The sequence below is a fragment of the Dufourea novaeangliae genome, unplaced genomic scaffold (genome assembly GCF_001272555.1).
Source record: "Dufourea novaeangliae isolate 0120121106 unplaced genomic scaffold, ASM127255v1 scaffold228, whole genome shotgun sequence".
Taxonomy (NCBI): domain Eukaryota; kingdom Metazoa; phylum Arthropoda; class Insecta; order Hymenoptera; family Halictidae; genus Dufourea; species Dufourea novaeangliae.
The window spans coordinates 4,173,883-4,230,322 of record NW_015374150.1 but is presented as its reverse complement, the minus strand read 5'-3'; the positions used below and the strand labels follow the sequence as shown (position 1 = coordinate 4,230,322).

The 56,440-nt window shown below is 41.9% G+C and overlaps 1 protein-coding gene across 1 annotated transcript; it reads left to right on the top strand.

Annotated features, from left to right (window-relative positions):
* The first annotated feature begins 6,488 nt into the window (after positions 1-6,488).
* On the top strand, positions 6,489-27,152 carry LOC107191636. The gene is made up of 4 exons (XM_015580723.1): positions 6,489-6,691; positions 16,357-17,442; positions 24,950-25,624; positions 26,341-27,152. Exons 1-4 carry the CDS (start codon positions 6,524-6,526, stop codon positions 27,133-27,135), a joined length of 2,724 nt encoding a protein of 907 aa, XP_015436209.1. The 5' UTR covers positions 6,489-6,523; the 3' UTR covers positions 27,136-27,152.
* The last annotated feature ends 29,288 nt before the right edge of the window (positions 27,153-56,440 follow it).

Below are 56,440 nucleotides of genomic sequence, written 5' to 3'. Positions count from 1 at the left end.
TTCATATTAAATTTATGGTACTGAAAAGTGTGATAAGAAAGTCTTATAACTTATCAAGGAGTCATTTAACAAGCATTACGGTAAATGTTCTTATTCAGTAATCGCGTTCTCCAACAGAATCCAAGATGGCGTCCTGATGTCCAAGGGACATTCCGTGGAACGTCCTCTCTCCATTTATTTAAACACGATTCATTTGCGGGATCGCAGATGGTTGCAAAGATCGTTTTATAGAACTCGTTGGATTTTTTACTATATCAACAAAAACGTGAAACTTTTGTTAAATAATGTTTTAATTTATAGAATAGATGCCTCGATAAGTGTATACGCACACATAGTTGAAAAATCAGGTTTTAAATAACCTAAAACAATTTCTTCCCTTGCGATTTCCTGTTCCGTAATGCTCAAGGATTATATTGAGATAGTTAAAAAAGTCAAGATCCGAAATTGAAATTTCGTCACACACACGGTTCGTCCCGCTGTGCAGCGGCGATTGTGGCGGTGAATCGTGTGGCCACGATGGGAAACGTTCAACTACCGAGGAGGGAGTAGAGCACCGATATGGGAGGAGTTCCTTCGAGTTCTCTCTCCGTTGAGAGACTGCAAGGAGCAGAGGTGGTCTCTGCTCACCTGAGGATTTCAGGTGGCAGTCGCCCTGCCGAGTTGCTCAGCGACGGGTTAGCCTCGTAAAGCGCACCACGTCTGCCATTCCAGAGGAATCCCGCGAGAATTCTCAGATCGAGTTCCGTCTCTCATATTCATCGAGAGCGCGTCTACACACACAAACACACACACACACACATATACATACGTAGAGAGATCGATTACGATGCCGATTACGGATTTTTACGGTCGCCTCGACACGGAGAATACTCGCGATCGTTCGGCCGAGGTGCACGCGTTTTTCACGGTTAGTTCACCTGTCGACGATGATTTTCTTTCTCTTTGTATATTTCTCTCCCGATCGACATAGTTTTCTATTCAGGATCTATGTATCGATGACATTTAATTTCAAGAAGATCAATTTGTATTTGAGTTTGAAACAGATCCCTTTGCCTAGCAGCGAGATCGTCAATGAATAAATAATTTACCAAGTCGTGTAACGTTACGGAGTATTTTTTATTGTTTGTAACTAGCGCAGGAGAAGTTGGAGGACCGTTTGTAGGGACGATCGGCGAGGTTAACTAGACTGATTCTCTGTTATTAACGCTTTATAAGCCGACATTTCATTCTTGTTTTGTAACGTATATCGAAGCTGTGTGCTTGTTTATATTAACGTATTTGTCACTGTCAAAATCACCGTCAGTGAATCGACGGAAATTATTGTCAACAAAGACAGAATAGTATTCTATGTCCAGACGGACCAAGCGTCAAAGAGTGATAAGTAACGATCGAGAAGTGATCGCGATCTATCGGTCAGGATTTACCAAAAACAGCATTCCCAAAGGGAAGATAGGTGGGGCCGTAGCGTATATACGATGGCTCGCTTCGTTCGGGGACGAAAGAAAGTGAACGTTACAAGGCAGAGTAATGCATCGCCTGATCAAGAATCCCGATAAATATTCGATGATCGTGAGCCGGTCGACCCGTAAAGTGATTCGCTCCGTGGTTAAAATTCTTAAGATGGTGTCCGACGGAATAGTGACTTATTAAAACGAACTGCAAAACGACTATTTGAGTGGCCGTTTATTAACAAAAAAAAAAACTCTAAAGTGCGTTACGCGATAAATCGACGTGTGTATAACTGAATGTTATGTAATTTTAACAATTGTCATGGAAATCCAAGAGATTTTGTAAACGTTGTATAAGAAAGATCAAGGTGAACGATGAAGATTCTTGTAAAATCGAAGCGTTAAAGAAAATATTTCTTCGGAATAAATACACCTATCGTTGGACGTCGAAGGACGTCCAGGTATCAACTGATAATCCGGTAATTTTTTCGTTTGTTATTGGTAACGGTCGACGCGACGGTTTCAACACGGCCGGCAATAAATCATACCGAGTGTGTGTGTCGAGATAATAGGGATGGTTAATAATGGCAACGAGACCACGTGCGTTCGGGCCTGGCGATCAGTTAATGGGTGACCGCGAACGAACACGGAGGTCGTGGAAATCGCGGCGGAGAACGATCTAGATTTTGGATTTTCTATCGACGATTTCGGTAAGCCATGTCGCCAGTGTGTCTGTGTACGTGTGTGTTCGGTGAAGAAAAGTGTTCCGTGTTCGTTTCACCTGTGCACCTGTTTTAACGGGGACAGATTTTTCGATTTGTTAGTTGATCGTGAAATTCGTTGGAAAAACAAACCTAGGTTAGAAACTTTGTAACTTACTAAAGTTTCGTATCTCTAGGTTGATTGTACTGTTAACCGTGAGTGTGCTTAACATTTTTGTTGACCGGCAAATATATGTATTATCATTAGTCGTCAACTGATTTACTTCTTGATAGAAGAAATCCAGCGTTTCATTTGTTTCGATTAATATAGTACTTAATAATTTTGCTCATCCACCGTTTTTATCAGATCACGTTACGTTCCAGTACGATAATGATCGTTTTTGTAGAATCATCGACAACCGTATAGCTTGTAAACAGATTTTTTTCTTATTTTATTACAAGTAGTGTATTCAATCACAGACTCATCTGCGATTCGCGTAAAAGTAGTTGCCCCGTGTAACTATCGATAGAATCGAGAACGAATCGTGTTCTTTTTGCTGCGCGGCGATATGAAAGATGGCGGTCGTAAAATCGAACGAAAGCCAATCAAGCACAGATCTCATTGCAATCCAAAGAACGATGATCTAAACTGCCCCACCTTCGTGTCCAAACGAACTTTAATTCGATTCGGAATACTTCTCGTGTATCGAATGGGTACCTAACCCTGACCCAATCTACCATAACCCAGACCTAACCCAGATGTAATCCAACACTGGCGCGCTGTTCAAGTAACTGTTACACACTCCTTTCTCTGCGATAAAGCGCCGAGAAGTGATTATTCCGGAAATGCATATATCCACGAACAATGGGCACAGACACGAGCGTAGGGGGATCGAAATTCCAGCCACGAGAACAGAATCTATTTATCCATGACCTACCGTAAAATCTCCATCGTCTTCGAAACGTGTAACCAAAATTAATTCGACCTGATCAGACCAAATCCCATCTTTCGTGTCGCTACAGGCGGTACCAGGTGTGCTGGTACTGTAAACGTGACACGGTAATAATTAAGGTCGCGTCGTGAGAATCGAGAAGAATGGGCGATCGATCGCGGAACAGCTAGATAACCGTGTATACGCCATGGATAATCCCAAACGAAAAATCCACTGTGTTTTCTCTTGAACGTGTTTCATTCTCGCGAATCGTACATCGGGATACACTGCCGACGAAAAGCCTAACGAACATGTGAATTGATCCAAATGAGGGGCTGAATGGCAACGGATTTTACAGTGACTCACGCATTCGTTCACAGACTTCCGAAAGAACACTTAGGTGACAAAACTTTTATGCAATTTCTATTCACATATTCTCCGTATCAGTACTATTTATGGTCCTTTCGTGATAAATTTTTTTCCAATTTGTGGCATTTTGGTAAATAATAGAAGTAACAGCCTTTTGTGAACAAATTGGTGAGTCACTGTATACTTCTAGTGGAATACCAATACATTCTACATTAAGAAAAGAACTCTAAATTTTACTGTGCACGGTTATTATACGTAATGACGTGAATTGTCGTTCGAGAGTTTATACTACATTTTCAAACGATACATGCCATGCACGGAGAAGATTGTTATTATAACAAGTACCTACCTGGCGTCAAAAATTTTAAACTTACCTCCGATAAAGCTTATTATCGTATCTATTCCGAAATGGAACGCAATATTCATCTTCATAGAATTATTCCAATTGAGATTTTTAGGTTGTTCACAGTACCATGAAGAGGTTATAAAACCTGGAGAACCATAAACGTAAGAGACCATAATAACGAGACCAATAAATCAAATTGATTTTATAGCGACTGTTTTAGGTCATTCCCATGTATTATCTCATTTAGACCACAAATTAATTTACTCACCGGACATATTAGTACCGAATATGGGTCTAAATGGATCGAGGAGCATATTTGAAAAAGCAGATGGTGGTCGAAAACTTTTCGCCTATATTGAAAATCGGTTACACATAAGCTGTCCGTGCGTTCTCTATAGGAGAGAACAATAAATTCTGAATGATTATCCGTGGCGGGGGTGTGGGGTGGTCACTGCAAAAATCGTGACTCGGAAATGCAACCTCGCGTGTCTAACGGGTGAACTGCGGCGGGGCCGTTATTTCGCCTGGAGAGAGGTTTCTATATGTATGTACTAATAAACATTTTTTCGCATTGTTAAACGTTACCACCGGAGGTAATTAACATCATTATGGCTCATTGGTCATCGGAGCTTAAAACCGTAGTTACCCTTCGTGTTTAAAACGATCGGTTTCCACCGACGACCGACCTGGACGCGAACGACAGCAATAAAATCGGAATAACAGTTAGACGCTGTTGACTTAGTTAGAACTTCTCTCTCTCACACTAGTGTTCGATTGATTTTATAACGTTTATCGCGTGTACGTAATATGAACCCCCGTGAAGTCAATGTCAATGCTACTATGGAAATACGGAATCGGACGGTTAGGAGAGGAATTCATGGTGTTTTCCAGATATAGGTGGGAACGATAGACATTGTGGCGATCCCCAAGATCATGCAAACATAACTTCATTAGTTCCGCTTTCGAATGGTGCCACTGGAAATAATTAGACATAGCATTAAGGCCACTGGAGCATATTCGTCTATGTCCGAACCCACCACTTTGAATATTTTGAACGTCTAAATAGATTATTGAGGAAACGTTGGCGAGAACGAGAGAAAGAGAGACGGATGGTCATCATAAATGGCACAAACGGTATTTTTTGTTCTTGTTAGTCTATACTTCGGTTCGTTTCGAACATTCCGAAGTATGTACCATCCAGAGTAGTGGATCGCGAATCCAGAGAAACAGGGACATTTTCATTCATGTTACCATTCTTCAAGTAACTCTTTTACCATTGAAAACGAAGGATCTAATTCGTAAGAAATGATCGTTCTTACGTTAATATAGCCTCGGTTAAATAGTTAATAACAGGGCCTCAAGGATTCTTCTATCTGGCTGAAGGTTAAACACTATTATAATTCTGTTACCATTTTGGAAATAACCTTCTTGCCATTAAAAATGAAGAGATACAACGAAGAAAAACAACTCTCCACGCACGTGTCTCGCGTTGCGTTTCAATGTTACATTCCGGTCGACCAAAGTGTGGCCATTTGTAATTGAAAAAGCAGAGCACTGGGGCCGGTTCCAGGGCTATTAGCGATCTGCAACTGAATAACTTTGCTCAACCACGCGTATGACAGGACTACGTGGCTACGTGCCAGTCGTTTCGGTCCGGGTGTTATCTTATAAGGTATCAATTACCTGGCCACAAAGCAATTTCACAGTACAATGGCACCGGCCGCGATTCGAGTTAACCGCCCGTCCAAGTAAAACCTTACAATAAAACCGCTCGCAGGTTTCTCCCGTGCATCGATAGAGATCGTAGCCTCGGTGAATCTGAAAGCAATGATTATCGTATTTAAGAATCATTGCGAGGAAAATAACGTTCTTCGAATCCACCAGGGACATTCAGGTGTTCTGTTCCTCTTGAGGCACCCGGTAGATTCTCTGTCACTTCAAAAATCAAACATTAATACTTTAACGCCCAGACCCATAAATCGTGATTTCAAAATTATGAGACTGATACGTATACCTACATTAGTTGTAGGTCTCTTGTTATTTTGAATCCAAAAATAGCGATATTAAACCGACCTATTTTCAAACTTTCTAAATTTATCTTTAAGCCTTCAAAACCTAAACACTTTTTTCGGGAAAGAAATTAGTTTTTGTGATTGGTTAACTCAAAAATCGTCCCAAGAATTTTTGTTAAGGAGTCAACATTTTACTGACTTGCTAATAGATTTGTTGCTACTTTCCATGAATGTCATTTGCTACTGTGATCGAACTGCTCAATATAATATTCAATATATTATAAAAAAAAAGGGAAACTGGAAGGATCAAAATTTTTGTGATGCCGCTGGGCAACGGGATCTCGTCTCTGTGTCGAACATACAATGTACTATTTCGTCGGTCGCCATTTTGAATTCTTATCTGTGTCTTTCTCTTGTAGCACTGGTTCGAGCTACGGTGTCGGAGTGATTGTCGCTCGGCTAATTAGCTTCTGTTTCTGACAACCCGTCCATGGGGGACACGGATGGACACACTGTTGTCGTTTCGATCGTTTCGACGCGTAATGGTTCAGCGAGAATGAGAGGGAATAGGCTCACCATGGTGTCTCTGTTTCCGATTCAATCGAACCGGTGTGTCATGGATAAAAGAAGTTTAAACTCTTGGTGACCGTGTTCGGAGCATTATTCGCGAGAACTGATCGGTTGTGAACAGTGAATTTTGAGTCGAGTCAAGAGCATGATGGGAGAAGTGATTCGGGTATCTGGGAGGGCACCGGATGTCGGGGAGTTTCTGAAGGAGGCGATGGTGTCCCAGAGGTTCGCAGACGTCGCCCTTTGCTGCCCTGGTGGGCAACGATTCCTCGCCCATCGACTGGTCCTTTCTGCTGCCAGCCCTTACTTACAGGTTGGTCATTTTCTAATCTAACCGATATCACACTTCTCCGTTACTCTGTTCGAACGAGTACATATTCGGTACCATTTCTTGCTGGAGATAATTTGCTCGTCGAACCTGAAGTTCTCGCAACAGTTTTATTTCGAACGAAACGAGCCATGGTATCTCCATGGTTCGCAAATAATAGGGTATACATTTTGCGCTTTAATACAAAGAAATCATCCATTTCCGGTTACGGTCTAAAGCAACTATCGGAGCGCGCAAATATCGCGTAGGTCGCTGGAAATCTCGGCGAGCCGCTGGAGCCTATCGTTGAGAAGCCATTTATTAGGAACGGTGAATTAGCCGTTTCTTATCGAACCCAAGCGATCGTCGGCTCATTTTAAGGAACGTATTAACCGATCGAGGGGGGTAATACCGTGAGCAGAAAATCAGGCTGAAACCGATGAACATCGGGGCCATATAATCGTTCGAGGATAATATCGTATCTACGGTTCTAGTTGGTTTTTCATCACCGTTGGATTTCAGTACGGGTTGCTCGTAAACGATTTCAATTAAGTCCCTCGATGCGTGCGAGCCGCGGTGCGAGATGCAAAAACGTGATTGTTTAGCGACTGCTTTTTAAATAATGTCCCGGTACTAACGAGCCGCAGCGGCATACGTACGTACATTGCCGCACGTCGGTCACGTGCGCCAGAAAGCCAGGAAACAGAATGCTCTCTCGTAACCAAGGATCATTAACCATATTCCCGCGCATGAGTTCATCTCATCGGTGGACTCGGGGGGAAAAAGGGTCGTCAGCTTGCTTGTACAGGGTGTCCCGTCGTTACCGGTTGCACAATCACGGTTTCCACGTACTAAGCGAGAAAGTGGAATAAAATAGTTCGAGTCAATCATGCCAGATCTCTTGATAGGTCAATCGTTGCAATCGAAAGTAATAAAATATAAATATGATTTTTCTGGTATGATAGTACCGGGTTACATATCTATTTTTGCATCGGTCATGAATTTAACGAAATCTTTAAATTGTGGGAAATTTTTGAATTTGACAGTCTGGAGAACGAAATTTCGCCCGAGGAAAAGAAATATTCTGTCTTCTCGATTAGGTTCTGTAACTAATTGCGGGTCACCTTGTATAACATCGGCGTTAACACGGGGGAGAGTATCGCTTCCGGTTGTTCGATCGTCAAACAAGCCCAAAGTTGCGCTCGTTGATCAGCTTATACGAGTCGCGCACAATGCAACTAATGGAGCGACTCGATTCGAACGCGAGCCAACTTCTGTTCAAACATGGACAACCAGTCGTCGTCGGCTCGCGGCCATTAATCAGCTGTAGAACTTGGGCGACCGAATCGCGACCAGAGCAGGGATTGACGTTCTTAACTGGATAGAAACAGTGAAAGTGAAGCCGATGGATCAATCTTGGAAAGCTTCCTCTTACGAAAGGGTCCTGTTTGTTAAAGGATCGTCTGGCGGTTACCGTTTTCGCGGGCAGTTCGACCTATGGATGTCGGGGTAAAAAGTAATATATGTAGTGTCGACAAGATCCATTCGTTCATATACAATATACATATACACCTGTTGGTCTCTATCGGTCGAGGGTTAATTCTTGCTTTATTTTCTGTAGAGAACCAACAAGTTTCGCGTCTGAACACACGAGTCATCCCTGTCGTTTCGATTACACGTTGTGGAAACTGTATCAGACAAGGTCTAATTGAAATAAAAGATCGCAGTTTAGCCGCGAAACAGGAAATCACGCCTGGAAGCGTCTTATAATCTGCTATGAGCAGTGCTCGGAAAATAATTAATAAACCGGCGCGCTTTTAATATCAATTACGAATACTGGCGGGAACAACCGCTTATTAATTGAACATTAAGCGTGCACTAACGAGAGTCGCGAACTCGGAATAAGAGCAGTTGGAACAATTGATGGAGGGTACACTGCCGCTCATAAGTAGGTACATTAGAACACTTGGTCTGTATAGAGGGTAATTAATATCCTCTGAACAATATTCATTTCCGACAAGAGAAAAAATAATATATACATGTTTATATTAATCGGACGAATAATAAAATTAATGAAACACATGACTGGAAGATACAAGAGAGAAAAACAGAGTGGTAATTACAAGGTTGGCTATAATTACAAATTTGGTTTCCAAAAGATTGGATAGTGCCAATAAAAAAATTAAGATCTTTGCAGAAAGAATTTGCTGTTTAACAAATGCGATAGAAAATCTTGACTTGTATCTTCGTAATATAGATAGAAATGCACACTTACGAGCGGTACTTATACATATTACATACATGAGGTATCAGAGATTCGCTTAATGCCCGAGGAAATTACCACTGACATTAATGATTAATCTCTGCATTCGACGAGAAATACACTAATTGCCGCATATCGTGTATAGCGTCACGAGTCACTGCATCTTTATCACCAACAAAAGATCGTATATCGTTGATCTGTCTCCGTTTTTTACGGAATGCATGGGCATAGATAGGGCAATAATGGTGGACTAAGCTTCTGTAAATCGGTTTACGATAACAACAATCAACTTTTTATTTATATGGAACAAACGTAAATACAATATAATGCAGATATTACGGAAAACAATTCTGTCGCGGAAGCATTTATTGTCGATTCACCGTCCAGGGATACCGATCTCCCAACACGATAGGGATCGTACCTCCGGCTATGCGAAAACTACTAAATTACCCGTTAATAGTTTGTAAACCAGCAAATTGCTACATATATTCGCGAGTCGCTTCTGGCCGTCTGGATCGTTGCACTCTTTTTTTCCTCGATCGAATTCCGTTTCGAACGGTTGCATAAATCTTTCTTTCTCTTTCTCTCTCATTCTCTCTCTTGTCTGATGGGGGATCGCAATTTTCCGTCGATCGTTGCCTCCGTTCGCCGGTGAACGTTCCTTTTTAACAATTACACCCCGCAAATCTCTCTCTCTCTCTCTCCGTGTTCACTGATTATTCGTTTTTTTTCTCCCTGTATCGAAACGAATGTCTCTGCCGGGATATCCTGAATTCGGAATTCACGTTTAACCAGTCGATAATGAGTACTATTTACGGTCCCGTTTCTCCTCCCCCTCCCCTCCCTACGTTACCATCTTTGTCGCGTTGTTGCCCTGTTACGATCCCTGTGTGTTACGTTCGCGACGTGTCTTAGGTAATTGAACGATCCTTGTCGCTCTAATGCTTGTTTTGAGTGTCTTTTTGTATGCACACGGTTATACTCAATGTCATGCTTCCTGGTCTGGACCCTCTTCGAGCTCGACGGTGTCCATCGGGGGGAATCGCTGTGGAACCTGTTTCGCCTCGATTCGTAATCTGAAATTGTAATTAGCAGCGGCGTCGATTAATCGACTTGCCACCCCCTCCCCCCTCCCGCACGATTTGTTCTATCTTTATTACTGTTAATTTAGTTATCCAGCAAGGCTACTTTACGCGATTAGCGTTCTTCAGGGTTGGGAGCCCGGTTTCTAATCGGAATGGAATAGTCGCGCTAATGAAATGATCACTACCGAACTGCGTATCTCGGGCGTTTATAGGAGCAGTCGATGTGAGAATACCACGGTAAATTAGATATCTCGAATACGGCTACAGACACAGTGTCTAATACATTATTTTTTTAATCGGTCAGCTTTAAGACAACCGTCGACATCGGTATACGTATATGTGTCCCGTATACTTTTATGTACAACGAGGTACGTCAACGAGCATGGAGAATAACCGTGATAATTCGGTATTTACATTCAATATGTAGCCATTTTAGCGGGCTCGTTTAAGAACGATAGAAATTTAGGTTCATCATCGCGATGGTATTCCAAGTTTCCCGCGGATTTCAGAATTCTCTCGAAAGGCGTGTTTCTTGAGGAACTTACATATTATGTATATTTTATTTCTCTGTTTATGCAACATAGTTTTTGAATATAACAATTGTTTCTTTATTGGACAACTTAAACCTGACCACTAACTCAAGATATAACAGACTTTCTTTATCTCTCTCGTTAACTATATTTTTTGTAACAGAAAAATTCCATCCGGCTCTGGCGCGCGAGTGTGAACCAATCGTGGCCCAGGAAGATTGAATTATCACGTCTGTCATTCTGTCCTATACGAGTATAATACGTCGAGGATCTGCGGGGACGTGTGTACACGCATCGTCAAGATAATGAGCTTCGATAGAGGCGGGTCAGTGCACCCTAATGATTTCATTTACCGTTTCGGCGTTCTGTAAAAGAAAAAAAGAGAAAGAAACGTAAGAGGTTCTAGCACGTAGGACGTGGCGGCGCGGTGTGTTGTACTCGTTACGCGAGTTGATGCATGCTAAACGCCGCGTTTGATCTCGGGAGATAGTAGAAGGTCCGCGGCCCCATTAAAATACTTGCACGCAGCTATTTTATGGCGGTTGATTCACTATATTCTACGAGAGATAGCGCGTATATGTTACGTCGCGTCTCCTTGTCGCGAACTCCTCTTGTCCATCGCGCATTGTCATAAACGTGAGCGTGCGTTTTCCCCTTGGGAAATGATCGCGAGCCTCGTCCACACGGTGATCTTCCCCCTTTTTTTTTCTCTCAGGTACGGTGTACGTGGGGACGAGATCGTTATACGTATGAGTAACATTAGTCTGCTGCTGCGCGAAACTGCGCGCCGGCTATTCGACACGCGTGCGTAATCGCTTCTTGCGCGCGCGTTGAAGTCTCCGACTTCGCGATTGACGACCGTTTCCTGTTTGTTTGTGTATTTATTTCGGTATATTCAATTCCATTTGTAGGTATTTGTTTGAATGGTTCAATGAATGTGGTTCTTACAGAATTTAGTTTTTGCACAGGTATGGTTCTTGTGCGCGCATTGAAGTCTCCAAATATAACAACTTCTTAATAGATGGCCATTTCCTCTTCTTAATTGGTGGTATTACTTGCTCATTAATTTTCATGTATATTTTTTTTAATTACACTCGTGACTCTTATATGTATGTTCTCTTTACTAATTTCAGTTTCATTGTTATGTTTCTAAGTCATAGCTAGCTTCTAGTCACTGCTCCTGCTTTTTTCCACTCGTGTACTTTTGTATCTGTTCATTTTCTTCATATTCTTTTTTATATTGCAATCCAGATTCGATGCATACGAAGTGTCGTGTCACCGTTCGTTTTTCAGCATTTCGTTCCGTTCATTAGGCATCTATTTACCATTCAAATCCTCTCTAATTATCAATAGAACTACATCGTTGGCTATAAATCCGTAGATTATCTCCCATAAAACATTCGTTAAAAACCCATGCATCTTAGCCCCTTCGAGTAAACACGAAACCGACGCCCCGATATTAATTACCATCGCTTTGTCACCTGGTAGCGTCGTCTCTTTTTCCATCGAAGCTTCCGGTACCACCTGAGAATTCCGCCATCTCTCCACGGTTAATCATCGCCATTGAGCAGCACGTGCTCAAACCGACCAAGAATGTAAACCACACGAATAGTCCGCGCGTCACAAGGTTATAAATATGTTTCGATTAAAGTCACCAACGATCGATAGGGTGGCAAAGTTATGGACGCAACCTTATCTTATCCGACTTTAACCGCGTTATTATGAATGTTCGCACGTGTACCAATGATTACAGAGGGTGTCGTAAAAGTTAGCATTACCGAATTGAAACAATTTTTTAAAATTTTCCTTTTGACCGAAAATATCCCCTAATTTTCTCTGTGTTTAGACGACAGGCGATTTATGTCAACGACAAGTTTTTATCAGAATAACGTGTCGGCGAAATGAAACTGTTACGTTTCGTCTAGGAACACCCTGTGTATTTGCACCGGGCGGAGCAAGTTATCGCGATCATGATCCTTTTTCCCCTACTGGTTTTCTTACGCGTGGAGCGCGTGTTCCATGCCGATTTACACGGTGCCGTGTCAGATCGCCAAGCCATGGCCCTCTCCTCCGCCTGTGTCTGATATCGCGATTAATCAGAAAAGTCAATTGATATGGCGGAGATTGTAGATTTTACGTGCGTGACACTGCTCCACTTACAATTAGATTACCGTTCCTCGTCTGTTTCTATGTCGGTTTCGCCACCCAGGGACGGGACTTCCTCGCGTACCCGTTACTGCTTCTCAGTACATACACCATTCTATTACCCTCTTTGCGCGCGACGACACGGGACCACGGCTGTGTGGTTTAATTAGATACGGAATCCCCGATGGTAAACTTTATCGCTGATATTATCTTTGAACAGCGGCAATGTTTCGGTTTTAATATACGGAGTTATTCAATCGAGGCGACTGGGCTAATTAATTTCTGTGGCTTGGAACTGGCCGTGAGAGAAATATTCGGTCCGGGATGAAACGTCCTCGTATTAGAAATTATTCTTTAGATGGAAAAAGTAGAAAGAAATTAGGCTTGTTTGTTAGTTTCTTTTTTTTTTTTAGAGAGATTTATTCAGCCTTTTGGATTTAATTATAAAAACTGAGGAAATTGGCTGGAGCAGTAAGTAGGGTAAACACACTATTGAATGAACACTTAAGAGATTTTGTGACTATTAAAGACGAATTTTAAATGATGATAATACATATTAATAAATATTTGGCACTTGGAGATTCTCAACGAGCAAACAACGATAAAGAACTATAAAACTGATAATTCGAGAATCTTTGTCCTCGGATGATTTTAGGAATGAATTTAGGATCGACGCATCCATGGTTTATTTTAATCTTACACGATAATGACGATGACAATTTAGATATTCACGTGGTCCCAGGCCATGAATGGGGGCCGAGTTGTGTGTAACATCGATCCACGGTATATACAACTTTATGGTCGTTTCTTGATTCTGTGGCGCGATAACAACAGTGCTTAACATAAAATCGGGCTGTACATGTGATATTTTTCTAATGAAACATTTGTAAATGAATTCCGACCCGCCTGTTTTTTCTTTTTTTACAATTTATACCGTTAACTGCGAAACTATAAGAAAGCGCTTAAACGGTTATCGGTAATTGTCGAAAATCTGACGGGACTGCTTGATTTTAATTTCAAATTTTGGGACAAGCGAAGTGTTGGAGAATTTGTGTGTGTGTGTGCCCTTTTGGTACGGTCATCAAACAAAATATTTCACGACCAAATTCCCTTCCTTTGGTTGAGTCACTCGAATATTTATGCTACTCTTAACACGATTTACGTTCCGTGTTTACCTAATTGTTATTTTCATCGGGGCGATACCTGTTGAGTACTGTTACCGTAATCGCCCACTTCGAACTGTCCCGAATACGGGGAGTCATCGTGATTGTTGCCTTCGTAAATTGTTTTAACGGTATTAGCCCGTCATCGTTCTGACGTTTGAAGCACCCTTCAGTTCTCGAAGAAACTTTTTTTCTCGAACAAAATAACGCGTGAAAGAACAACAGTTTTTTTAGCTTGAAAAAAATTACCGAAGCATATGTAGGTCGACTGCTATTTACAATACTGCGTACAATATTGGGATGTTCGAAAAGTTCGTGGTGTTTTTAAGGGTAGAGTTACAATCTGCATTTTTCAATTTATAAGGGTATTCTTATTTACTACTGTTTCTTTAGAATTTCTTTTCCATTATTGCGAGTAATTTTATTGTGAAACGTCGATTGTATTGGTGAAGGAACTCTTCGATCTACTTCTAGACGGATATTGTTTCTATCTGATCTAAAAGAATAATCTGATAGTGTATTTTTTTACCATTTTGATAGAAGCTCCGTCGGCATTTCTTGCAGAAAACAAAAAAAGAGAACGACGGTTGACTTATGCATTCGATCTATACTTGGATCAAACGACTTTTCCTTCATCCAGTAAAAAAGTAACGAGGACACTATCCTCGAAACACTACAAACTTTCCGAACGACCCAATATAATCCTGGATCCTATGATATTATTTTAAAGAGTCTATTAAATACAGAAGAAATTAGTAGTGTTGTCTATGGACATTAATAACTGTACTTGTTTTTCGTTTCTCTTTTTGTTATAGATATAATAAAGTAACAGTTGGATTAATTATCCGATGACCCGGTATATCGCCTGCCTCTTCATCACGACGTCTGTGTGGTGATGGTGAATAATATGTAGTAGAAAAAGATCAACGGGGATCGGTAATGAGCGTCATTACTTATCCGTTGCACCCGTTTGCGGTTCTATGCCAACGGAAAATTAGTATAATAATCGCGCGTTTCCTGCCGGTGTACGTGTAAATGGAATCGTTGATACAGCGGTAATTTGTTCCTCCGTATAAAAACACAGAAGCGGCGCGAGTAACCGCAAAACGTTGGACAAGAAAAAATAACAAAGAAATTCAAATTTTTTTTCGCCTGTGCAGCCGTTAAGTGTTTTACAATGTTAATAATCGGATCTCGAGTCGAAATCTCGATGTCTATGTGACGAACTTTCTCCAATATACATAGAACACCGGAAGAATTAAAAGAAAATAAGGCCTAGGAAATATTAAGTGTTTCTAACCGCAAGGAGAATACCTACATATTAATTTATTTATTCCGGATGGAATAGATCGATCTGTCCGTTGCCGTGCATGCAACAACAATAACGAATTGCGTTAGATTTTCACGATGAAAATGTATCACGAATTGTTGATTGTTACACAAGGTGAACCGTTAGTTCTTGACTGCCTTGAACGGTTTTCTCGATCGTTTCGCGGTTTCTCGTTACCTGGATCGTTCGTCGACGGATTTTTAATATTCACAGGTTATATACATTACTTCTAATTTAAGGATTAAAGTAGACCAGAGTTCACAGGTTATCTACTTTAATGTCTAAATTAATTAATCTCACGTAAGCTTCTTCCATTCGTTTGTGCTTCTGTATCGTCGCAGACGGTAGCGTGTATCCTATAGCTATTCGAAATGCACGAATTGCTTCGTGTATGTATACACAACCTCTATCCGTAAGATTTATGGTCGTAGATAATGTCCATGTCGTTCGAATGTCTCGCCGTTGCATGCAGATGCCAGCAGGGGTCGGCAATCCTGGTGAGCCATTCCTGAACTCGTACTAATTCCAGTCCTCCCATTTGGACGTATCATTAGCGTTGAACGCTTCGAGGGTAATTTCGATATATGTACGCGGGTAACAGACTCTAGGCCGGTGATTTCAACGCATGGCAGAGAGATTGCCGGTGATTTCAATGAGCGGTAAAGAGATCGCTGGTAATTTCAATGCGTGGAAGCCACGGTGGCTTTAACGATCGGTAAGGCTGTATCGTAGGTGACTTTGATGCGTGGTACATATACAATGTACGTATAGGGATCACTGGTGATTTCAGTGTGTACTGTGTTTAGTCAAGAGAGCTCTGACAATCATAATGTGTATTGTAAAGGTTGCTGGTAATTTCCACATATGGTTAAAAAATTTCTCGCAACACTAACGAATAACAAGGATGGTACGGTGATGATTTTCCACCAGTCTCGGTATATTTTAACGTTAAAGGAAAAAGATCTTAGTTCCAATCGGAATTCGAATCGGGGCCAGAAAGAATGCTACAAGAATTTCTTGGTCTTGGCCGACCTTAAAGTATTCGTCCACGATACAGTATTCATTTATTACGTATTCACCGACTCGCGTCCCCATAAATATCGGCTCGAGAGCATCGTTGAATTAATCCCGCGGCCCACCGTTTTCTGCTTTCAGGAGGTCCTGTTGGCGCACAGCAAAACATCCGTGCATTGCGAGCCGATCACAGTGATCCTCGCGGAGGTCGAGGCGCCGGAACTCGCGGCGATCCTCGGTTTTGTCTACACCGGAACCGCGACGGTTCCACGTCCCCGTTTGAACGCGTTTCTGCACGCCGCCGAAGCGCTTCACATCCGTCTGCCACCGGTCCCGTTGATGATGACCTGTCCCCGAGCCGATTGCAAACAGGAGGACGTCAAAGACGTGAAGATCAGCCCGCAGTACTTTGGTTGTGATCAGTACCCATGTCGCGATCACTGGTACCAGACCACGAAGGATCCTGATGTAGATCCTGCTGGTAAAGTGGAGGAATCCTATTCGGGGATCGAGTCCTTGGAAACACGGCGAGAAATCGGACCGACGTTTCCTGAATCGATGAACTTTCCCGCGTCGAGATACGGGGCGGGCAGATATTGCTCTGGAACCTGGCCTGTTCCCGTCGCTTTCGTAAATGTCAGCCCAGAGAAGAGTGTTCGCTGTGTAGTGGATCAGCCTTTGGATAAGGATCATCTCCATCAGACGGACGTCAGACGGTATCATTCTGTCCCAGCGGTCCCGAGGATCGGCAGGGTCGGCGATGTTATTGGGACCAGAACGGAGAACCTACATTCGAGCTGCGATTCATCCGCGAAGCAACAAGAATGTTGCTTCGCTAGGAGTGTCTACGAGGTTCATAGACAGCTGGATCCTCTGGAATCGCGAATGCAAACGGATCAGAATCGTAATACCGAGAACGAGAGTATTACTGGGGGAGAACTGACGCGTGGCGGTCGACTCGAGGATCGTATCAGTGTGATCCATTCACGGACTGGTCCATGTCAGACAGTACCATCGTCTCTGGAACTAACTGATAGGATGGGTTCGTACGAGAAATCGGATCACGGGGAGGATCTGACGTGCGGGGATAGCTGTCTCAGGTGGAGAACCCCGCCGAAAAGGCACGTGGCCAATCGCGTAATTGCTTCTCCGTGGAGACAGACCGCCAGGCCTTATCACCTGCCCAAGCCGCAGCCTATCGTGCTGCAACCGCACGCGGACGATGTCGTAAGTCAAAATTCACACGTCCGGATACAATGACTCACAAGTTTGTTCACGAAAACCTCTATTTAACCAAATTACAGTAAATCCTCGATGAATGTTCGAAGGTTTCTCGACACTGAACATTAAATATCCCATAAATTAATGGCCATATGCGGCTGAAACAAATATCATTGACATTAGATTACTAAGTTCTATCACTGTACGAAACCTCATTAAAAAGTCAGCGTTACACCTGGGGACCTCTTCTTGTTAGCATCGAGGAGCCTTCGAATACTCATTGAGGATTGACTGTATATACCGAAATGCCAATTTTACTTCAAAATTGAACAAAATTGATCACGAATGTATGATAAAAAGTAATAATACAGAGAATATACGAATAGAAATTGCATAAAAGTTTTGACACCTAATTGTTATTTCAGAAGTCTGTGAACGAATGCCCGAGTCACTGTACCTTTCTCTATTTGCATGCCGTTTACGTATTCGCCGTACCGTTTGCGCATCGTTACGCGCGCGCTAGCCAATTCACCGGGGTTGGGGAACGTCGGTTAAATGCGCTTCGACCGAGAAAATTTAATTGCCAGATTCTTATCCCGTCCCGTAAGTGATTCTTGTTAACTTTGAAATCTTTCGCGTCGGTTTCATTCTTCTTTTTCACTGCACGGAGAAGTGCTTCTTGTTGTGGTTATCGCGGATTTATCGTTTAATAATCGAACTCGAAGATACGTAAGGTATGGTATTCGTGAAATTGTTCATGGGAATTCAATTAAAAATTAAAACAACGAAGCGAAGCTGTCGAGATATGGAGATTTGTACTCGGCTAATTATAAAGTAATTACGTTCGATTTTTGGTATTACTAAATTTGTTTTTTTTTTTAGGTGTTTCTTTTTTTTTGTGAAGTTTAGTGTTGATAGATTCTTAACTGTAAAAGTTAAGACAAAATGTAAATATTGAGAATAGCTATAACCGAAATATCGCGTGTCGCTCGAAGCCAAGGAAGGATTTCTATTTCAAGCCTGTCGATAGCGTCATAGTGTCTGCATTCGGAATACTATTTGTCCGGTAAACATATCGGTCTTCGCGATATCCGATCGTTGGGACACATCCGGAAAAATAACGCTGAACTCATAGCACGCACCACGCACGCAACGGGTCCACGCACATTAGCATATCCGTGGAATGGTGAATCTGGGTCACGCGGGTGGCTATCCTTCAGACTCGCGTTCAACTTTGATGAGGTAAATAAAGAAGTGCCCTCGACACTCCATTATTCAGTTTCATTCTAGCTTCTGCAAACTCGTAAGAAACTTATAGTTCATGAATAGTTTCGAGGATCAAGATGAAGCGTATATCAAACATGAATTTGCCATTTTTCTTTGGTCAATCAAGAATTGCCATTCTTAACACTTTGCTGGCGGAAAGGTTTTTGTGTTTGCGAATATATTGTATAACTTCAGGTGTTCTAAAAATATTTAAAAACTTTTTCTTTATAATGAGACACACGTAGCTTGACTACATTTTTTTTTTGAAAAATGGAGTTAAAACTGTCAGAATTTGGGCAACGGCATGATGGAATAACATCATTTTCTTCGGAGAAAAATTTGTCCGATTGATACACGAGGTGGATAAGAGTTAATGGTACAAGTAGACGCTCCAGAGATCTAGAAAATTACACAGTCTCTTTAACGCAATGTAGTCTTTGATAATCGCATAGAATTGTAACAGTTTTGTTTCTCAATTACATTCGACACTCAGCTGGATCGTTGATCCTTTCACCGCTTCCGTGAAAAAACGGAGCGATCTATCGTATTGTTCTTTCATTTAATTCATCGGTGGTCAGTCTTCGCAGGCTTCCGATGGATCTGTTCGATAATCGGTCAGATCCAATTACGAAATCCTGTTTCCATGGCTTCGTATTATTACGTCACGTTGCCATGCATCTTGTCGGATCGGATTACCGTGTTCCAACCAGTAGCGATCGGGATCCTTTCACACTGTTGATCGCGTTCGCCGCTTCTTCTCATCCTTCGTGGTTCTTTGCGATACACGGTAGTGATTTCCATATATCGAATGGTAAATATGAGATCGTTCCGCAAATAGTCTCCTTTTCGACGATTAATTCCGATAATATAATATTTCTTTATCAAGATTCCCGCTGCTACATCGTGTTGCAAAACGAACTTCTAAACGTATCCGTTGATCTGTTTCCCAACACACTTCTTCTTCTAATTTTGCTTAGAAAAAGAGAACGGTGAATCAAGCCAGACCCAACCCTAAACGGGGTTACGCCACGGTCTGTGTAACCAGTAATTTGTCTTAACAATTTTTATCGCGAGATGAATACGAGAGCTTACAATTGATTCGAAGGCGGGTTTGGAAGACTTTTTACAGGACAGACTGATCGACTTCGCGAAATAAAAAGTGGAGCAGATCAGTGATATTGCAGGCTTCGAGAAAAATCAATTTATTAACCCATCGTGCAATCGATTTCACCGGAAGCCAATGTTCGATTCCTAATTGTACTTTTCAGTACAGACATTTTTAGATTAATTTGACACCAATAACTCACGTACATCATAATCTAGCTACAGGCAAACGTGTTTCCTTCAATTCTAGGAATGGGATAATTTATTGATCAGTTCACATGGGTTAAAGATATTCAAATTAAGAGGTTTTGGAGATAGAAGGGAAAAACGAGCCTTCGAACGATGTGCATTTTATTGTTAATACTACCTAGAAAGGGTTAATATTCCGACGGTTCTACGGTGAACGTTAGATCGGTGCGAAGTGTAATGCATCTCGGGTAGAGGGGGATGGATAAAAACGATTCGACCCAATAATTGGGTAGAGCTATAATTTTAACGAGCCGCGATACAGGATTCCTCATTTACGATCCTGGAAATGTCAGCCGTGCTCGGACGGTGTAACGAAAGATTAACGAGAGAGGGGCAGGATATATATCTGCATTATTTTTCCTCTGTACATGTGTGTAGGTTACGTGTCGCTCCGAGGGATGACTCGGTTTACGGGCTAATTAAACGAAAATCACATGTGTTTGCCGTGTAAAAAACTCGTCCAGCCGCTTTTTCTGTTTTTCCTGGGGTCGCCGTGAATACAGGCCATCTCGAACGCCATGATTCGAAAATCTTTTTTTCGAGGACAGATTGTATCGTAACTCTTATGCTTGTGATCGATGGATACCTGTCTATTGTAACTTCACCTTCAGAACTCACATTCCTGTTAATTCATTATTATATCTGTATGGCGTGCACAGATAGAATCAGGTTGAAGTAGAAAATTGTAGAAACAAGTCTCTGATGATAATCAAACTTCTCTACAACACGTTGGTTTCAAAGATGGCAGACGATTTCGATGAAAATACGAAACGTTCTTCCGGCCTTTATGGAAATTTATCGTGAAATAAGGAAAATACACGTTTTCCATGATGATCGTCGATCGAGGAGAAATGTATAAACTGCTTTTTCCTTTTAATTCCCTTTACAAACTGAAATCACGTGCAATATTCCTCTCTCTCTATGCTTCTGTCACACTCCCACTCTTTCTCTCGCTCTCTCGCTCGCTTATAGCTCACGTTTGATGATCCCTCGAACATGTTCGCTCGGTCATTGCATAATACTCACCCGTCTCTTGGGCGCTCGAGATCGTCCTCGTTTCGGTGCGCCGCGAACTATGTATTCGCTGTTGCAGAAATTTATCTATCCTCGCGGCGGTGTAAATATTCACCGCAGCCGTTTCATCGTCCACTCCGTGGAATAGCTCGAGCTCGAAATCTCAGCCGTGTAACGAGCCATCCAGGCGAATATAATCGTGTGGCTCTTCGAATTACCAGGAATTACTGCTTTTATCGCCAGGAATCTCTTTCAATGGAATTCTGAATCTTCCTGATTGGAACCTGGAACAAATCTTTTATCGGCGATTCGTTAGTTGAATCGCTGGGTTATCGGGAAAATCGCGAGTGATTCTAATTGGAATTAATTTACATGCTCCGTTGAGAAATAATCTGAATTACCAGAGATTGAGATTGTATTTTGCGAATTAAGAAGGAATTTTAAGAGGAAACCGATGGTACTAGTATTCTGCATTGTTCGTCTGGAGCTCGAAACACATTTGTCGTTCCATTCTATTTAATTGCCATCGATCATTCATTCTGAACCACAGGAAACGCACGGACAACATCGAGAAAATAGCTCGAAATAGGAGAAACATTTATCAAGACGAGAGATATCACAAATTGGTCCGAATCGATCTGGATTCTGCTATTAAACGGACACAAATAGAGCAGAACTAACTTTATAGGAGAGTCGCCATTAAGGATCCTAAGCAAGCGCTCCAAAACGAGCTCTCGAGAAGTAAAAGGAAGCGTGGCTTCCGTTAACAGTCGGCAAACAATTATCCTCGATCGAGTCTTTAACCCTTTCATTTCGAAATTATTGAAAAATTACCAGAGAAACATTTTCTGTATAATAGACGACATATAAATGGTTCACAAGAATATTTTAACACTTTGAAACCGTCTAATGCCATTTTTCATTCATTGCAATTTGACAACTTTTTTACATTTATCACAATTATATATAATAATTCTCATAATAATGTTGTTATTCACAATAGAATCCAATTTTTCTTACCTTTAATCAATAAACCCTCTTGACATATTTGAAAGAAATTAAAAGTTTTGATTGTTAAAATGCTCAACACTTGAATACTTGAATTCCATCAAATGAATCAGACAAATGATTGATAGTGTCTTGTTTTACCGATAACCTTTTAAATGCACATTTAAATTTGTGACATACCATCTACACAAGACTAGACGAAACTATTATATACTCACAGACATTGCTGATATTTTATTTCATAATTTAGAATGCGGTAATCATATGGCAACATTGGAAACGAAAGGGTTAAGTAATTATCCGATGAGTCAGTGGGAATCCCGTGGAAAAAGGAAAAATGCTCAAACTCTACGATCTACAGAGATCACTCTTTGTATATCTCAACATGTGGATCGTTAGATCGCTGATTTGCATCGCTATTAGATTGTTATCGTTCACCGGTACACCGTCATACCCGACTTATCCGTGGAACATAGAGGATCGGTTTGTTGTTTCTGGCGGAAACATGACCAGCAAAAGAAGCCCAGGACCCACTTATCCGTTGTCGACCTTTCACCACAAATGAAAGCACAGCCGCGGCGATGGCGTTCATTTTGCTTTCCTCCGTGGACATACAGGGTGGTAAAAACACGATGTTCACTGCATATATGGGTAGACAGCGATCATCGAGTCGAGTCTAAACCTTATGGTGAACTTTCGTTTCTGATACCGCCTGGTAGACTGAAGATTTGACGTGTCGAAGCATTATACTCTGTTCCATAGGAATACTAGTACACACGTTATACACATTATACACTGTTCCATAGGAATACTAGTTACATAAAAATGAAAATATTTATATAGAAATGGAAGTAGAAGACGTGAAATATTTTTTTTTTTGAAATATTAATCTACGGATTTGACACTAGAATCGCGTGTACCTTTGGGCTACAATCTAGGGCCCAAGGCCTTTTAACATCGCCACTGATTGCAAAAGGGTTGATTTTTAACCCCATGTGTTCTAGTCGTTTCTCACTCAATTCGACGAATACCGTCTGAACAATTTTTTCTTCTTAACGATCTGTGTGCAATAAGAAATCAGTGCACAGCACTTTTACAAGACCACTTGTCAGAGTGGCGTGATTCGTACGATGGCCAGGTGATAAGACGTTCACCTGGCTGCTCGTTTGGTCAGCCAATGTCACTCTGATTAATGAAACTATCGGTTACATGCTGCTCTTGTCTCGTTCCTCCATCCACGTATTTTCTTTCTTCTTTTTTTTTCTCGGTTACATCCACTGGCCCACCTCCTTGGTTCTCTCTTCGTCGTTTTCGTCGCGTGGAACCAGCTGGCGCCTGCCGGCTGCGCGCGAATCACGGCTTTAAACACGTTATATTACACGCAATCACGAAAGGAGACGCGCGCTCGCGTTTTCTCTTTCGACACGTGTACCGGTACGCTCCAGATTTTTTTTCCAGATTGCTTTACGACCTTGCGCAACACGGACCATGTGTCTTCTCTCCCCCCCCTTGGACGATCCTCCTCCTTTCGCGAGACCGTTCGATCGGGGGATCGACCACGCGCACACCTGTTCCCGATCGCTTCGAACATTTTTTGCTAACACTGGCACGGGACCACGATTAACGATAGAGGAACGATCGGTTGAATCACTTCGCGCGATTCTTTGGTCGAATCTCTGATACGAGGTGGTTCCTCGTCTCAATGGATCTATTAATCTAACGGATGAAATTATTAGTTTGATCTTTATTACTCAAGGTTAGATGTAATTTTGTGTAGAAAGAGTAGAATTGAGAATTGTCTGTAGCCTCGTATCAGGGATGTAAGTGGTATCATCGAGGGGGTGAATCTTCACTATCTATTTACTCTAAATGGAAGCATTATTGTGACTTTGCTTACTCGAGATCGTGTATGACATGACGTTAAGAAAGTATAGAATTGAGAATTGTTTGTATCTTATGCTGGGTATACATATAAGAAAACGAAAACAGGAATTTAATTTTAGCCAATGTAAGATTATCTCCTTATTCGTTGCACTTCATATTCCTGTAACAAGAATATTTCTGTTACCACCTGTTCCTCCGTGTATTAGAAATCCTGTTCTCGATCTTCAACCCCGTGAACGTGACTCTCTTCCTAGTCGAGTACACGTCGAAAATTATCTCGATAGGTAGCTGTGGGCGGATCATGAACACGCTACAGTGTAACGACCGCGGATCTTGTTAACATTAATAAATAGTAGATAAGTAAATCCTGTACAAGCTTGCAATAATTGAAGCTCGCGTAACCATCACGCGTTGGTGACCAGTTCCGCGATAACGCGCCTTATCAAAGCTGTCAGTGCATTCTTGATGCAGTGTACGTTCCTCTTATCGCTGTTTCGCTTCATTTTACGACCGTGGAAAGTAGTAACGATCGTATCATGTAGATTAAATGTAAATCGTTAATGACAGATACACCGATGATCGACGATCACCGGTTAGATTTCGTGTTTCGTGTTCGCCCTGTAATTTACAATCATAATTCGGTGAACAGGAAAAAACTGCGAATCCGGTAATTGACATTAGTACGGATATCGTTCGTCTTTCAGCCACTCGAGAACGTATTTATTTAATTACAACGTTCTCTCCGCCGAGTAATGATCCAGGTGTAGGGTAGGGGAGGGGAGACACCGCGGCTGTACCGAACGAAGAACGGGTTCGTTCCGATTTAATGGTCCAGCAGAGATCCTCCAGAAGACGGATTACATAGATTACTCTCTATGTACGCGCAATTAAGGCCGAGCGTGTAACTCGCCTGACGTGAAATAACAGTGATCGAAGGCACACCTTGAAACGGGGACAGAATGGAACTCTTTTGATTGCACTGTTGCAGGAGATCGGGGAGAGCCAGCGTCCACCGGAAGCACCTCAGCCGGCGGCGACCTCTTGTAGTCCTAAGTACCCCAAAAACAGGAGTCATTACTACACCGTCGAGGTGCCTGGTAGCCGTGAGATCGCCTACAACGTTGGTCCAGGCCCGTTGGATCTGAATTCTGATCCTGCGACGAGAAACCAGGAATTTTATCCGCCACAGATCCCATACTCGACCGTCACGCAGGCTGGTCCATTGGTGGCTGGCGAGGTCCCGAACAGCGAAGCAATTTTACAGCCGCAAAACAACGTTGTCTCGACCACGACCAGGCCAACGTTGGTCAATAACGAGAATGTTCAGTCGAATGTCAATAGAAAGACCATCCACTTCGGTCAAGTTCGTCCTCGTTCATCCCAGAAGCCTGAAATCTCTCATCCCGTCAGCAGACTCTGCGACACGATCGAGAGCAACGATAAAGGGGATCGTTTCACGTGTCTGGATGTCGATAGACGAGGGGATAAGGAACAGAGGAACGACGATAAACTTACAGAGAGGGTTATTGTAAACAGCGATAACAATAACAACGATGCCATCGTGAGCAATGACGTTCCGCAACGTGGGAGGCATGCCGCTGGCCAGGAGAGCCATAGATGCGATCAGTGCGGGAAGACTTTCGTTACCAGGGCGTCCCTCAAGGTATAGATCCCGATAACCTATTTATTCTCGATTAACCGTTTACGGTTCAGGTGCACGAAATTTCATTTCTATCTAATACATATTTCAAGATTCCAAAATTTAGCCCATACTCGAAGGGTGCTTTTAAGCAACTATATGTTTCTGATGATCGAATAGTCTGTGGTATCTATTCAGGTCCTGATAAACCTCTCCTTTATTTGTCTTTAGATCTGTTTCAGATCCAATTTCTTCAAAATATACTTATCTTCTTATAAAACTTCCAACATTGAGAACGGTACGCTCTAGTCAGTTTCTATAGGCTGTAATAATGCCTGAAGTTCCTGAGATCCTGTTTCAAAATGGGACCCAGATATCGCCGTCTGAGGGTTAACAATGTATTTTTTTTTGCATTTTATTGACTATGACAGTTCATACGAAATAACATTCCTATCGTTCCAATAAATAGGTGACGACACAGTTCAATTTTGTACCACTGAACTATTGCTTTCAAGTGACTGACATCCCTCCTCGAGTACTGTCTCATTACGGACTCTATACAAATATTAAAAATACCACCATCCGGTGATTACTAATCATAATCAGAGTGACTTTGCTGGTCCTTACATGATAACAGATAGGTTGATTCGATCCAGTCAGGAAACCATTAGCTCTCCGATCTGAAAGAACTCTTTAAGCTTTCTTCCGAATCCCTCAAGACCACCGTTTGGCTGCTTCAGGTGCATGTCAGGACCCATTCGGGTGAAAAGCCGTTCCGTTGCGCGGACTGCGGCAAACAATTCTCCCAGCTACGGAACTACAAGTACCATCGTAGCGTGCACGAGGGCACCAGGGAGTTCGCGGCCACCTGCCCGGAATGCGGCAAGTACTTCAACGACCGTGGCTACCTGAGCTCGCACATGAAGATCCATCGGAATCGGAAGGAGTACGGTTGCGCGGAATGCGGGAAAAGCTTCAATCAACGAGTTGCGTACAACATGCACGTACGGATACACACGGGCGTAAAACCCCATCAGTGCGAGCAATGCGGCAAGGCTTTTTCGCGCAAAATGCTGCTGAAACAACACCTGAGGACCCATTCCGGGGAACGTCCGTATCAGTGTCAAGTTTGCCAGAAAGCTTTCGCCGACCGTTCGAACATGACCCTGCACACCAGACTGCACTCGGGATTGAAACCGTATCAGTGCCATCTGTGCACAAAAGCGTTCACCAAGAAGCACCATCTGAAGACGCACCTAAACTACCACACGGGGACCAAGCCGTACTCGTGCCCGAATTGCGGTCTGAGATTTTCCCAGAGCAGCAACATGAGGACACACTACAAGAAGTGCACGGTGAAGAATCCCGAGGCAAAGGATTCGAGGATCGAGGGTAGCATCGTGGAGGCGAATACTGGCCAGGTGAGGATAATCTCGAGGACACCTGCGGACACCCTGACGCCGCCGAATTCGGATCAGGAACTGACTATATTGACGCCTATATCGAAGAATCCGATAGAGGCTGGCGGGACGTAGTGGTTGGAGGGATTTTAGAGACCCTTACCATCGTGTAGGTAGATTTCCGTGACTTCTGATGCGACCTGGATGGTTGTACAGAGAACCATCATGGACTGAAGTGTGTGATTCTTGTTTCAAGATCGTTGGGTTATGAATTAAAAAGGGACATAAGTGAAGTCTGTGAAGCGTTGGGTGATCAGAACACGAGCTATTCTGCTGGGCAGATAAGGTAATACTCTTCCTGTCTCGAGGAACCCGATCGTCGGGACGTATCGGTGACCCGATACCTGTGATGTAACCAGCCACGTAACGGCTACGAATCAGGGATACGTTTAGAGATCTTCACGCATTATGCGTATCCAGCGATCAGCCGGCTGAGATTTACTAAAGGATGAAACGGTTGCTTAGTTGCGGGAATGCCTTTTGCAATGTTCAAGTCGAAATGGACAGATCTAGATGATAATGTGTAGGAGTGTGTAGAACGCTTGTCCCCGCGAGTGCAATCAGTCGATAGAAAGTATTGGATTCGTTCGAAAGCCGCTCTGTCGGTCGGTAATCCGAGCTACCGTAACAGCCTCTGAACACCTGTCGTTTCCTGGAAATTGTTGTTTTACGGTAATATGTATCGATTTAGCCCGTCAATTGTTACGTCAGCCATCGTTTTCCAGTTTTTTCCCCCCTCTTTTTGCTACGACTTCTTCTGGAGGATTTCCTACAGGATCGATATCGTTCGTGGCATTAATGCTGATTCGTGGGAACGTTAGTATTTATCTTCATTGGAATACTCATGTACAGTAATTAAGGGAACACTGTTAGCGTTAATGGTGATGCATGAATGAGTAAGACGAGCGACCCGGTGTAGTTTCGACGTGAATGTATGTACATAGTGCATGATCTAATTCTCTTCTCGTTTAAAGGACAATCTAGCGATAAGGAGTACGATTTTGTATCTTCGTCGGTAATAAAAGACCTCCGCGACAATTACCTCCTTTATTCTTGTATAATATATCCTTTTGTTTCCTTCGGGATACACTTAGACGCATTTCTCATCACGATCGCATCCCACCTGTAGGTACTGTATCGTTTATGTGCATAAGAAAGCGTGAAACGCAATAAATGAGGCGCGCAGAGTGAATATAGCTACCAGAAGGGGTATTGAATTATATTACATTACGTATCATAGACCAACACGACTTTCGCTTCCACTCATTAATCTTCATCGTCCTGCCGTCCGTCCGTCATCTTCATTAACTCTGTACATAATGGGCCGTATAAGTTCACGAGTCGACTCGTTTTTTCAAATCGTGTTTTCCGTGGTGAAGACCTGTTAGTGCGATAAAGTTACAAACAACAAGAAAATGGAACGAAAGATCACGTAGATTAAGGATGCTCTCGCATCGAAGATGATAAACGAGCTAAAATGTCCTAGAATGTGACACACGGTTGATTAAGTGTCAATCCGAAATAACTTATTTCCCTGTTATTTATATTCGTCAACCCCTCGGAATGATTTACATTCTGTTCTAATTCCAAAATTCATTCCTTTCAGAATTCCATCCGCACACTCCGGTTCAGAATCATTCTAACCACTCTCTAATTTATCGAACGAGGCCCACTAACGACTGAAACACACTCATCGTTACTTTCACCCGAATTTTTGCCAGGATCTATCCACGGAGAAATTACGTTCTTCGTTCTTGTTCCTAACGAGAGAGATTAATGCTTCGGTCTGTGATATTAATCGCCCTCGAATAGTGAAATTTGGCACAGAACCGAGGAGGATGAGAACAGCCCATATGGAACTGGACGAAAACTTCAAGTACGTAGACATCTATTTAAATGCCATACACTAACAGTTCATCGATCACTATTTACATCAGCGAATCAGAGGCTTTCGTTAAACATATTTATACAACAATTGCATTCGTCGACAGAAGTGAAAGGTTAAAAGTAATAGAACTAGTCACCGAAGGTAAAAGAAAATTCGTCGATTGATAACGATTTTAAAGGAAATTAACAACAATTCCTTCAACGTTTTGAGCAATTACATTGTACATCACGTGACGTAAGCAGAAACACAGTCACTCGAGTTGTAAACAGCCATACGTAACCGTTAGAGGAAACTTTCGACCCGGGGTCAGCGAGACATCACGATCATCAAGGATAAGGGGAGCGAGGATAATAAAAAATGTAATGAATCCATTCTCTAATTAAGGTTATAATTGGAATGACCGGCCGGTGACAGGTGTGAGATGCCCGTCGAACGGACGTCCCTGGCTTTCTCGTGTTCCATCAGAAAAACTCTGCGTGTATAAGATGTACACATCAAAGCGTTACTGCAACATCCGGAAAACAACCGACAAAGACAATGCGGTCATAAAGGAGACCCTTATTCCGTTTTACCGCCGCGAGAAAAAAAGCTACTAATGGTGACTCAACAGGGTAAATCTATAACTGATAGAGGAACAATCATCAAGTTTTTGCAATGTCACTTTCGTGCAGCTATTAAATGACCATTAAGTACAACCAGTTGGTTCGGATGGTTCCTTTGACCCTTACAAGCTTCTCAATTCCTAACGATATTTGTGTAATATTCGGCGTAGACATTTGATAATTTTAAAGATATAAGCAATTAAAGTTACGTACCTTCAAAATGTGTAGTGAACCCTCGATGAGTGTTCGAAGGTTTCTCGGCACCGAACATTAAATATTTCATAAACTAATGGCCATATGTGACTAACATAAATATCATTGGCACTAGAATTCCAGGCTCTATCACTGTGACACACCTCATTAAAAAGTACTATGAATACAGGTCAAACTTATGGAAGTACAATAAGATTGCTGGGCTGGTAAATCGGAGGTCCTGGGATCGTCCTGTTTACTGAAATATTTTTGTTTTACTTTACCCACTCAACTTCGATAACTTCGACTTATATATTCATAATATATCTCGAAGGTTCGTAACTTTGATTGTTTATATCTGTAAAATTATCGAGTATCTATACCTAATATTTCACGTAATATCTGAGAAGGTCCAGGGTCCGGTCCCTACCTGCATTTCTGTCAACGTTTCAGGCTGCTGAAGACACAAGTTCCAAGTCGATTTTACGGTCAAAGCCGCACCTACTTCCCTCGACTTCACGCAACTAGACTTCGTCTTCACGGCGACGACCAGTTGAAGGACCTCTTCTAGCCAAGGCTAGAAGAGATCCTATGGCCAGCGAAAGATAGCTGTCTCCCTTTCCTCGGAAGCTTCGAATAATGACACGCCACCAGCGCGTGCGTGTGTGAATATACGGAGAGAATCGGGCGCGTTAATAGAGTGAGGACGGCCGCTAACGCTCCCATGTTTGTCGAAAGCTCCGTTAAACGTTAGAGAGTATATACAAGGAGCAGCTACTTATTTCTGTTTTGTAGACGACACGGCTCCCCCGGTGTCCTTCGAGGCCGGTGATTCGTGGAAATGTCCTATCTGGTAAACCACTCGACCCAACGGGGACAAGATTGAATTAATAAGTAAGAGGGAGCACACTGGGAGAGTATGAAGCATCTCCAAGCTTGTTCCTTATACATATATGTACACGCGACGAGTGTGATGTACGAGCCTCTTTTTAATACGAGTCACCGTTTCGCTCATTAGGGCTAGAGAAATTTGTAACAAGCCTCTTGCTGGTCTGGTCCTTTGGGCTCCGTTACGTCCTTGTATAATGGATAATATCTTCTATATTTCAGAGGAAATGGAAACGGAGGAATCTCCTTCAGATGGTGCTTGAACACTCGCGGTTCTGTGTCCAGAGTATTTGGTGTTGTAATAATTAAATTATAACTTAACTTTTAAAGTAAAAAGTGCAAGGGTAGCAATGTCTGATCATCTAAATCATGCATCTGTCTAATTCTGAGCTATCGAATTCTACATACAAATTTCAAAATCATTAATGATTGTTTAGTAATTATTTGGAAAAATTTTCGTTATATTTAATAATCTTATTGTGTGGTATCTATATGTATACTAAACTGGTCAGGAATTGGGTTCGTGACGGTACCAGCTTATTGTAAAAAAAAGAGCAAAATGAGGTGATTTAATATATTTTGCAATGTTCCATCTCTATCGTACGCGAATATTATTTTAATACTTCTGAAATGTTTTAGATACACACTAAAGTTTGAAATCAATTCTCTCAGGGAGTACGAAAATGTTCGAAATCTACATAAAAGGAAGCGTCTTCTGAATCTTCCAATTTTAGTATTCAAAATGGCGACGTTAAAGTAACCAAGGAAGCATTAGACGTAGCTAGGTCTAACTTCCAAAAAGTACCCACAATTCGGAATCCTCCTGAATGTAAATGTTTGATAAACGTTCCACCGGCGGTCGTGTGCTAACATTTGTACAGTGTTAGAAGATCGTCTTGTCGGTCTCGTGCTCGGAAATATATCAAATATTTGGTTTAATGACGTTCGAGGGTCAACGTATCATCGTCGAATTTATCTTCTACCGTGTACTGGGTGTTTCCACTTCTTTGAACTTTACAAAAAAATTGTGTTAAACAAAACCTGTATTTAAGTGTGTATAGCTTTTATAAATCAGAGTTTCATTATCTGCATTTTTTCACAACGTGTGGTATATCAAAGTGTTCGCTTCCGAAACAAAGCTCAAGGTACAAAAATGTATCGCAGTATTGCATAATTTCTGTTAATTTTTTATTTCGTTCTTAGTATCTTTTTTGTAACATATTTGTAGTCATTGAATCTCTTATGATTCGTGTTAAAACTTTACTACATGGACGTGGGACACCCTGCACGCAGTAGAACGATATTAGTCTACGTTAGTTAAGTTAGAAGCGGTTCTAATATGAGTAGTACGAAATTTCAGGAAAGACGTTCTACGAATGTTTCTCCCTTTCACCAGAAAATCATTCTATCGGTCGCGAATTCATAAGAAATTAATGGATTCGTCGGCCGTGTTATTAGTCACCCAGCGCGATTCGCTTTATTTCTGGCCGCGGATCTCCTCGGCAAATGTATTTTCGTAGCGGACGTACCTATGAGCGTGTTATTCCCGCTTAATTGCGGTCCGATGGAGCGGATAACAATAATAAAAAAAAAGAAAAAAAATCACACGTACTGTACAAGGCAATTAACAGAGTACGATAAATCTCGTGGAGACGAGGGAGAGGGAGATTCGAAAACGAGAAAGGGACAGTAGGCCTCACCTGTAGTATAGTGTTTCGTGTTATTATATAAAACGTAAAGCGATAGGAGGAATTACTTAACTATTGTTCTGCAATTTCCTCGGTCGGTGCAACGGGTAGAAGAAAAACAAAGAAAAATGAATATATGTACTTTCATCGACGAAAGTTATTCGTCTACGAGCCGTTCGCCTCGGATCTTTTCCGATTTTTGCTCGACTACTTTCTGATCCCGTCAAAACGAGATCGTTCGACATTTTTGGTATATGTACCGAGAAGCCCATGATTCCAGTACACTTGACAGGATCGAGATCCAGTATCGATCGGTACTCGATCTCTGTCACTAAGGGGTACACCAATTACATTACTTTTGTTTTTTTTTCAATTAAATGGACAAAGCTTACGGACTTTTCTCTTTGAGACAAAGAGACTTTCACGTTGAGTCGTTCTCGTCGATTTTTTTCATGGACCAGTTCTTTCCTAAACGCTCTAGCTGGTAGCTGTTTAAGATTCAGGCATCTTTGCGGCCGCCCCTTTGACGTTGGAAGGGGACCGAGGTGTTTCTAATGATAAAAAAGAAAAAATATCGAAAATTCTGAAGTGGCATTCGAAACACGAGTTCGTGATTCGACGGCATTTCCGCGAGATAAAAGCCAGCCGACAAGCCACGCAATGAACTTCACCCTTTCATTCCCAAATAATTCAAAAATTATCAAAGAAATATTTTGTTGTGTTTTTGCTAATGCCATTTTTTATTCGTTACCATTTGACAACTTTTTTACTTTTATCCCAGTTAATGTTATTATTCATTACAAAGCCCAGTTTTTCTTAGTTTTGATCGATAAACCCTCTTGACATATTTTGATGAAATGAAAAGTTTTGTAAGTTTCTATCGTATTAGTAAGAGACCAGTAGAAACTATTATACATATACCGATAGATATGAAAAAATACACGATACTGATATTTTATTTCGTGATTTAGAATATGTAGACATATGGCAACAGTGGGACCGAAAGGGTTAAAATGTTATTGTCTTGCCATGATGGCTGTGTTTGACAAAGTGAATGGCCAATTTAGCGGAGCCCCGACGCCCATGGAAAATAACTCGACTCTATTCGGGCGTTGGAGCGTCAGGCTTGACAGCCAATCACTGTTCTCGAGGAGTTGTGTAACTGGTTGTAGTCGCGTTATATTGTAGTCGCGCGTCTGATTCGAAGATATTTAATATTCCGTGGCGAGGCCTACCTCGAGCATAATAATACCGTGAATTAGAGGTCTATAGAATTTTATACGAAAGTGTGCACAACGAGATTTGTGGCATCATCGTGTTTAGTCATTGGTTTCACTTGGTACGCCTATCGACGACTGTCGACTTTACGAATAAATATAGTATTATACACGATTGCGTAGTGTCGAGCAAATGATTTAATACGCTTTGGATATTAATTCGAGTCTTACTTAGGTACAGAAATTCTGGCGCGATTTCAGTTTATATAATTACGCCCGTAAAACTTGGTATGCATTTTGCATAAACGTCTGCATTCGAATTATCAATGATTCTCCTGTCCACGCTTTGAAGCCTCCGGCGATAGGCGATTTTCACGCGTTGCAATCGCTGGACGATACTGATCAAGCATGGAAATTACTGAACCGGAATTCGAATAGACGACACACGTATGATTTCCGTTAAGATGCGTTGCGAATCGCTGATGGCACTCTTACCGCGCGTTTAAATCACTCTAATGAAATTCTAGCGGACATCACTCCGGTGATTTCGATGCGCGGTGAAAGGGTCACGGGTGATTTCAATGCGTTCTAAAGGGTCCTCTGGTGATTTCAATGCGTGGTAAAGGGACGACAGGTGATTTCACTGTGTGATTCAATGAGTGGTCCCTGGTAATTTCGGAGCGTGGAAATTCCATCACGAAGTGAATTCAACGCGTCCCAAGATTACCAAGTGATCTTCTCTACGATGGATTGGAAGACCGTTTCAAATAATATCTACTCTACAATGTGTACGTTTTCTCGCGCGACCTTACGCACCGTTAAAGAAAATAAATTAATAGATAAATTATACGGAGTACACTACAGCTTTCTCGACACCTAGAGCCAACACTTCCGATTGAATAACATTATCCATACCGTCTATAAATCAACTGTCGTCTATGGAACCCCGTGGCTAACGAACGCCAGAATAATTCAGTTGGTGTAGGGTACACCTTCTTTGCGATTCGACGCGCATGTACATAACTGTTCTAACGTTGAATGCTTAATCCTCTCGGTAATCTCAGCCATAGACCTAGGCTTCGATAAGCGACGTTCCACGTGAAAAACGCGATTCCCGTAATTTTTCACTCTGAAACTGGTCGGTCGGGTTCCATCGGCGGGGATTTTCTCTCTTCGATCATCGAGTTCAGGAGGTCAGTCGCGCGGTCGCCTAAAGGTGAAACGAATCTCCCCCTCCCCACCCCCGTGGGTAGGCCATCGGAATGGTGCAACGAGATCGCGGATGAACCGTTTTCTTGCGTCCAGGACTCGGTGTACGTACGTATACCGTTCACGAAGCGTGTGCCATTTGACGGTCGAGTAAACGAACGTGCAAGAATCTCGACATTAAAGATGGAGCAGCATTCAGTGACCCGTGCATTTGTTCACGTCGCCCGACGGTAATAACCTATCTATCATAATAGCTGGCTTGATACCTTTCGCCTTATAAAGAAAAAACAAACGAATATCTGTATCTGTCCTTGAAACTAGGTCTTTCGAACTGGCAATTCGAAAACATTAATTCTTCGACTCATGTTTATTCGGGCTTTTTGTCATCATTTGTCGAGTATTCTCTACCCTAGAAGTCATGAACCCTTTTTTGGATTCGCTCTGTATGAATTATTCGCTTCGTCGCGTCGTTGCAATAAATGGAAGAGAAACGTTCTGCACGTCTGTCGTTTTAATTATTAGTTGTAAAAATCTTTGATTATTGAAAGTTACTGGTCCAGAATTTGTAGATACTTTCTCCCGTTTATTTCCATCGGTTCGGGCGTTAAAACCGGAGATAAAACGAGTAGCCTACGCACCCACCAGTTAGCTGTCATTGCACAATACTAATGGATCAAGTTCACGCAGTCGTCGAATAAAATCGGCCGTGGACACCCGGTTTCGCGTGTACGCGACTTGTCATACGAACAGGTTCGAATCAGATATCGCGAATTTCGTATTGAGAAAGATGCGAGTCACGTTCCCATCTCGTCGCCATTGTGTCCCCTTTCTTTGCCACGATCACGCCATTGTCCTTTGCTTCTGTTCGTTTTTTTCGTTATTACAATGTTGTTCCAATTACTACCCCTTTTCTTTCCTGTTCGTTACTTGACGAAGGATGGATTCGTGACTCGCGTGTTCGTTCATGTACTCTCTAAATTGCAATTAAGCGTAGAAATTTTTACGCAATCTCTATTAGGTATCCTCTTCTATATTGGGTATCCTCGTGATTTTTACGTTTATCGTGCTTTCGTGATCAATGTTTCTTACCTTGGAAATACGATTACTAATTTGGTAGGTATGTAATATGGTGAAATAAATGTGACAGCCTTCCGTGAACAAATTTTTGAATCACTATACGTTCCTTTCGTTCTCGATTGAATCCATTCTTTTCGCACCTCAGGTACCACAGGATACATTGGTTACCGATATAATTTGTAATAATTTCTGGTTACTTTATTCGTCACGCGTGTAATCACGAACAGTAAGAGACATGCGACAACCATCTCGATTTTCGTGTCACCGCTAATTAAACCGAATATGAGCTCCGTTAAAGGAACAGCCGTTCGTGATCAATTAAACCGTTCTTTCGCTCCTGTCTGATGGGGAGGCGCGCGAGAATTTACATCAATGTCCCACAGTGGTGTCAAACCGAATCTTCAGTTCAGTCAACCGAAACAATAAATGTTACCACTTCGAAACTGCATATTCCATTCATACAACCAAATGACACCTAGTCCTCAGTGACCACTAGTAGTCCACCAGCCAACGCGATAAACAGTGGTTTCCTCGAAGCGTTGAATAACGGGGCCCTGCAATCGTGTCCTTTTATCTTCATCGACGATGAAAATCATTTTTTTCCGGAAGTATTCGCGTTTGTACAACGTCCACACGCCGCGATTAAGCGTCCTGAGTGCGTTCGAGCGTGCGTGACATAGCGGTTCGTTGAACAAAGTGTTAGAAATCACGCTGGTGAACGGGGACCAGAAATCGGTACATGCTTTACCTGTTGTGCTCGATACGCAGATCGATTCGACTTCTTTTTCCCCGTCTGACAATGTGATACCTGTGCACGTAGGTGATATACCTTTATTATTTATTTATTTAACGGCCAATAAGCCCTTTGGCATACATTTACAGGACGGAAACTGAGATTATAAAATTATAAAATGTAGAAAAAAGAAAAACCAGAGTATAGTTACCTAGAGTGTACTGAGATAACGTTACGGTCCGAAGGTGTAGAAAGAACCAAAAAAGTCGTGCTGATCGCTATACAGGTACTATTGGTAATGGCGGTTAACTGTTTTTTTTAGATAATATTTCGTTCACCCTCAGTATTCTTTACGCGATAAAATCATCCGAGATAATAACGTTTCGTTGATATTAATCACTGGTGAAAACGAACAGTACAGTTAGTCGAGAGTTCGATGCATCCATTGCGACAGAGAAGAATCGAGCAATCGCGGGAGCGATCTCTTATCACGATCCATCAGTTATACATATACATATGTGTATGTAGTACGTGTCGGTGATTATTCGACGGAACGGATCGCCTCGGGCGATAATTACGGATTAGGGAGGAGGATCGACGAATTAAGTGTCGATGCAAACTGGTGATTACTAACGGTTATTAGAATCCGCTTAGGAGATATAGTGGATGATACGGCTGCGCTAGAGATCAATTTGCCATGACATAATTCAAAGATAGTGTCCTATTATGATGGCAATAGCATAGCTTTACTGCACGGATGGATACGAATGGAACGCTTCTTATACATATGTACATATGTATAGGGTCACCATGAAATTTCATACTGAATGTTGTTAACACTTAACTGGTGAGATGGGGTCTCAACAACTTCATAAACATTCTTGGAATATTTTAGTTTTATTCGACGATCACTTTTGAGGAGATACTTGTTCACTTCGATGTTAATGCAATAACTAGTAGGATTTCTGTAATACAGTAACGAAAAAAGAAGTATACGTACAACGGTGACTTTTACCATCAATCGACCATACTTTACCATTCTATTTTAACTACAATACCTACATAATAATTGAAAATGTTAGAATGGTTTTATAATTATCCCACACAGTTTAGTTACGTATGTACATACAATACCCACAACGAGTCAAATTAGAAATTATCCGGCACAGCTGTACTTTTAGACCGTTCCGTTTTCCCATCGGACACAGGAATCCGTGATAAAAGTTACGTTCTCGCCTCGTTCCAGAACAAGAGAACTGGGTGCCGTTCGTGTGGATCTTTCCCAAGGGAGAGATAACGATCCGAGGTCAAACTGGATGCGTTGTCCATACATCGAGAGCCCACCATTTTCGTCTCTCCTGGGACACCAATTGAACCTGTTCCACCGGTAAAAATATATTTCTGGAATGCAACCCGTGACTTAACCGGGGTGGTAATAAGGCCCCCCTCGGCTCCGCCAAATTACGAGGAGGACATATCGACGACCACGCGTCGAGCCGAATATACGCGATGGCCCGAGAGAGGAGGGACGTTTTTACGACGCGACGATTTCGACGCCCGGTTTTCTGCCAGTGAAAGTCTACGCACGGGCGTAAATTACCGACTGGAGCTTTTACCGCCTCAATCGCATCAGACCAGGTATAGGAAAAAAAGACGGTTCGCTGAGGATCTGCGAGATGATTGTGCACACAGCTGGCCGATGGACCATGGAATTATTCAAGTGATCAAGTAGTATGTATAAAAGATATACGGTCAAGAATGGCGAGAAAATGTTCGCTGGATCACGTTTCGAGGTTTGTTCAGACGATCAGTTTTTATTTTCCGAATCTGGGCACTTCTGTGCTCTATCTCTATCTAGGATTGATGCGTCGTCGGTTGGTATCGCAGACGCAAAGTCTAGAGGTTAACCCTTTAACGCCTAGACCTTTAAATCGTTATTTCAGAATTATGAGATTGATATATATGTATATATGCTGTATCTTGTTATTTTCTATTGGACAAAATCGATGTTAAACCAACCTATTTTTTTAATCTTGTGTTTATTATATATTTTTGGAGGGAATACTTGAACTTCCCAACCGAAAACATTCAAATCTATTTTACTATCAGTGAAATAACAATATCAGTCTCATCATTTAAAAATAACGATTAAAGGATGTGGGTGTTATAGGGTTAACGGCCGCTGACATTAGCTCTGTGATACGTCTGTTTTCGATACACGCTCGTCGGTTCCATTATTACGTTGCAAGGAAAGTGAAAAGCCGTTCAATCAGAGGAATTCGGACGAGACACTTGTCGAGACAAAAGGGTTTAATGCCAGCTGATAGAATGGTACCAAACGGTAAAAATCGATCGTCGACCGTGGCACGATCGACTAGGATCCATCGTCACGAAATCGATTAGATCTAGTTAGGTATTGCTCGCTCGGGGGACCGTTATCTGCTACCTGAATCGCCGGTTATGATGTATCGACCTTCGATCCCCGCGGCCTTTATGTAATCCACATTGGGTTATAGGGGAAAGTGAACAAGTCTTTTTGGAACGAATACCATTTGTCTCGCCGCTGTCAACGGACTTTGTTCCACAAGCATCGAAAGTGTCCTTCCAACGGTGACGTTTCTTCCTGCTGGACTTTCTCTGTTGGGACGGACGTTGATAAAATTGTACGAGACCATTAGGTATTCTTTACGAGTCCAAGGGGTTGGTCCTCCCTGTCACCGTCTGAAAATCCCTACTTATGTCAGTTTTTTCTGGGAATACAAGAAAGTAAACTGTCAACCGAGACTATCACGTAAACAAAGTGATTGACAATTGAATGTTTACTCTACCAGTTACGTCCTTTTTCTCGCTGGTCTGACATTATCTCAGTGTATCTTGAACATGGAAGAGGATAAGGACAATTAATCGGTCGGAGATATATTAGGAGGAAAGAACAGAAGAATGTTAATTGCGATTCAAGGTGTTTAAACCACTGGAACGGGAACATGCAATAAATGAAGCGGTTAATAGACGGCGAATGCGAACTGGGTTACCACGAGTATCCGATTCTCCGGAGGAAGATCGTATTCCACGAAGTCAACTAAGATTTTCTTCGGAGAACCAGCCTCTTCATCTTTGTCTTCGTCGTGGAACCACCTGAAAAGTCTCCTGATTAAATTAGGTCGAACAATTTGCGACCAACTTGCTGCGAAGAGACCACAGAGGTGATATCCCCTGGTTTCAGTAAGCAAGGATTTCGCGCGGAAAGTAGGTATGCCTAACATAGACGAGAAAACGCGATTCTTCGTTGTTCTGACATACACATTGGACCCAAGAGAATTCTAATCCAGTCGAAGAAAAACAAAACATTCTTGCCACTTGGACTGTATAAAGGTTACAATTACAAGAAATTATGGAAGATTACTTCCTCGAACACGTTGAACCAGACACGGACACTTCTGCAAGTGTTACGATATTAATTTAGTGCAATTTAGTAAGTGGTACGGTAGCTACAGTCTGTGTTCATACCATAGGGCACAGAACAATTCGGTCATGCATGTGCGTAAGCATGTACAGTTTGTTCTTAGAGACAAGTGTCAGCGGTTTCTTGAATATTTATATAGATTCACAAGAATCTGTAGTGTTTGTCATCGATAGAAAAAGATCTGTTGACTATTAACGAGTCATTGGTGGAGTTTAATGCCACGGTAAAAGGTCAACGCACCTCGAGAAACGAGTTCACAAAGTGTTTGACATTCCGAATTTGTAGCATTACCGTTCGATTCCGATTTGTTCTGACCTCTGACAGTGCCGCGAGATTTCAGGTCACGTGGGGCGCGGCTGCGTAAATTAGCAACAATTTACGAGCCATCGCCGAAAATATTACAAGCGTCCTTGGGAGAATAAAACCGGCTCTCCGGTGATACGAGCTCGTAAACCGATTAATGCGATGTAATTGACGCTAGATCGTTATCCGTCAATTAGTCCGTTTGTATACGCGAGAAATACACATAGTGTGTGACTCCTTTCTCGGTATTTATTAGCGAGCCATTATGCATACTTTCGTGGCTAATCAGTTTGATCATCGAAACGGAATCGACGAGACGATCGTGTTTCCGAAATTGGTCGTTTATTTCACTCAAACGGCTTCGCACAGAGTGGCTCGGTGTAATCGACCAGTCGAACGATAAAACATCCGTATTAGTATAAACGACATACATATTTCTGAAATAGAAACCTTCAACTGTATATTTTCTAAACGCGTATTAATAACTGTCCACGGAATTTTGTAATGCGATATTTTTTTTGTTCGTTTCTTGACTGTACCAAACAAACGATCCGATATTAATACTGTACATGGTCACCGTGTCACGGTGGCGTTTCTATTCTATATAATATTGCAAATTTATGGAATGTATAATGGATGTGTGTGACTGATTATTATCGATTTGCATATACGGTTGGTTAACATTTTATTTGAATAATAATTAATAATCACTCTTCCATATAAGTTTGCCCGTTCGGTAAACGAGGACTTCTCCTTCGATTTTTTTTTCGTTATTCATGAGATGCAGTTTATAACGTTAATATCGAATCGTTCGAAAAGTTTCTCGAATGCAGGATGCAGGTACACATACATTCGGACGATCTTTTTGAAATACGTAATCGTTTCGTGAAACTTCTCGCATTCCAATGTCACCGAAACCGCGTGTCCACACATTTCTGGCATTCTATATGAGTCGACGATGCGTCGATAGACGTCGTAACCGGAATTTCCAGTGTCTTCCGGGATTGTAAATAAATGAATTGTAAATTTTCGGTGGAGCAACGAATTCGTATTTTGCTCGTAAATTCGATTCGAGGCGGCGGTCATCGTAATGGTAGAAGGTTAAACGGAGTTATGGGAGGACGCTTGTCGAGATGGTGTTGCCTTCCGTAGATGTTTAATGTCCTTTCTTTTTCAAACACACTGTATACAGGATCGGTATTCTGGACACGGAATGCTCGGAAGACCCCGAAGGGTGCGTTCGACGAAGACGAGAAACGAGAAGCAAATTGACGCGACTTTCCATCCTGTCTTCGCATCGCCCCGCGCGAAACCATCGTTGTCAGCGGCTGCGGCGGCTGCTTAAAATGTCAAGGTGGCTCGCCGAGTGAAAGGACACCCGTATTTCTGCCCTTTTTTCGCCGGGTCGTTATTTGCACCGCGGAATAATTAATAAATTATTTTCCGCCGGCTGCCGCCGACCGCGTGACGAATTGATTTGTTCAGGCCGGTGCCCCGGTGGTATTGTTCAATTAACAACAACACACACCCGTCTAATGGAAACACCGTGTACATATATCTATACAATACATTCCTTACTTCCTCGTGTAAAATTGGTTCCGTGTTCGGTTCCGCAGTGCGTTCGTGGCCTCGAGGAGTATCGAAAAAATGAAAACGGGGCAGATTTTTTTCCAGACTAATTCACCGGACGGTTAAAATGTTGTTACAGTGTTGCATGTTTCTCGTGCCGTGGTTATTTGTTAGACGATGCAAAAAGGCGTAACAACTCGATGATCGTTTTACCATGGATGGAACGCGTCTTTCGGTTGAGTGACGTTTTAATAGACACCGCTCGCGGACTGGGACCTCGATGACTGAGTGAGAGCTGCGGTGATTTCGATGCGTGGTAAGACCGAACACATGATCGGGGCCGCTATTAACCAATTCGCTTCTCGTGTAGAATCTGTGTGTGTTCCGGTATCGCATGTGTGTCAAGAGTGTATTAATATCGTGAGAGTTAAGAGATCAATAACGGGGCTGTTAATGCATTGGAATCACTTGGGTATTATTTTAATGGGTAGCGAGGAGCCAGTGATTTAAACGTGTGGATGGGGACAGAGACTGATATCTTGGATATCATAAGATGATTTCAACTAATATAATTTATGTAAAATACTTCCATCGCGCCACTCGAGCGACAAGTTCTATGGTAGGATGGTTTTCAATTAATTTAAAACGCTTGGTAAATAGATAACCAGTAATCGCAACGTGCGGTAAGTGTCGTGTAATTTCGAATTCGTGGTGTGTAAATATCATCGGTGATTTCGATGCGTGTTTGGAGGGGATAGTGATTTGAACGAATGATAAGAGTTATAATTTCAGGGCAAAAGTTTATTCGAATAATACATACATAGGTGTCGAAAAGCGAATCCCCTCAAGATTCCATTACACTCAGAGAAAGGTGAACACCCTGCCAGAACCAAGGATTGAAATTCAACCGGAGCCACAATAGCATTACTGTCTGCGGTCTATGCTCCTGATAAGAGCCAAATAGCGCGATGTTTCATCCGGGGCTAATTAAACGTAAGCACCACGGGGCAGCTGCTTAACGCACGCTCGCGCGGATTCTAGGGCATAATAGAGCCAGTCATGATATACACCGACTGTTCCTAGAAGGATCGTAAAGACTGTCCCTGTCCAGCATCCTAGAGGCACACTCATCCGAGTTAATTGTTCCGTGCCATTAAGATCCGTGTTTCATTGAACCAACCGTTGGCCTGTGGGGCTCCGCGTGGAAAGATCATGGGAAAGGGTTACCACCGCGAAGGTAGGAGGGCCGCCAACACTGGGGGAAACAGTAACACCCTGTAAATCGCGCCAGTTTAATTAAGCTGCCCAAACGATGCGATGTCCTAAATGTGGATTACCGTTCCCAAACAGTCTAGGATAATCTCTGGTGAGTTTGGATGAGGAATTCCATCCTGAATACAGTTGACACACACACACACACACACACACACACGCATGCATATGGGAGGGATAAGATGCTGGAGATAAATGGATCAGGTGGATCACGCGGGACGAAGGTATTCCACCTGGGTTCTGGGAACACTGAATTTTTTCTCCCGTCTTTCCAGCTTCCTGCTCTTTTCTAGATCGCCAGATTCCCCTCTGCGATCTCTGACGTCTTTCCTTAGCCACTTCATTTCCTTTTTTTTAGTAGTACATATCTTTTACTTACTCGGATTATCATTTCTTCTTGGCTTAGGATTAAAATCATCGTGAAAGTGAACGGATCGCAATGTATGTTTATGCAACACACCGTTTCTGCTGTGTAATTTATGAAAACAAAAATCGTATTTTCCATTAATGTTCTATTCGTAGAATCCTCGTATATTTTATTACACTTTTGTGCACCGAAGTGCACTACGGCTCCTGCCGCATTTTAATTGAATTCGAGATCGTTGGTTGCACGATTTCTTAATATTCTTGTTTTTTTTTGTACTTCATTAGTCTGGGCCGCCGTCTTTTGATTCTTCGACAAATTTAAAGGTAATGGGTGGCCAGAATCGAACCGCGACTTCCGCGTTTCCATTGTCCAATTATCCGAGAACCGATATCCACCATCGAACCGTTGCTTCATGAATGGATATTAGACCTTCTCTGAATGGTAAGCCTGCTCCCGTTCCGTCTAATGAATGTATACGGCGTTAACGGGCATACATATGCATATAAGAGATGCATATCTAAATACGTATACGCGTAGGCCTCTGTAACCTGTGTCAGCCGACGAGAATGCGACTGAGCCACTTCGGTGACACGAAACTCTCTCGATTAGCGATTATAATTGATTCCATTGTAAATTTGGGACGTCGTAACCAGAGGTGGGTCCAATTGCGAAATCGGATTCACGGTTAAAAATAACACGGTGACTCCGGTCCCTGTACTCGATTAACACTTCAGACCTTCAAAATCGTATTAAGAATATACAAGTTACCTTACCAGAAAGACATTTTACCGTTTGTATATCTAGATAATATTTATTTACCAAAAAGACCATCGAATTCCACATCAGGAAAAAATATCTTTGAATGATCTTTAACCAGTTCCGGAAACATTGTTCACGGATCTCTCGGTTAGTTTGTCGTCTGATGAGCTACGCTACTGTCCATTTAACGACGATAATAAATGATAATGATAAGTTTGCGGCAACGCACGACACGGGGATCGACAGCGAATGATATTTATCACGAGGAGGCTGTCAAGTCGCATATTTCCTCATCTACGGAGGATCGATGGCAGGCAGCGAGACGGTACGGAAAATAGAAACAAGCGTGAATTTCCTTGTCCCTGTGCATAAATAGTCGTAATAGAGGCGGGAAACGACGTGATAGATTTATTGGATGGAGATTTATTGCGTTCCGGGGGACGTGATACTTTATTGTGCAAATACCAATTAGTCCCGTTAATTTACACTCATTTCTTTTCATGCGACATTGTACTATTCATTCTTGGGTAATCAATTTAATGACCAGGTATATTATTCTATTGACACTTCCTTAGTTAACCCTTTGACATCAATTTCGTTCACACATATACATACTCGTACGTCGAGTCATACTCGACATTTTTAAATTGCCAGTTTAAATGTGTATTATATTTCCAAATATTTAAAAAACACAATTTGTTTAAATTGGTTTCTATTAACCAACTGTGTTTCGAAGTACATTCGAAATAACGAACCTAAAATAATAAGGCAGAAAATTGAAAAGAATTAGCAATGCAACTCGAACAGGTGGTAATTGTACCATATCTTAGAAGAAGATTTACCTAGAATCGGGTGTGTCCAACGTCTACACGTGTTTCTCCCAGAAGCAAAAGGTTTACTTTCCCCTTGCAATTGTCTAGGAATCCCGGAAACTTGGCTACAGGCGCCAAGAAATTAATGAACCTTCGACCGAAACGTGTTTGACTTCTGCGAATCGCCATCGCAAAGCTGGTTTCCATTGTATGTATGTATCGAGAGTTCTGGATCCTAAATGCTACGAGATTCTCATCGTGAAAAGTGAAACATATCACGTCGGTAGGTGGACGTTGAAACAACAGAGGGAACGGACAACCGTCAAATTAGATTCGAAATGCTTCTGGCATTTCTTGTTCCGTAGTACGAGAACTTAACGCTCGGTTCGCTCGATGGTACTGAATTACGGTGCACCACACACACACACACACACACACACACACGTAACACAGAATACTCACTTTTCCTTCGTGTCACCCTAGGGCGCCTGATGATACGTTGTAAACTGCAATCGACCTCGTGAACTTAAGCGTTATGCTCGTACACACGTCGTTTTATCGTTCGACGCCGACAGCATCGCAACCCGGTTGATATTAATTGGAACCGGTTGTACCGCGATCCCCAGTCAGCTCGGGGCACCAGCTCGAGAATTAGAGCAAGGATTTTGAAGGTACACTCATGAATGTCCGTTCTATCGACCGTGATTGAGTCCTGGACAGATTATTGTGTGACGTGCATTGTCCATCTAAAACAGTGAATTAAATCTCAAGATTACTAGTACAAGTAGAAAATTATTGTTCTGTTCAGACCTCATCGGTCTGATTCTGATAAACTTTGTAGAATAATGTTCCACGTTGTTGGCAATCGCGGAAACTTGTCTCCTAGGTTTCGTTAGGAGTTCAGTTAGCGAATGGTCTGACATTACCGTGCATTGAAATCAGCTGGTCTTCACGATTACTCATACGTATTTAAGATTTTTAAGAAATTTTGAACAGTATCTTGCTTATTCTACAATGATGTGGAATTCTTTATGTTACATAGGCGCAGAATAATTTCAATTTTTGGACATATTTGCAGGAAATATATGTATTTCACAGACTTGAGCGAGTGCCACGCGTTGAAATCACCGCAACGAAACAACAAAGTTTCGTGCAATTCGTTTTCTCGTCGGACAAGAATCCAGAACCATTTGCTGCGATGAAACGTTAAAGTCGCGGGTTCCTCGTGTTACATGTTGATACTATAAGTCATTGATTCCACCTTTCGAAAAAGGAAGGAAATCCAATTGATTGGCGCCGAAGAGAACGTACCAATCACGATTCCACCCAATGGAAAGCCAGTTTGCAACACCTGCATGGTACAGATTTCACGCCAACCATAACGTATTCGATGATGACTCGCGGGAAGCAGAAGTGGTACGATCTTCGATGATAAAGTGCGATCGAAATTTGCAATTTCTGCGACGACGAATACGCACAGGAACTATTTAGTCCCGGAATGCAGACTTCGTCCGCGAGTAGCGTCACGAACTGCTAGGCGCTCTTTAATCGACCGTGTGCTCCGTTTTTCAATTTCTGGTCTGGTGTAATCCATCTAGATGCAAATTCAAATTCGAAAAACGGGGCCAAGTTCAAATGGTCGTAACTCCGAGAAAAATAATCGTATCGATATCCTTAAGAAATTCTCCGAAAGTATAGAATCTCTACTTTCAAATGATTTTTCAGGATGTTAGCTGCGTTGCTTCTTGGCAAAATTTTTCCCAAAAATGTTGTTCTATATACTTTGCAATGCTACATGGGGCAAATAAAATTTCTTAGATAAATTACATTTATGCCAGGAGAAAACGATTATCTTCCTGTGTAAAATGAGTACTTGTCGATTGTTGTGCGATTTTTCTTGGCCGAGTTATTCAACTTTGAAGCTGAACACGTCTTGTTGACTTTAATTGCTTCTAGGAATTGGAGGAATCACCGTAGAACGTTCAGCAAAAAAGCAATGGAAAGACTGACCATTCTATTTACTTTTTTTTTTGTGGAGTGTATTATCGTTTGATTTATTTCGACGTTACACACATGCGAGATTTGTTGCGAACGAATTGCAACGCGGTGCAAGGTAACCAGATGCTAAAACCGACGAATCACTGCCTCTCGAACTCTTTCACTCTGCCTCTTTCTTCCTCCAGAAAAGCAGCTGCTTTTTTACGCTGTCTGGTGCCTCTTACGCCTCGAAGGCAATAGTTTTAATTGCCAGCACCGATCGACAGACGTTATGTTCACCGACCGATTAAAAGTGTCCGCCAAGAGATAGACAAATATGATGACTTTCGATTGTTTTTTCGCCGTGGCGGCGTATCGAATTTTGCAATCTAATCAAGAAAGCAACATTCTAACGATTAGAAAGTGAAGCAAACGCCTTGTAGACTTCGTTTGACGGGGGATCACCGGAGCCTGCAGCGTGTTAACTGTAAACGATTTTACGATCTCCGAGCGTCGATCAAATAGTCCCTTCGTCGGCCAATGATATAGAATGATACGCTCCTCGAAAGTAATACGTCGGAAACAGTTATATTCCACGATTCGATACCACGCTGGTAATCTATAGATCCCTGATCACGATTTCTCGTGGAAAAATTCAAAGGCTCGCGTTTAATGTGAATCGGTTTTCGCGGAAAATGCAGCGGGATCGTAGGAAAATCAGGAAGCGAAATTCGAAGAAATCGCTGTTTCATGGAGAGAAATTACATAGGAAACGAATTCTTGCACGATACATACCGATTCCTCCACTGGGTAACGTAATATAACGTGTACCTAATCCCCGAACGATCCGATTTATTTACAGCTTCCACGAGAAACGGAAGCGATTATTCCTCTCTTTGTTATGTGAAACCCCACGAACTCTAGAAACACGATCACACGTAGGGTAGATGAACCAATAAATGAACACGTACCAATGTATGAATATTACCTACACATAAAACCGAGTAAATTAAGTTATTAAAATAATCAAGTGTTTAAATATTGATTTTTTCCATTTCTTGTTTCGTATTGAAATCATTTTCGCGCTATTGGTTAGAAATGTTCATTTACTGGTTAGGGACTATTGTAAAAAAAAACCTTTTAATCTTCAACTTTAAAAATTATTGGATTTTTTGGAAGCCTATGGCCTATAAGATACAATAAAGAGGGTTGGACATAAAAAGCTTAGAGGGGTGACGGAAGAAGTAACAATAACGGGGTTCACGGAGGGTTAAAATAATATTCGACTTTAATAGTTACAAAATCTGTTCGGTGTTCATTCAGATCGGTGCGTTTCACCTTACGAATCAACGCTGTTTCAGCAGCAAGTTTGCAACTACGATGTATCATGCTTCGTTTACGTACGTTCGGATTTTTTTTAAACATTAGAAACCAGTTACTTTGCGAACACAGCCTCGATCTCGGCTCGTTCGTCCTCGTTATCGTGGTGGTATCACGACGACAGATAAATCATCGACGAGTAACCAGGTGGGTTGTGTCTAGCAACAAAATGGATGATCGACGATCAGTTCGCCAACAAGTTGTGAGATGGCCCCTCGGGTGTTCCGGTTGGTAATCTCTAATCGAACGGTTCTCGTTCGATTTGCGGCCAAACTCGCCAGGAAAATGAATCATCGTCGTTAAACGCGCCCTATTATTCCATTGTCGTCGAAGAAACGGCCGCGATACCTCATCCCTGGATCGAAATTAACCGTTACGATCCATCGCGATTTTTGCAACATTTTCAACCCGTGGAGGCTATCTCCGAGCGACGCCAAACACGTCTGCGAGATACAGGCCCGATTAAGATTTTTCCAATAGCTGGGATTTTGATGCGCTTTTACGGAATAGCAATTCAGTTTGACCCTTATCCAAATCCAAAGACGTAGGTGCCAACTTTTATCAATTCTCGAAATAGTCGATATTAAATTTTTACGAGGCCCTTGTATGTACACTGATAGGAAGTTATCGCAGCGGTTCCACGTATACCATTTTCAATAATTGAAGGTAAAATATCTCCTCGAGGCTAACTGCTGTGTGAACCTCAGTTTCGATCGAACCCGAAAAAAAACCAGACGCGAGAAGAGGAGTAAACATCGATTCGACGAAGTCGGGTGTAAGAGCATTATTGCTGAAAAAGAAGTGAAAGGAAGCGTGAATTTTTCGTGTAAAAGTGAAACCGAACACAGTTTGGTTGCAGGCTGGCCTCCCGCCGTAGCGTTTTAAGAGACGTGTGTGTTTCTTTTTCGGGGATACTATAAATTAACAGGCTATTAAAGTTTTATAGTCCTTTTTAGTCATTTTTTAATGAAGTTCCCTAGTACATACTTCTAGCCACGGTGGAATTAAAGGATTTTTTCTGTGGCGCGTACCATGACCTTTCGGGACATTTATTGGCGGTTCTATGCATTGGTGTTGAAATGTAACGGTACAGGTCGTCACCTTATTCATGAATTTCGGGAAAATCTGAAGGATTTACAGCAGGTCCATTTAAAGGTACAGAATATACGTTTCTCAGATTGTTAACTTCGTTCAGACTTTATGTCAAAGGTTCCTCCGTCACATTACCAAACAAGACCTCTTAGTCTAATCTATTACGAAATGTCACAAAAATACTTTATTAGACTTCCATTAATGTAAACACTGAAACATTGTCGGTTGAAGGTTAACATATTATACATAGTTGAATTTGGTCTCAAATAAATTGTCTGGTAAAAAATTTCCCCGAGTTAACAGTGTTTGGTGCGATACCTATTCCAACCTGTAACTGTACAACTGTATTTTTCACAGCAGTTCGAAAACCCCGCCGTGTGTCTGGAATGTGTAATTCACACATGTCGCCCGTTTTTCGTCGTTCGTTTTGCCCAGCGACCCGGTCCCGGTTATCCGTACTTATTCGCACGCGATCAATGGGAAAGAACTTCCCAAGGCGGACACGATAGCTACACGTCGGATGAAAAACTATTCCGGGGCGGCGGCTGATACTGAAAGACAAAATGTAGTACTACTTGTAGCACCTGGGGCGTACCATTAGAGTAAATCCCTGCGATTAGTGCGCCTTTCCAATTCCCGAGGAGTCCCTGTACTCTGTACCCCGTACTGTCGCATCGGGAGGAGCGGAAAAACGGGTCGATTTCAGTCGTACGTATGTACGTACCATCAATTCCACGCGCAATTTGTTCTAATTAATTATGAAACTCCCGGTGTAATGGTTGCTAATGGCCAGAGTGATAGGGGACAGTAGTTCCTGGGCAGATCCCGGAGGCGACTGTCAGCCCTCAGGTTCTTAATTGTCACTTGGGTCGTAACTACGTACAGTGTAACAAGGACCAAAAGGAATATCAAGTTTTCCGTTAAACTAGATTTATCCACCGAGTAAATACTTATTATTTGTGATGCGTTACACCTGCACTAGCTTGCGTGTTTTTTAGTCGATCATGACTGGGATTACTAGACGGTGAAGGTTTATGCAAAATCAAAATTTTGGGTACTGATATCTGATAGCTGAGACATTGCTAAAGCTGAAGGAGTTTTGTACATTGCTTCGAAACTGGTAGGATAGTAAATAAAGTATAGAAACTTTTATTTCATTCCGGTCTCTGTAAACTAAACCATAAAAATCTATATTTGCATAAACATTCGCAGTCTAGAGATTACCAGCTTTATTTGCATATTCTCTTAGATTATAATATTCTTATATGTTGAGGAACGTTCACTTCCAATTCCATCTGCCGAACGAAACGGAAAATCTCGAAATGCAATTTTTCAATTTTCAGGCACCACTAGCGACTCTATGCGATGATTTCCTCCGGTGAGCATGGCCGCAGGGGGGAAAAAAGATATTCCAACGATTCCAACGAAACGCCAGGTCGACCATCTTGCTTCATTTTCGAGGCGAAACACGACCGGTAACCTGCTTCAGTCGGTCGACCATAAGAAGCAATGACCCAGTCGTAATCGATCGTGCTCGCCAGATTTCCGCAACGGCTGGAATCAGCAACGGTTGACGTTGACGAGGACCCCTTGCCCGGAAGGTGTTAGATCCTGGGATTAATCGAATCACGCGATACTCAAATGGCATGGCGCCCTGCCGCGGAGAATCGTAAAGAGAGCAAATCGTGCGAACTCAATCGCCAAGATAGGCAAATTCGATCATTTCACTGACAGCCGCATTGATTGAACCTAGTTCGATGCACCAACTTTGACTTTGAGGTGTTAAAAACCGTCCTCCTTTTTCATTTTCGATGGGAGACGCCTACAATTTTGTCGATAGACACTGACGTGAATTGTTTGAAGAATTGTTCGATCAGTAAAGGAAGTGTTTGACCACTTTTTAAAAATGATTTTATAGATTATTATGACATTATACAAATGATGTGTCATCATGTGTGCAGCCAGGTTATCAGCAAGGGAGAGGGGCAACAGTTATCTTAAGGTAGATTTCATAATGTTAGTTATTACTTTAAATAGACTTTAGATTTAGTTTTACATACAAAATATCAGTTAATGTAATATAATATTTCTCTTTTAGGAGGAGAGGGGGAGGAGGGGCAAAATTTAATTTTTTTCCTCTAGGGTCGAACGTGCCCCCTACGCCCATGTGTGTCATTGTGTAGGTTTGTGAATATACCTTTTGTTTCATTGTATCTTCTGCTACCACTTGGCAATGAAAAGCATAGCATTGTACGATATTAGAGGTGACACAGAATGTGGAACATAGTCCATTCAGATCTACAATGTCATTGGAACCTTGCTGGAAAGTATAAAGAGGCTTCTGACAATATACCTCGTATATGTATACTCGATAACTCATCTACAGTATTGTGCAATGATTTACAGCACCGCGACAATGCTGCACAGGACTTTCACGACACCACAGAATGCACCGACAGTGTTTTAGATTGTTCATTCTATTGTTCTCTGTTCGTGCTGTAAACCGTCTAGAGTCTAGAACCATCCTACACGAATATTGCACCCGCTCGATCAATCTTACGCAGTCTTACCCGATACGAACGTCAAAACGCGCAAGACATTGCCTGGTTCAAGTTATTTCGAGTCGTTCCGACAGCGTCTCGCAACATTGACCAGATCTTCGATCTAATTCATGCGCTTCGGTTATGTACATTTGTTCTTCCGACAAGTCCCAGAGCATTCGAACAATGTTGCTGCAACGCTTCCGGAATCGGACAAGCATTGAAATTCAACAGGCGTCTAACTATCGTAACACCGAATCGACAGGCTCGATCTCATGCGTTGCTGCGCACTTTACAGCACAGTAGGTCGAAGTGTGGTCTACTTTCCTAATCGTTACTTTGCAACCTCCCACCTTCCGTGATAATTTTAGACTGTATATCGTGTACTCTTATTCGCGGTTGATCGTAAAGTATACAGACAGAATACACGAATACCCTTTCGTTAAGCATCCGACAAATTCTACGAGTTGTGTAGCAAATTATCGAGATTATACACAATTTAGATACAGCTGAAGATAAACTCTGTTCGTCGACGAAGGAAAACTGGACTCACGATTTTTCGTACAATTTCCTAGCAGTATCCTCCTTCGCTAACTCTTTCTCCCGTTATCCCGTTCGAGAGAATCGCTCGTCTGTTCGACGTGTATTCTCGTCTAAATGAAATTTCAGCCGTGCAACACGGTTTGTTATTGTTCAAAAATAGGACACAAATGTTAGTTGGGCAAAAATGGCGCTTAGCACTCGAAAAGTCTTCTTACAGTTTATAAGGCGAAATAACATTATAAAAGGCCTGTATGATTGAAAAAAATAAAATATCTTATAATAATAACATTCGAAGAAGAAAATATATTATTTACACGGGATATTGAATAAAATAGTAATTATAATAATATTTATTTTAATGGAAAAACCCTTTGGTACAAAGATAAGATGAGTGTAAACAAAGACACGTGAATAAAAGATGAAAGAAAATGGATACAGTAACAATGATACAGTTTGCGCAAATTATTATATATGAACATGCAAAGGGGCTTCACAGCAGCTTCTGAACGGTAATTCATTCGCCTCGTGTATTTGCACACAGGGAGAAGAAAAAGGCGGGGACGGTTGGTGGCACAATGTTCGTTACGGACGGCGAAAATATAATTGATGTCGTGTAACAATTCACGTCTCTTGGTCGAATGGTAATATCGTTGTCGCGTTCCCCGGTGATTTATATTTCTCAGTACATTCGTATCGTAACAGTTACTAATTTAACGTTAAATGTTTTGGTCTTGGGTTGTCACGGTAGTGTTTTAACATAGACAAATTGCGCTGTTATTGTACCTCTAACACGGTGTAACTGTTGCAGTATATTTTAGCGCGTTCCATCGAGTTCAACAATATTGCACGATGTTCAAACCTGCTCTGGTAATTTCCTGTTTTCGAATAGCAGACAAATATTGTACAACATTTTTAACCCCGTCTCTCCTTATAACACGAAGGTAGACTCGCGGTGGCGGTTACAAACTCGGTTGCATAAACACGAATACTATCCATTTCCTTGAAGTTGCAAGTGAATGTGAATGGTACACTTACACCGAACAAGATGAATCCTTTTACTTCTGGAGAAATTATTGATAATAAAGTGACTCTGTCGAGTCGTCGAAGAGATCGTAAAGCAAAGGATCAAGCGTCCTAATCAGGTTGCAAGGCGTTATACGCTGTTCAGTAATCTAAAAGTCATATAAACGTTCCTCAACATTGTTGAATACTAGTTTCCTATGTGTCTGTCGCGGTGTTACACGATCCATGTGTTTACGACCGGATGAATTTACTGTTTCAGAAATTAATTAGGAATCATCGTCAACTGGCTGACGCCAATAGCCCCCTTTATTCTTTTAATCTTTAAGGTTACAGAGACGCACGCGCGTTTATCCTCGACCGTAAACGAGAATTAATAATAAAATTAATACACGGTTCGACGTGTGTGTTTGGCAAAACGCTGCTGCCGGTAACACGAGACACGGTAATCTTATCGCGTTCGATATATCGACAAAACACCGCTAGCATTAGGACGCGTGAGTCGCGTGACGCGTACACGCGTCATTACGGCGCGTCATTTATCTGGCAGCAATCGTTACCGCAACATCGCATTCACTTCGATCTAATCGATCCGCCTTCGTTTTACTATCCGCCGTGGAAAATCGAGAGGATTCTCTTTATTAGCATTTTGAAATGAGGCATTGAGCAAGCAACGATCTGCTAATAGCTTCGGTGGATCCTTTCCTTCCGAAGCTTTCGTTCGTTTCCGTACAGTAAACCACGATCACGCGATAGTAGTACATAGTGTAATCTATACATTAATTGAAGTCAATTGAACATTTAAAAATCATAGTTTTGTGGATGTACGGTAATTATTTCATATTTTATTGGTACTGATATCTTCCTTTCAATGGAAATCCATTTAGGATGTCACTCGGGTGCATTCCACTTCTGCGGACTTTCCTCTGGCAGATTGTCCATTGATAGACAATCTATCGAAGAAGACACCGAAGTTACGTGAATTTGAAGCTTCTTGTGAAATAATGTCATTAGAAGATACATTTATAGAAAGTATCCTTAACAAACCTGTGTCGATAGCATACACAAGCGATCTCCATACAGAAAAGTTTTACCTCGAAAACGAAATTTTAACCAGCGTCTCCAGAAGTAAAACCTTTTACGGTCATTTTTATCATAATACGCTTTTTACGATCTCCGTCGTTATATTATAAAGCATATTTTTGTGTATATACATATATGTATATATACCTACATCTGTGAGATAAATCGAGCGTCGTTTCAAAATCTCTCTTTCCCTCTCGAATTACACATCCTTTTTTATTAACGTGTTCGTCCTTTAAGCTCCGTTACGACCGCGATTCTGTATTAAATGCATGCGCGCAGTGTACACTTTTTTTTATTTTCTCGAAACTCTTACTCCGCCCGGGGAGACTTTCACACGTGATAAACCTCAAAACGAATACAGTAGTCGTGAAAACAGAGGGGAACCGTTGCGTCGATGCGACGCTGAAAATGCGAAGCGCTATCGAATAACCAGTTTTTTGACCGCTTACGTAAATCGAGAAAAAAGGAGCAGTCATTTGTCGCGCGTAGAACTCCCCCCTAGAGATTGTAGAACGTCTGGCAGGGAGCGATATTTCAAACGGTCCCGGAGTTTTTCTCCTGGACAATTGATTTTCCGTATCTTAGTTAAGAACTAGAATAGTAAAAAATAGCTCGCTTTTCGTGTATGTAAAGTTCGACAAATAAAAGTTAAGTAGTAGTTTCTAAATATTTTTCGAACCCTTGAAGTTGTATATTTAGAAACACAAAATCCTAACGTCAGCTGAATGTTAACGTCGAGTCGTGAGAGCAACTACTGAAATCCTTCTTTTGCAACGTATACGATACATTCAGAATTTGCCTGAACATTGCTTTAATTCTACGAATTCTTCGTGTCCACGATCCGATCCTACAACCAATTTTGCTAAACTCGAAACCAAAGCTAAGTTTATTTTACCGAGGGAGCCGTTTCTCAACATGTAAATGAAACTAATTACGCAGACGAACAAGAATTAGACGATCAATTGTATTCCAGATGATCTGGCCTTTCGAAAGATTTCATACCGTATTTTGAACCTTTTGGATCGGTGACATAAGCGCTATTAATTGAAACACCGTGCCTCCTGAAAGGCGACAATGATTTTCAATCAAGCCTCGAGCCGCTGTCTTTACCGTGAGGAAAGGGTATCCGGCTAAATACAGGCTTGGCCTGATCTTACGCGGCCACCGGGTGCGCCCCGCAATCAAAAAGTTCAGAAAAGCAGAGCAAAATTTCACTGGCCTACATTCTCTCGTTTAAGCAATCTCGGTGGCATTAAGCAGCGGAAATAAATAAAAAATCCGTGCGCTGCCGCGCACAGGACATCTGCTCCCGGGGGCAGGTGTACCAATACGGGAGCGCGGTGGCCCGTTGAGCAATTTGGCAAATAATGTAAAACGTCGTTTTGCATTCAATCACGGTGAAACGTTATTACTCAACAGTTCTCTCTCGATTCTCTTCCCCATTCCCATTTTGTTTTGTTCCCGTTCGTGCATCACCGGAAATGAATATTCTCTTTGTACATCATCGGTTCCCAACATTTTGAGATTTGTCGGGAGGCTGCTCCGTAAACGGACTCTGTTTAACAGGGAATCTCGCTTGCACTACCATGCTTGTGTACTCTTTTGGTTCGGGTCTGGTACGCAGGTGACCAGCCCAAAGCTCTATGACAGTAAAAGATGGATCCGGGTTAGCGAGGTGTCGCCCGTCTTTCCTATTTTCTTAA

Bases quoted from the DNA above. Each gene is read 5' to 3' on its own strand.
- LOC107191636 (XM_015580723.1), top strand. From the start codon at position 6,524: ATGATGGGAGAAGTGATTCGGGTATCTGGGAGGGCACCGGATGTCGGG. The intron at 6,692-16,356 runs GTTGGTCATTTT...TTCTGCTTTCAG, and splicing joins CTGCCAGCCCTTACTTACAG to GAGGTCCTGTTGGCGCACAG. The intron at 25,625-26,340 runs GTATAGATCCCG...TGGCTGCTTCAG, and splicing joins TTACCAGGGCGTCCCTCAAG to GTGCATGTCAGGACCCATTC.